Source organism: Lotus japonicus, chromosome 1 (assembly GCF_012489685.1).
Source record: "Lotus japonicus ecotype B-129 chromosome 1, LjGifu_v1.2".
Taxonomy (NCBI): Eukaryota; Viridiplantae; Streptophyta; class Magnoliopsida; order Fabales; family Fabaceae; genus Lotus; species Lotus japonicus.
In genome coordinates, this window is record NC_080041.1 from 19,726,849 (window position 1) to 19,787,796 (window position 60,948).

The following is a 60,948-nucleotide window of genomic DNA, read 5'->3' on the forward strand; positions in this document are numbered from 1 at the left end:
CATTGGATCATGAGGTATACTACTCTCTTGAAGCATATCCAAACATAGTTCAATGTGATCTTTCATATTATTATCATTTAAATATTGTTTGAGCACATTTGAATGTCGGCGTAAAACCCTTTCTTTTATGTATTTCAGCAAAGTTGTCTTGGTTTTAATCTCCAAGACAACCTGTAAAGATTGAAAAGTGATGCGCTTAGCTAATGAAACATTGTGTATTTTGTCAAAATCTATTTGGATCCTTTTTCAACCAGTGGCGAATTCAGGACCCGAGGTCATGGGGTTCAAATTTTTCAAACGAATGCATCGGTAAAAATATAATTACAAACAACTTTAATATGTTTATACATAAAAAATTATATAAGTAATAATTGTCCTCTAGGTGATTTCGGCAAATAAAAAATGTATTTAATTGAGATTATTTTTTAAAAATATTTCAAACATTAGAAGAAAAAATCACAAATTCAAAAATATGATACATAAAAAAATTGAAAAAATTAAACATAATCGAAAGTATGACATAAATTAATATTTGCAAATAAAAAATGATGTTGGCCTTTTATTGTGTGTGAGAGAAAGTGAGAGGAGTAAGTGAGTGTGAGTCTTGGGCAAATAGGTGCAAAACTTGGTCTACTAGTATTATTTAAAATTTTCAGGGGGTTCAAAAAAAATTATATAGGTGATAAGTGCAAATGTTTTTGTTCAGGGGGTTCATCTGAACCTCTTCAATAAGAGCTAGGTCTGTCAATGTTTTCAACCACAATTCTTTGTTTTCTTATGACACGCATCGCCCGTTTCTTTTGTTTGCCTCCAATTCCGATAAATAATACCTTTAGAGACTGAAAAATAAGACGCCAATGTTTTGACAATCTCAAGATAACTCGAATTTAACAATAATTGAGAAATAAGGTTTTGTTGATTGTTGTCCCAAAAAGAACGTTTCTTCTTAAACTGTTGGATCTCCACAACAATATTTACCTCTGCATGAGTAAAAAAAGTTCTTGTTGTTATTGAAGAATACATCAGAACTTTAGCAATGTAAACAATGTCAATGTTTGTCTCGGTGTGTTACATTAAATAAAAGCAAACAAAAACCAGAACAAGAAGTAGATAATGGCAATGTTAATATCTCAAGTTGAACTTTAGCAACGTAATATATCAAATGGAAAATATAATACAGTTTGAATCAATTGTCTCACCTTCACTTGATACATTACTCATATATTCATATTCTTCACTTATTAAGTCACACATATCTTCATCTTCTCCACCATTTGTATCATCTAGGGTCCCTAAAAAAAGTTAAAAAAACAAAAAGAAGACTCATTTGCTTCTAATACACATAATACACTGTATAGATTCACCAGCTTCATTGAAACTAATTGACTCACCTCTAAATATATCATCATATTCATTTTCAAATAAATCATGAATGTTGTTGTCTAGACCATGGCTACCAATGCCATCTTCAACCTCATTTACACAGTAATCTTCAAGTGACGGAACAACGGTCAAGTCGAAAATGTATTCTTCATCGGAAGGCCACATTTAAGTCGATTGGTAACAGAGCTCTGTTTTCATTTGCTGACAACATATCGGCAACTCCGTCGAAAACATTGTAAGGTTCATTCAAAGAAATATCAAAAGCCATATTGAAGAAGTACACTCATTTATGTGTTCATCAACTACTTATAGGAACATGATATGAAAAATTGAAAAACTTTCCTAGTGTATTATGAAATACTTGGCGCCCATTAAAATGAATGATTCGGCGCCTACACCAAATATTTGGTGTGTTAAGAAAATGAATTCAAATTGGTTAAAAAAAATAAAAGAATTCAAATGCTGTTGTGTCTTGAAATGAACGTGATGTTTATTGGAAAAAGTGAAGGGTGTAATCGGATCGGATTGGTTCGGATTTAGTGTGTTTAAATGTTCGATCCAATTAAGTATGTTAGGTTTGGATTGGTTCGGATTTCCTAATTTTTGCTTCTAAATCCGAACCAAACCAACCCGATCTCAATTGGATTGGTTCGGATCGGATGGTCGGATTTGGAATAACAAAATATTATTTAAAAATTTGCATGAAAATTATTCTAAAACGTGAAAAAAAATATATAAATATAGAAAAATTCAATATTTCCAAATAACAAAACATTCAATGATGACATAATCCATTTTATGTCAAAACAAATAATGACATAATCCATATATTCTAAATAAAACCAACATCTCCAATACAAATATAAATAGGCAATGTAATGGGATGGAATGTTTGGGATGAATGTAAATAAAAATTCTTAATTCATTGGGTTGGTTCGAATCGGTCGGTTTTTCAATCCCCAAATCCGATACCCGAACCAATGATGATTGAATGCAGTAAAAAAAATCCGAACTGAACCGATGATCCAATCCAACCCACCATAATGTGATCGGTTTGATCGGATTCGCGAATCGGACTGTACCCGCTTACACCCCTATGGTGATTTCCAACTCAATGACTTTAAATGAACGTGTGGCTTTAGTAGACTGCACATTTACACTGAATGAAACCAAGGGTTTGCAATAAATTTAACTTTGGATGATATCAAAAATAAATTTGGCATATTAATTTCAAGAAAAAGGCAATATACTCAATTAAAATATCACGTGCCACACTTCCACCCTTCTTCTCCCACCAAGTTTACTCTCTAGGATAACCTATGACCCATTCCTCAGTCCCCAAATCAATATCCCAACTGCAGCACAATGCAATATTTGAAAAGGCAATTCCCAATTGTAGCAGCAGCACAAATTTTTATTGTTTTCTTCCCTCCTGTATCGTTTTAATCATATCCATATACCCTTGAAGTTTTGATCTTTCTTCTTTGGCGGTGGTGCTTATGCAGTTAATAGAGTAATAGAGTAGATCTAATTGCAGAAACATAGAAAATGTAAGGATTGGGACATCTAATTTCGAACCCCACAAGTGGTTGGGTTTGCAGCGATGGATCTAATTGCAGAACTTGGTTTCACTGTGAGGCAGAACGCACAAGAAGTATCATGTGTTAGTTTTTTTTATCTCTTTAACTTCTTCTTTCACAGCAAAGCTCACTTCAAAGGAAAGAAGGGAATAAGATATAGGAAAGAAGGGGATGGGATATATATGGCTTGCAGCCCTTTTGTATGTCTGGTTATGCGTAATTTAGTGGTTTTCAGAACCGGGGTTTTTGATCAAATTAAGTTCAACTCTCTCTTTGCATAGAATTGAATTGAATTATGGATGCAATAGTCACTAAATCATTCACTTACTGGATGATTGCAGCAACAGTAATGAAGAGGGAATGTGATGAAGGAGACAAGGACTATGGAAAAACAGCGAACGTGATGAAGAATGAGGGTTAATTTCAGAACGCGAAGAGGGTTTCTAAACGTGAAAAGGAGCATTAGGTGAGGCACGTGAGTGGGTTAAGTGAGAATTTAATCTGGTCCATTTATTTAAATCTGATGGCTTAAAATTATTCTCACCTTTCTCACATAAGAGGGGCTTTCTCATATGAAACACCCCTATATATATATATATATATATATATATATATATAGAATCTGCTGCTTTTATCATAATCTACTACTTTTATCATGTAACCCTAGTTGCTTTTGTAAACCATAGTTACTTTCTTAAAAGTAATCATGGTCAGAATAACCTTAGTTACTTTCAAAAACCAGAGTTACTTTTACAAGTAATCATGGTTAGTTTAATGTGTATATATAGGCCTCATAAAGCTGAAGAAAGGGCATCAGGTTTTTACCTACCTTTCTCTCTCTCTCTTTCTCCACAAGTATGCTATATATATATATATATATATATATATATATATATATATATATATATATATATACACTATGTTTCACTAGGGTCAAATGAGTTCAAATGGTGGTTCAATAGATTTAAATATGGTTCCACCAAGAAATTTTGAGATTGATCTCAATGTGGTTTCAAATTCTCCAGAAATACCATCAAGTGAGATTTTTTATTGATTTGAACCACCAAGAGCCATATGATGAAGATGTTGATAAAGGTATTAGTGCAGCTTTTTCTTCTATTTGCATTTGAGTTATGTCTTTACTTTAACATTTTGGTAACTTTTCCAGCGTAACATTTATTAGTGCAATTTTTTCCCAACCTAACCTTTATTTATTTCTCACTTACTCTGTTCTATACTTTTTTGATGAAAGGAAATATGAATAATGTTCAAGAAAATCATGAACTAGAAAATGTTGAAGAGTCTGAAGTCTATAGTGAGAAACTAAATGCATTGACCAATGAAGAACGTAAAGCCATACATCAAATTCTCCTACAAAAGGAAAGTGTGAATGGTGCACTAAAAAGGGGAGTAAAACGCATGGTGGCTGAAACATTTTCGAAGTCTGAAAAAACCATTTAGCGTATTTGGCAACGTGCAAAAGAAGGTGGAGAAGTTTCTCATATGGAAAAAATATTTTGTCAACGTAAAAGACTTCATATTGATCCTAATCGTATTCGTGAGGTCCTTCTCTCTCAAAGAACAAGCCTTCAATCATTAGCTCATGCTTTAAATACAAATCCAGCTTTGTTGTGTAGGCAACAAAAGTTGGGTATCATTCAGCGTCACTCAAATGGTTAAAAACCAATGTTGAAAGAAGAAAATAAGAAATCACGGTTGCAATTTTGTTTGTCAATGCTTGAAGAAAGTAGTATGCCACACTATCTAGTATTCAAAAGCATGCATAACATTATTCATATTGATTAAAAGTTGTTCTACTTGACCAAGAAGTCTGAGAAATATTATTTTTTACTTGATGAAGAAGATCCTCTTCGCACTTGTCATAACAAAAAATTTATCACCAAAGTTATGTTTTTAGTTGCTCTAACTTGTCCTAGATTTGATTCAGAAGGAAATAAAGTGTTTTCTGGAAAAATTGGTGTTTTGCAATTTGTTACACAACAACCCGCCAAAAGGACAAGTGCTAAAAGAATTGTTGGGACATAGGAGACAAAAGCTATAACTTATGTGAATAAAGAAACCATGAGGTTATTTTTTTTTGAGAAAGTCATGCCCGCTATAAAGGAAAAGTGGCTAAGAGAGGACTTCGGGCATCCGATATTCACACAACAAGATAATGCAAGAAGTCATATTCACAAAGATGATGATGAGTTCCATCAAGCACTTATGCAATGTGAATTTAATATTAGTTTGATGTGTCAACCTGCTAATTCTCCAGATTTAAATGTCTTGGACTTGGGATTTTTCGTTGGTTTACAAACATTGCAACACAATGAATCTCCTAAAAATATTGATGAACTTGTTAGCGCCGTCATGATCATTTGATGATTTTCCTACAATGCAGTTTGATAGAATATTTTCAACATTACAATCGTGCATGATAGAGATTATGAAATTGAAAAGTTCCATTAGATATAAAACCCCACATATTGGAAAGGAAAAATTACAAAGGGTTGGCCAACTTCCTACTAAGTTGAAGTGTGATCCGATGTTACTTGAAGAAGTTTTGAACTATTTAGAAGGTTCTGATCGATGCAATAAGGATGGTTATGCCTGCTAAAAGTGGCTTTTGCATAGATTTTTTTCAATATTTCATTTGTGTAATGTTTTCTTAGTGAAATGAAAATTATGATGTCATTTTAATAGAAACCTCGTTTCATCATTGATGTGCAATATTCAAAGTGCATATTAATCTCATTCATGTGTGCAACTCCCGTGAGAATTTTTTAACTTGCGTTTGTATTAATAGCCAGCAATTTTATAGTGATGTGAGCTTTTCCAATGATTATCTTTATTATAGATTAGCATGATAAACATAAAGTGGCGCTGACTAGTAGCGAAAAACGATTAAAGTAAAGAGACTAGCATGATGAACATCTGAGATTTGCTAAAGTGACAAATGAAATACAACTAACAATTAGAAGAACATAAAATGCTCAAATATGCATATGAAATGATAAAATTGTCCTCATACTTCTAATAAAATTTAGGAAGATAAATTTTCAACATGCTCCTAATTGCTTGTTGACATTCTTCTCTCTCAATATAGTTGGACCATGAAGAATCAGCAGAATATTCAACACTTTCAGTTTTGTTAGAGTCATCCTCTATACCTTCAAGGGAGTCTTCCACTTGTTCTACTTCATCTACTTTGAAGCAATCATGACAATCTTTAATGGAATCTTCAACTTCAAGGAAGTCTTGCACAATGTTACCATCATCAATATCTTCTTCCTTACCTTCAATGGAGTCTTCCACCAATTCCACTTCCTCTAATTTGAAGAAATGATGACAATATTTCATGGATTCTTCAACTTCAAGGGAGTCTTGCACAATGTTATTGTTGTCAAAATATTCTTCCTTACCTTCAATGAAGTCCTCCACCCATTCCACTTTCTCTTGTAAGCAAGCAATTTCCTTTTCTACAGACTCTTCATTTTTTGCCATTTTCATGATTTCTCCCCCAAATTTGCATCCCACCATCTCCTTGTACGTAGTCTCCTCGACAACTTCTTGTTTTAAACAATTGGCTTTGGCTTTTGTTACGTTGGAGTCCTCTTCTTTTTTCCTGTTTGACTCCTTCCATTATTATTTACAGCAATTATTAGTTAGTGGATCTTTATGGGGAATATAGAATTTATTGTAATTGGAACTCTACATAAGGACATTATTGGAAAATAGTCATTTAATAGTCTCTTTAAATTATAAGTGGATACATATTCTGAAACAATTTTTTTTTTTACTTTAAGTGGACAGATATTCTGAAACGAAGGGAGTATGTTTTTTTGCTTATATTTGTGACCGAAGGGTGTATTGCATATTAGAGCCTCTCTCTCTCTCTCTCTCTCCCTCTCTCTCTCTCTCTCGCTAGTTTCAGGTATCGGTCAAACCCAAACCAGTCCTTAGAATTTGTAAATACACTTAATTGGGATGTGTCTTGAAGTGGCTCAATTTATTTACTACAAATGTAAATTTTCATCTAGGAAATAGTATGGTACAACAACCTTCTTGATGTATTGGAGTAGAGGAAAGATCTTGGTGTTTCTTCGTTGCTTGGGACTAGTGAGGGTTTCGGGGTCAGAAAATGATGTTGTCACATCATCATTGTATGTGTATATCCAAGTTAATGGAGTTGGAATCAATGAATAGTCTCATAGGGTGCGATGTAGTGCTGAGAGATTCTCAGTGTACTTGTGTTTCTACAGTTTCTATTGGTTTTGAGCAAGGCAACCTCTTTCATAGCCAAGATTCTGAATATTGAGTGTGGCTTGAATCATGCTTTGGAGCTCAGGATGAGAACTGTCAAATGTGCTTCTGATTGTGCAAATGCGATTGAAGTGCTTAAGGACACTCTAGATGTGCCAACCTTATAGGACATGAGATAATTATGTGGATTTGTCCTTTGCTTGCTCATTTTTGGAATGTTTCTTTGGTGCATATTATGCGTGAGAATAACAATGTTGTTGATTGCCTGACACGACATACTTCTCGTCTTGGCTCTCAGCGAGTGTCTAGAAGTCTCCCATTCCTTTACTTTTTTGTCGTTGTATCTTGATGTTGTAGTGTAGTGTCTGTTCTTTATCCTATTATAAAAAAAAGTAGCTTTTTCCAAAAAAAAATGAACAACCATCTTGAATTTTTAAAAAATGAGTTTTTAATTAAAAAACTGATTTTTCTTTTAAAAGGATAAAACAAGCGCATTATGTGTTACAATTTTTTAAAAATTATTCTATTAACTTTTTTATTGAGAACAAAAAATAATTATATTATTTTTCACTTTATCAATTGATTTTTTATTTATTATTTTACCAATTATGTTCCTACCTATACCTAATTTTTAATTATTTACAAACTTATAATTTAAATTAATATTTTATGAAATTGAAAAAGAAGCTACATCCTCCGGTCACTATTATAAGAAAAAAAACAACATTTTAGATTGATTGAATAAATAATATATTTAGTCATTATTATAAACTAAATACATAATCAATCAATATCAATATCAATATCATCAATATCAATATCAATCAATATCAATATATATTAGAAAAGAAGAACTTCTATCGGACTGATTTAGTGACGTGTCATTCTCACGTTAATTCTTAGTGACGTGTCATTCTCACGTTAATTCTCATAAAAAAAATCCATGTGTCATTCTCAGGTTAATTCTCATAAAAAATACATTTTTAAATTTTAGATTTGATTAGGATTTAGGTTGTTTATTCCTTGATTTTATCTTAATTTATTTTTGATTTATTTTTAGAGTATTAATTAAATTTTATGTTATTTTTATTGAATTTTCGGATTTTTATTTAATTAAGGATTTTTATTGTGATTTTAAAAACACTAGTTTATTGAATGAATTTAAAATCTTTGGTATTTGGCAATATACAGTCACATCCTTTTAAAAAAACACTATCCAGTCACATAACTCACAACTCACAAGCCAATAGAAATCGCGATCCATACCTGCTTCACACAAACAAATCCGACCGTCAAAAAATATCTATCAACGGTCCAGAACAACCGAAACAACAAGCCACGGATCGCAAACCAAAACCGTCGATAACTTACAATCCAACGGCCACAGATCAATAGAGAAACACACAGATTCATAACCCGCACTCTTCCCGCTCCAAATAAATACCCCAATTCCCATCCCCAATTTCCCATCAAAACCCTAGAATCCCAATCAATTTTCCCGAGAAAATTCAATTCGATCTCTGATTGTTCATCAAAATGTCGGGTCGTGGAAAGGGAGGCAAGGGATTGGGAAAGGGAGGAGCAAAGAGGCATCGCAAGGTGCTGCGCGACAACATCCAGGGAATCACGAAGCCGGCGATTCGGAGATTGGCGAGAAGAGGCGGAGTGAAGAGAATCAGTGGCTTGATCTATGAGGAAACCAGAGGGGTGCTCAAGATTTTTCTCGAGAATGTGATTCGTGATGCGGTTACATACACCGAGCATGCGAGGAGGAAGACTGTTACTGCTATGGATGTTGTTTATGCTCTTAAGAGGCAGGGAAGGACCCTCTATGGATTCGGGGGTTGAAAATTTGGGTTGCTGTGGGGTTGTGCTGTTCTGGGTTTTGGGATTTGGGTTGTGGGTATGTGTAAATTTGGTGAATTTGAGGTGTTGGTTGTGTTTTTTGGTTTGAGCTGAATTGTCATGTATGTTGATTATCTCAATCTAATGAAAGATGATTGAAGTTACTTCTATGGCTTTTACTGTGTTCTCCTATAAGATTTGATTTTCAATTGTTAGATCTGTTTCTGTTTCCAATCCAATTTGCTTAATGCTTGGTTTAAATCCCTTTGATTGATTTGTGAATGTCTAGGGTTTCAATTTTGAGAGTGTGGTTGGAGGGAACTGTGGTCAGATTCACTGATTAGAGTAGTTGTGTAATCAGTGCAAACTATAATAACTTAATTCTGATGGGTTAACTGTATCATCATTTTACTTAACATGATGTTTATGATAATTGGTCTTGTTTCCCCTATGCGTGAACATCTATTAGTAATAGTGCCATAGATATCTAAACATGGTTTGAGTATGTGTTTATGATAATTGGTTTAGTGCTCTGTTTAACTTTGAAGTAGTTTGAGCCTTCAGGGACGAAAGGTGTTGTAGGTGAACTTGATGTATTCAGGTGTTGACATGCCATTGTGAAATGTTGGTAGCTTAATGTGATTAATACCTCATTGTAACTTGGAAGTAAAATTGTGATTTGGGGATTTTTCAATTTTGTCAGTAGTACATTTATCAATGTCCTGGGTTTCAAATTTAGTTCTCTTGAGTTTTCTGAATTCTAATTTACAACAAAAACATATTTAAGCCAATAAAAATTATGCAGCAAGAAGCAAGGCTAGACCATTTTTTGCAAAAGCATCCGTACATGAGTTGGCCTCACGAAAGACATGCTACCAATTGTACTGCGAGTGCTGAGTCAAGAGGTCCTGGATTTCCCTTATAAGAGGAGTACTAGAGTGATTACTAGAGCATCCCTTCAGAAGCAAGTTAATTGCTGTCATAGAATCTGATTCAATATAGATTCTGGAAAACCCTCGAGCTAAGGCAATCTTTACGCCATGGAAGATCCGCCAAAGTTCTGCTTGAACAATCGAGCAGCAGCCCAGATTAGCAGAATAACCCACCAGAAATTGGCCTTCGTGATTCCTGATGATTCCACCTTAAGCTGCACGCTGCTGGTGGGAAATTAAAGAGCCATCTGAATTCAGCTTGATCCAAGAAACATGGGAGGAATCCATCTCATGGTTATCAACTCACTCACTCGGTTCAACGAGGAAGCAAGAGCTTCATCAACAGAGGCTGCACTTATGTCTTTAATCAGGCTCTTGATTCTGCTGCAGGTGGCTTTGGGTGAGCTTCCAATATTTTCGGAAATGAGCTCGTTTCTGCCTCTCCAAATAGCATCTAGAGCCACGCCAAACACTATACTCCAGGGAACCTCGAAACCAAACTGACACTGGTTATCCAAGTTGGTGTACAGCCAGTTCTCCCTTCCCAAGTTGAAGAAGCTTCGAATTAAGCCATGGGGCAACAGGTGTAACTAGACTTCCTCAGCAAACACACAATCTCTAAGGACATGGATTGTAGATTCACAAATGAAGGGACATCTTGGCAAGAGAAATCACTCGCTATGTGCTTGTGGACTCTCTGCTCATTAGTGAACACGATATTTAAGGTTATCTTCCACAGGAGAATACAGATTCTCTGTCCCCCTCCACTTCCAAGTAAGCTGGTACATTCTCTCTAAGTCCTGTTAACCCTACTATCATAAAACTTAGTCAAATCAACAATTAAGCATATTGATCACATTGTATGAAGAAACAAATGTTACAGGTACAACATACTGGACATAAATATAGTACCGAATATGCTATAGTTGATGAATCAAATTTCAAGTATCTAAATCATTTTGTATGTTGTCCGCATGTGGTACTTCCAGTACTGTGTCACTGTCACAGATGGGGTTACGGATGAGTCCAAAGTAGGAAGACCTGCACCAATAGGTTAACACCGTGAAGACCATTAAAAGAAGGCTTAATCAAGTTTTTGGTCCCTATCCTTTGTCATAAATATGGCTTTAGTCCCTCGCCGGAGCAAATGTGGGGATTGGTCCCCAGTTTTTGGCAAAATAGTTGGCTTTGGTCCTTCCGGCCGGTTGAGTCAACGTCGGAGCTCCGCCAGCTGACGTGGCCCTTGTCACGTCAATTAATGAGCCCAGCTGGATTTTTTTTTCTTTTTTCATTAAATTTAAATAAAATTAAGATACATGAAAATTAAAACATTAATTAACTCTCACTAATTAACCTCCCTTTTAATTAATTAAAACCCAAACCCAGATTTCTTCTTCATCATCATCAACACTATCATCCTTCCTCATCTTCTTCTCATTTACACTCCCAAATCCCAGAAGTTTACAGACACTCCATCCCCAACCCCATCTTCACCAATGATTATTCACACAACATCAGCCCCACCATCACCCCAACCCCATCTTCCATTTCTTTCTTTCTTTTCACGCTCTTTCTATGCTTCTGTTACTGTTTCTCTCCTCTCCTTCTTCTTTTTTTCTCTGAAACCCTAGCCACCTCTCCTGCGCCGCCGGCCTCTTCTCTGCGAGTGGCTACGATGGATGGCCCGGAATGGACCAGATCTGGGTTTTTCTTTACAAGGCTGGGTTGGGTTTTTCTCCACTGCAATCAACCAATCTGTGGATTCAGATCTGTCGGAGGGTTTAGATTCAGGTTTGATGCTGGAACCCGTGAAGAACAGAGACCCATAAGGAGTACTTGGACTGGAAAATTGGGTACGACACAAAAAAGGATTTTTGAATCACGATTGTGGGTTAGAGAAACGTTTATTGATGATGGTGATGATGAGATGATATTGTAGCAGCAGAGCGAAAGGCACCATCACCAGTTCACCACCACCACCTATTTCCTCGTTCTGTTTTTAGACTCTTTCTTTATATTCTTTGTTCTCCCTATATTTCAGCCTTCTATTCTCTTTCTTTTGTTAGACAGATCACCACCACCACCTATTTCCTCAAAATGGACCCTTTCATGGTTTCAGACTAGTGGGTTGTTTTCTGATTCGACAAGGTCCCTCATTTGCAATTCAAAAGACAAGTTGAAAAACCAACTAAATGGAAAATTGGGTATGACTCAAGTTGGGATTTAGAGATTGTAGATCTGGGTTGGGTATTTTTTTTTTATGATGATGATGATGGGTTGAAGATGATGTTAATACATGATAAAGAAGATGCAATGAATGAAGATGGTCCTGTTTACTAATTTAATAATTAGTGTTTTAATTTTTTTTAAATGAAAAAGGAAAAAAATCCAAGTGGACTCATTAAATGATGTGGCAATGCCACATGGGATTCCCGGAGCTCCGGCGTTGACCCAACCGGCCGGAAGGACCAAAGCCAATCATTTTACTAAAAAATGGGGACCAATCCCCATCTTTACTCCGGCGAGGGACTAAAGTCATATTTATGGCAAAGGTTAGGGATCAAAAACTGGATTAAGCCTTAAAAGAATTGGACACTTAATCTTTACATAAAATCTTAAGGCAATACGTTCATAGTAATATTTATTATATTGTGTTGATTTCACACATTCTTAACCTATATGAGATTTCAACTCACAATTGGATTCTCAAACATTCTCATCTTTAATGGTGAGTCACCACTCACCACCATATTACTATGCCCACTCAACGAAAACTATCCACACGTGCATCACCATCACCACGTTAATGGAAGACTTTTAATTCAAGGAGTTGTTACCATGGTCGCACTAAGCCACTAACCATTAACTCTGATACCACTTGCGAGGGAGAACGAGGGCTTTGCATCAATGAACCGACATAGAAGACTACCAAAAGAACTTAACATCACATCTTATATTGAGTTTAGAGTCACATCTCTTATATTTTATTCGCCTTACTCACTTCTTAACCAATGTGAGACTCACACTCACGTTTAAATTCTAAACATAAACCATGTAAATTACCTTAGCCTCAAGTATGTTTTTCCAATTTATTTGGATACAAGTTGAATGGATGTTTCATGTTAATTCCAGTGATGGATGCAATATTATTACATGTGATATTAACCCCACTTTTTTATTAAAATGAGGTCAAAAGTCCATAAACTTAAGTACTACTAAAGCAGAACTCATGAATGAAACTCATCTTTACAATCCCCAAGAGGATCATTATTAGGCTCTATTAGGCTCTGATGAAACATGATAGTATCAGATTACGATTCTCTTCTATGAAAATCATCTCATGTTGATATTTTGTCTATTTCTTTATTCATAAACATTTAAATTAAAAGGTCTTACATATATCTATCTATCTATGTATCTATCTATTTAATATATAAATGTAAAGATAGACATAAAATTTTAATATGAGGAAACATGATAAATTTTTTACATGAGAGAATTTCGACGCGCGAGTGATTGGAAGTCTTGAACTGCCCTAATACCAATAAAATTTAATTAATGTCATACAAATGTGTGGTGGCATATGATGTTTGGTGAAGGCAGTATAATCGTGTGGAGGCAACCATAATATTAGTGTATTAGTACCTAATATATCATTATAATTATATTTCTAGTACGATTTGTGAAAATGTACGATTTGTGAAAATGTTGTGGGGCAATTGCCCCCTCCTCTTAAAAGTAGTTGTCATTCACTTTTTATTAACATCCGTTCACTAGTTTTAAACCGATAAATGTATGTGGGATGATGAAAAGGGCCTCAAATGCCACAAAAGTATCAAATCAAATGGATTAGCTAGAAAGTATTACGTGACACAAAAGGTAATCTTCTAAGCTTAGACATGGTCACATGGAGACACGGTCTATGATTGAGAAGTAAAATTGCTAGGAAAAAAAGGGATTTTATTACTAAAATGGACAATTAACATAGTGGTGCAAGGTTACACCACTAAAAAGTGGTGCATATTAGGTGGACCCTTATTTTTTATTATGGTGCTTATTACTAATAACTTTAAAAATCTTATCAGAAAGTAGGTCTAAACGTGCAGACCCGCAGAATGATTGGCCATTTGACCTCAATAAACTACGTTAAAGTTAAGGCCGGCCAATTTATTATTATCCAACTAGATTGAGCTGGTATGTCATGGTGGAAAAAGCTCATTGATCTGGATTATTTTTTGGCTGCTGATCCTTTGACTTCAAAAGGATGTTAATTATATGGGTTACATTGCAATGTGACAGCATATTTTTTTATATAATACTTTATTTATATTTGATGCATTTTAAAAATAGAATAAATTAAGACAAAGTTCAAAAATGGTGTATTTTTATATAGAAAACAGAGTGAAAGAGAAGCCGTTCTTTCTTCACATCTAAATCGAAGGTGTTTGGAAGAATTTATTTTGGTTTATCTTATAACATAAATATTTTAGTAGTGTTGGGAATTTAAGTGTGAGTAAAGAAGTCCCACATTGGAAGATTAGAAGAGTGAGGAGCACTTTATAAGTGATAGGACCCATACACCCATTGCCTTAAGGTTTTGGGTGAAAGATGTGGTGTCCAATCCACTTTGGTGTGCTCATGTAAGCCTAATGTGATGATCCCCCGGTTTATCCTCTTGCGGCCCAATAGTGGTATCAGAGCCGATGGTTAGTGCGATCATGGTGATGGCTCCTTGTGTCGAAAGTCTTCCTAGCAATGGTGGCTAGGCGGCGTGTTCCGTTGATGGAGATCCAACGGCGGTGCAAGTAATTGGAGGTTCCGCTTGAGATGGACTCACACTTGAGGGGGAGATTGTTGGGAATTCAAGTGTGAGTAAAGAAGTCCCACATTGGAAGATTAGAAGAGTGAGGAGCACTTTATAAGTGATAGGACCCATACACCCATTGCCTTAAGGTTTTGGGTGAAAGATGTGGTGTCCAATCCACTTTGGTGTGCTCATGTAAGCCTAATGTGATGATCACCCGGTTTATCCTCTTGCGGCCCAATAGTGGTATCAGAGCCGATGGTTATGCGATCATGGTGACGGCTCCTTGTGTCGAAAGTCTTCCTAGCATTGGTGGCTAGGCGGCGTGTCCCGTTGATGGAGATCCAACGGCGGTGCAAGTAATTGGAGGTTTGCGCTTGAGATGGACTCACACTTGAGGGGGAGATTAGAGGAGTGATGAGCACTTTATAAGTGAGAGGACCCATACACCTAATGCCTTAAGGTTTTGGGTGAAAGATGTGGTGTCCAATCCACTTTGGTGTGCTCATATAAGCCCAATGTGATAATCCTCCGATTTATCCTCTTGCGGCCCAACAAGTAGATCCACCAATAAACACTTCTATCTACTTATAAGCTCTTCAAATTTATTTCAATAAGCTTATAATTCAGCACTTAGTGAAGGGTGCTTATTGACATAAAGATTTAGGTATGATCTTTATCCATATAATACTTAGTGTCAAACAACCACTTATCCCAAAAGCTTAAGCTGTTGGGTAAGGGCCACTTTAATGGTTTTAAGTTATATTCTAACACGCTCCCTCACGCAAGAGCCCTCTGGGCTTGAAGCGTGGATAAATGCACAGGCCCACCTACCATGTACTTAATTAAATTCCACTTTTTTTAATTAGAAAGTGAGGGGAGCAAGAATCGAACTCTAGACCTCTCGGTCATAGAGGCTCTGATACCATGTCAAACAACCACTTATCCCAAAAGCTTAAGCTGTTGGGTAAGGGCCACTTTAATGGTTTTAAGTTATATTCTAACACTTAGGATTGGAAGACTTTTACGAAAAATTACTGTTGCAAGCAATTTATTTTCATTGGACTGGAACAAAATATGAGGAAATGGTCTAAGAAAAATAAATTATAAGGGAAGGAATGAACACATGAAATGAAACACTTTTAAATTTTAGCTCCAGGAAATGATCCTGGAATAGCTTTGACATCTGCAAATGAAGAAATCACCAAGCCCCAATTTGCATCAGTCTAGTAGCAAAAGAAAGCAGAAATCTAATCTCCAAGATAGTATAGGCTATGGCACAAATAGGAGCAATTCAAAGCCTCATCCAACACTGAAATCTTTCAAGTCTGCTGTCAAAAAATTTGCAGCTGTTTTTTCATTGATTCTCTCTGGCAAAAGAAAGACAGCCTCAGAAGTTATTGGAAGTGATGACAGAAATAATACAGCTAAAGTCAGAGGAGTGTTATCATGTAAGTTTGATGCAAAACAAAAAGCAGAAAAAACTAGAGTGATTTGAAATGATTTTTGTTGTACTGGATGGTCAACCCTTTATGTTCACTGGAATCAGATCATTGGAAACTTGTGACAAAAAAAATTTGTATGCAAAATTACTTCAATATGAGATGATCCATGCTTTTGCAGTATTCTTCTGATTGAGATTTCCTAAATTAAGATTTGCATGATTTGCAGCTTCAACTAGTGTATCTTCTGGAAGTAACAACAAGAGTTCATCAAAGTGGAAGTTTTCTTATTCCTATCCATCAGCCAGCACTGCAACTACAAGTGAACAACAGCTTGGAATTGTGAACTTCTCCTTTGAAGAGATTTACAAGTCAACTGCAAAATTCTCCCCAGATAATCAGATTGGGGAAGGTGGGTTTGGAACAGTATATAAAGGAAAGCTTAGTGATGGATCTCTTGTTGCTGTGAAGCGCGCCAAGAAGGTGTAGCTTGATGTTCATCTTTTGACTATTTCCCATCTCTAGAACTTGTTTAATTGTGATTGGAAAGGACCAAAAAGAAGCATATTTGAGTTCAAGCATATGGCCATGTCTTATGTTCTTTGTTTTGTGGAACTTTTTCCGAGTCTAATTTTGTGAAGTTTCTTTACAGGATGTACTACACAGTCACCTATTTGAGTTCAAGAATGAAATAAACACTTTGTCGAAAATTGAGCATATGAATCTTGTGAGGTTATATGGATATTTGGAGCATGGAGACGAGAAGATGATTATTATTGAATATGTTGGTAATGGAACACTTCGAGAACATTTAAATGGTAAGTATTAGTCCTGGTATGTTAGTCATCTATCACATAAAAAAGGATATTGTCCAGATTTTATACACAGCTGAATGACATGTATGATCATAGTTTGTTGTGTCCTGAGTTTGGGAACAAGAGCCAATTTTATATTACTCAAGTAAGATGATAGTTATTGGATGAAAAGAAAGACAATAAGTGCAAGTTTGGAAATCCTTCTGCAACTGATTCTAAAGTCAAAATCAATGATGGGGAGAAGCTAAGTGCATATTTGGATACACGGTGAATAGAAGCAACTTCCCCTAGCTTTGGTGACTGTCCACCATGATTTTGGTCTCACTGTGGTTTTCCAACCATGTATCCAAACATACACTAAGTATATTCTGGATGCCAGAATTGATTATGAGGATAAACAAGCTGATTAAAACATGCTATAAGTCAATTCAATATGCCCCAACACATGAAGCTGTTGACTAAACTAGAAAGAAATTTTATTATGTACAAAAATAGCAATACCTCTTTGCGTTTATCAGTACAATCATTCATTCATATATTACCAAATTCACAATCACATCCTTTGAACATAAAAGTAATATAAGATCTAGCTTATCTTTGTTGGGGGAGACAGGGAAGCCCATGGGCCGAGGAGCAAAGACACCAAGAGATCTCGACGCCACATCTTAACCCAAAACCTTAAGGCATTAGGTTTATGGGTCCATCTTCTTATAAAGTCTTCTCCTCACCCAAACTTAACCAATGTGGGACTCCAACTCCGCACTTGAATTCTCAACAATCTCCCCCTCAAGTGCGAGTAACCACCACATTATCATGGCCCCCCTCCGCGGAAGCATATCCACCCTTGCATCGCCGTTCGCTTCACTGCGTCAACGGAACCCGCCGCCTAGCCACACTGCTAGGAAGACTTTCGACACAAGGAGCCGTAACCATGGCTACACCAACCATCGGCTCTGATACCACTTGTTGGGAGAGACAGGGAAGCCCATGGGCCGAGGAGCAAGACACCAAGAGATCTCGACGCCACATCTTAACCCAAAACCTTAAGGCATTAGGTTTATGGGTCCATCTTCTTATAAAGTCTTCTCCTCACCCAAACTTAACCAATGTGGGACTCCAACTCCGCACTTGAATTCTCAACAATCTCCATTATTCTTTCACCCACAAGATGTCCAAGTCTTTGCATCTAAAGCCTTTCAGAATGTTTAGCTTCATATTATTTCAGCTCTTGGAATGTGCTTCAATTCCATTCTTCATACTCTTGAATAATACAGTGCTCAGATGTAATGGCTTTATAATATAATGCAGGCATTCGAGGAGATGGACTTGAAATTGGTGAGCGTCTAGACATAGCAATTGATGTTGCTCATGCAGTAACTTACCTTCATATGTACACAGGTATGTCCATGCTAAATTACAAAGGCACAAACCTGTTACAACATATCTGAATTCTGAAGAATAGTGATATATGTATATATATATATATATATATATATATATATATATGCATGTATATCAAAATCAATCCCGTTTGGATGAGGACCAAGAGCACTTCTTGAAGCTTATCTCATGCATTTTTTAGTAGAGAAGCTCCAATAAAATCTGATACAATCTTACAACATATCGGAACTCTGAAGAATAGTGATATCTATCGACTCGAGCGCATTTGGATGCAGTCCAAAGAGCACTTATTGAAGCTTATCTAGTGCGATTTTTAGTAGAGAAGCTCCAACAAGTACTCTTTGATCTGTATCCAAACGGACTCATCATCCTGTATTCACAAGGAACACCATTTGCAGCATCTATTCATGTAAATTTACATAACCTCAAGGGGAAAATATACTAGTCAAATCATTTGAATATCTGAATGTGAGTTGTTTAATTGACAGATAATCCAATTATCCATAGAGACATAAAAGCTTCAAACATCCTAATCACTGACAACTTTAGGGCCAAAGTGGCAGACTTTGGTTTTGCAAGGTTGTCTGATGATCCTGGTGCAACTCATATATCAACTCAAGTTAAAGGAACAGCTGGATACATGGATCCTGAGTATCTAAGAACCTATCAACTCACTGAAAAGAGTGATGTTTATTCCTTTGGTGTGTTACTTGTTGAAATGATTACAGGAAGAAATCCAATAGAGCAAAAGAGACCGCCCAATGAGAGAGTGACAATCAGATGGGTAAGCACGTTAAATCTCCCAGAAATCCTTGCCAAAGGAGCTAAAATACTATTTTTACTAAATGAGCACATCACTTTAGAGAAAGTTGTGACTGTTTCAATTATTTAAGAATATCAACTAAATTTCAGTCGAAATAGAAAGCATGAAGTGAGTTTCTATCAAGATCATGTTATACCACTTACTGGATTATTCAAGAAAGGCCATATCCCAGGTTGACTGGGACAAGTTTTGAAAGATGTAGGACTTGTTTGATTCCCTTCTCATTTTTTTTTTAATTTAAAACCTGTTTTTGAGAAGAAGAAAAGAAAAAAAAACAGTTCAAACAAGATGTTTTGCAAAGCTGAAAGATCCGCGACTTGAAAACTATAAACTGAAACAGAAACGAGATTTCAGCTTTATATATGAAAACAAGAACTGTTTTTTATGAACATTTTTTTAGCAAATAAGTTATTATCTTTTTCTTTCTTTTAAAACTAAACTATTTTACATAACAGTAATCAAACAGACCCGTAGTAGTACAACACTGTAACTGACTGAAAAGTGAAAACTGATTTTGATCTGTTAACAAGGGTATGAATAAATTCATAGATCCTAGAAGAATAAATCCAATGGCAAGAGAGATCAAATTAAGTTTCTCTGTTCAAATTTTTTTGTATGAAAAAAATAACAGCATCTGTTGCTGAGGCAAGAGTCATGATTAGATCCACACAGTCTTCCTTGATAATTGGAGTCAGCTTGGAATCTTTCCACAATGCCATGGCTTTTATTAAATTTTTGGGAGACTAAATTAAATATGAAGATAACAAGCAATTGAATGCATAGAATACCCCTTTTTCATGTATCGAATAATAATGTGAGAATGAAACTTGTAGAAGATACACTTCAAAGAATGGGTGAATTGATTAGACTAACAAACTTTGCATGTATGCAGGCAATGCAGATGGTGAGAAAAGGGGATGTTGTGTTTGCCATGGACCCGAGACTGCGAAGAAGTCCAGCCTCCATTGATGCGGTGAAGAAGGTTCTCAAGCTAGCTTCCCAATGCCTTGCATCTTTGAGAGAATCAAGACCATCTATGAAGAAATGTGCAGAAGTTCTGTGGGGCATCCGCAAAAGTTTTAGAGATGAAGCCATTCCTCACCCTCCGCTTCCTTCTCACCTTTCTGAAAATTTTCCTCAAAGAGAAAAGAATAAGCACATGTCATTTGGTATAGAAGATGATGACAGCTATAAGTTTGCCTCTGCACCTAATCCTATTCATTTATAAAGTTTGTTTAGATAGTCAAACATTATAAGTTTTGGTGCCATTACAATTACATCTAGTGATTAATATCTGTTCTTTGAATGAGGAAAGGAGTTTGAAATTGTACAGTGCACTCTATGTGCAAGAATCTGGTACAATAGGATTCGGAACTAAGCCGAATAAAAATCTTATAGGAGAGTGAATCCAATTTGCGACTCATGCTACTAGTGTTGTTGTATATTGACAACAACCATTTGAACAATTGAGAGCTTTCATTTCAATTTAAAGGCAAGATGCATTTGCAATCATGCATGTGAAGAAATAGCAGAGAAGATAATTGGGAAGTTATGAGTCTTTTCGTCTGAGTTTAGCTTATTTAGTATTTGCATTGAAAGATATACATTGTGATATTATCTGTTTACTAGCTACTGGTTGCTAAGGCTCAAAGAATTGGACAGATTGCATGTAATAAGAATAGCATGAAAATAAATAAAACAAAAAGATAAAATCCCCCTGCAAATATCAATCCTTGTATCCTGATTTCAAATAACCAGGTCTTCAATTAATTTCAACTATCTTTACAATCTTGCTACTAAAATTATGTTTGGATATCCGTTGGCACCAGTGCAAACAGACGTTAGCATGGACTTCAAGACAAAAAATGAACAAAACTCCTCTTATGAATTAGAATGAAAGCCTGTTCATGTTACACTCAACCGGTATCCAAACATGCCTGTGTCCCCGACTATCATACATATGGTCTCTTTTCTCTATCACTCACTCAGTTTTATAGGCATAGAGAACAAGGCAGAACTCAAAGGTAGCAACATTCAGAGTTGAATAGAAACTTCCATCATCACTTTCACAACCATCAACGGCACTACCTTCCTTTTCACTCTCTGCCTCAGGGGGCCCGGGCTTGAAAATGAAAAGCCCAGGCCCAGAAGCAGACCCACTAAACAACCAGTCATGCACATCCCAAAACACTTGAACAGGTTGCATATTAACCATCACCGTTTGATTCCCCCTGAACTTCCACTGCAAGTTCTTGACATGAATCAATACAATCCCATCAATGCTTATCCACATCTCAGGGTCACTAGCACCACCAGTTGAGCTCTCCACCACAATCTCACTCTCTTTCCTCTTCTCATCAAACCTGGCCTTTGTGAAGAAGCTTTTCTTGGCGAACACGTTTTCTTTCTTGACCAGTAACATGGCATCAACAAGGGCTGGTCTAGATTTGGTTCTCTTGTAAGCTTTCTTCTTGTAATCCCCCAACAACAACACAACCTCTTCATCAGAAACCAAGGCTACATAGTAGTCACTGTTTGGCTCAGGGCCACCGGAGAATTTTGCGGAACGAAGATCCCAATAGAGCTCCACCTGGTTCCCTTCAACCTCAAAGGTTTTGTACCCTTTTTTGCTCCAAAAGTGCCATGGCTTAACGTCAACCTTGCAGTTGAAATGCAAGTCTCCTGATACGCTATCAACCGTTATGTTCAAGGTGTGGTTCATGAGGTTTTTGTTCCATAAAACTGTGACATTTCTCCAAAAACCTGCAACATTGGCTTGGTAGAAACATGTAACAGTGCTTTGTGCAACTTTGCTAGGTAAAGGCTCCTCAGAAGTTTTCTCTGGTAGAGATGATGATGTTTGTGTTGGCACTGATTGTGATCTGAAGGATCTCTGGAAAGCCATTAATTTGTTCTCCAACAGGACCACACCATGTAAAGATTCAGAATTTCAAACCCCTTTTGAGCTATCCAAGAAAGGATTCAGATGATTCTAATTCTTCATGTTGGTTTCTGAGTTCCTTTTCATCCTTTGGATGATGAATGAAAAGATGACCCTTTGAACAAGCAATGTAAAATTGGTACAAGGATTCATTCAACCCTTTTAGACTCTTGGATTTTCATTAACCTTTGAACAAGCAATGTAAAATTGGTACAAGGATTCATTCAACCCTTTTAGACTCTTGGATTTTCATTAAAAAAGACAATGATATTAGGTGCTGTGAGCCTGTGACTGATGATGATGATGATGATGTTTGACAAACCTGCTATGGTGATGATGGTTGTTGGTGTTTTCAGGGGGGATTTGTTTTTGTCTGAATTTTTGGGGTGAGAAAGAGAAAGGGAAGAGAGGATTGGGGAAGAAAGTTTGTGTTTCTTTTTCTTTCCAGGAGAAAATGTCTCCATTTAGAGGCTAGAAACAAGATATGACCGAAAGACAAGGAGCATAAGGAATGTCCTTCAATCCATTTTCTAATGTTACATGTTGGAGAAAAAGAAGGGAAAAGCTTGGTCCTAATGTTAGGCAACACACTTATTACATTTCCTAATACTATGGTCAAAAGGTTTAATTATGATGCTCAATATCTTGTATTATTATATAATTATAACATTAATTATGATATCGAATCCTTTTAAAGTTGTCATGAGATGAAATTGTATGAATCAAGATCAAAATTTTCTAAGCTCAAAATTACTTGAAAGCATATAACATTGTGATTTATGTGTGCATAATATGCATAGTTTTTTTTTTATATTCCATTGAACTAGGTTCATGTATTTTTATATATATTATTTTAATTTGAATTTTATAAATTTTTATTTATTTCTAATTCTAGATAGTAGATAAGTATATGAACCTTCTACATTGATATTAATGTTGGGGGAGACAGGGGAGCTCATGGGCCGAGGAGCAAGACACCAAGAAATCTCGACGCCACATCTTAACCCAAAACCTTAAGGCATTAGGTTTATGAGTCACATCTCTTATAAAGTCTTCTCCTCACCCAAACTTAACTAATGTGGGACTTCAACTCTGCACTTGAATTCTCAACAATTAAGAAGGTTAAAAAGCACACTAGAAATAAGAATGGTGAACATAAGAAGCATCACACCTTCATCGAAAACAAAAGAAGGATCACATCCTAAAGATGCTTGAATTACCATTAAACTAGGTTAGCTTCGTCCGACCGGGTCGGCATATACTATGGCCTGTACTTTATGTGGCCAACTTACAATGAGCTGAACCATGGAGGCTCAAGTTAGAACAATTTTGATTTGGAACTCGTTGGATATACAGATAGTGTTTGGGCAGGAAATATAGACCCAAAAAAGAGCACATTGGGGTACACGTTCCATCTTGATAGTGGCGGCGTGGCGCGACTGAAGCAAGATACATAGCAGCTGCAAGTTGTGCTACACAAGCAATATGGCTAACACGAATTCTAGAAGTGATGCATAATAAATAGAATAGTCCTAAGAAATCTTTCGTGACAAATCTACTATAGATATTCAATTTTATAAAATACGAGAGTTGGTTTCATAGAAAGAAGAAGAGGTTAATTATTGTAACAAGTTGCAAACATTTTTACCAAGTCATTGAAGATTGAATAATTTTACAAATTCAAGAAAATGCTTGGAATGAGGGGTGTTCACGGTTCGGTTTGGACCGGTTTTATGTGAAACCAAAAACTGATCAAATCAAAATTCATTGGTTCGGTTTTGATCGATTGTTAGCAAAAAAAAAAATCAAAACCGAACCGAACTGATCCGATGATGAACGGTTTGGTTCATCGGTTTCACAACTTCTATTTATTTTTTGGTAAATATCAATTCCACAACTTTAAATATATATCAAACACATATGATTCACAACTTAACAATGCATAAAAATGGCAAATCAATAACTTAATCATAGCTTAGTCGCAAACCACAATCCATAATTCATAATCAACAATTTAAGTACATAACATTGTAGAAAGGCTTAAAGTAGTGTTTAATATTAGTACCATTAGAAATTAATAATAGAAAACAAAAACATAATATATCTCACAAACATAAAAAGCTAGCATTCACAATATTTATTCAAAACATTTCTTTAATAAATACATATATATATATATATAATTAAATATTTTATAAATAAATATATATCATCGGTTCATTGGTTTTTAATTTTTTAAACCGTGAACCGAACCAATCTTCATTGGTTTTTATTGGTAGGATCGGTTTTTAACCGAATAACAAAAAAAAACCAATTCAATTGCTTTGGTTCAGTTCGGTTCGTCGGTTTCATCGGATCAATCTGATCCAATGAATACCCCTACTTGGAATAATACATGTTTGATTTAAGGGAGAGAATGTTAAACAAATAAATCACGACATGTCTAATTGGAACACAACATAGAAAATGAGGATCGTAATTGGATGAGAGCTGCAACTATAATAGGTACATGAATATTGTTTTTGTTTTTCTTTATATTTATTCTATTATTAGCAATCAGCTTCGGCTATAGAAGCCCACCTCCCCTGCAACACAATAAAAGACATTTAGTGTGTATTTAAATCACACATGAATTTTGAGAGAGCGTTGGAAAGAAAGAAAGTGAGTATTGGGAACACTTCTTTTATTCAAAAAAATTGTTCCACTGATATCAAACTTTGAACCAAGCAAAATGATTTATAAATTTTACACATTATGGAAATGTAGCGTTGATAGTTAAATAAACAAACTAAACATAAAAAAATTCAAAGTTCATTTTGGGCATGATGCTATTTTGATTAAAAAAATATCCAAAACACTTATCTCAAAATAAGTTAAGGGAATCATATAGATTATAAATATTATAAATGTTCCAAATAAGAAACTCTAAGGGGAATCAGAAGCATAAAAGACTTAGAATATATGGAGTATTATTTCATTGAGTAGAAGACTAGATACAAGGAAGGGCAGAGGTTCCCTTTTTATAGTGGATCGACCCCCCAAACCCTAGGTGAGACATTTATGACATTGTTGGTTGACCTATAGACAAATCATGCCAATCAAGGGAGCATTTTTATTACGCGATCGGCTGACTCAATGACAAGTTGTGTCGGTCAAGGTACAATCTTGACTTTTAGCCATGCGCGCAATCTACGGTCATCCTGCTTCCTCGTTGACGGACGGGTGCCTCATACTTGGATGGGCCTTGCGCTTTGGTCTTCTGGCCCTAAGGTCTAAGCTTTATCAGTCTGGCCTAATCCACAGAGAGTCAACTAGTCTTCCGGCTTAGGACTCGACCACCTAGTCCAAAGTCCATGACGGTCCAATAAACATTATAAAAATCACGAAAAAAGATAAAAAAAAACACAAATTCATACTTTAACATCTTCTAAGTACACATTCCTCATATATAATCCCACGACAGTCCCGATATATACACACCTTGTACAGTAAACCTCTCCATTTCCACCTTGTACACGTAAGCTTCTGTTGATCATTTTCCATGTCAGCTTACAGGTTGGATGAGAGAGGTAAAACCAAGTTGGATGAGAGAGATTGGAAAATTGAAAGGGGGCAAACGAAATTTTGAGTCCAAAATTAGACAGAGACCTCTCTCATCTTCACCTCTAGGGTTTTCTTGCTCAGCCACCGTCGCCCCCACCAAAGCAAGTCTCCTTCGCTGGTCGCTCTTCCATGTTGCCGCTGGGATCGCTCCTCCGCCGTCCCTACCGCGTCTCTCCCTCACTCTCTCTCTCTTCCCCTTGAGAAACAAGGTATGCTGGTGCTTGTTATTGTATCTATTTCCAATCAAAATCAAAGTCTGGGTCCTGATTATTTTCCCCCAAATGCAGATGTATTTGTTGAAAAAATTGATTTTGGTGGATTGATATGGGTTTAGAGAACCTCCCCTGAATAATTTTTCTGTTGTATTGAATTCGTTTCATTTGGGTGCTGTAAATTTTTCTTTTTTTTCTTCTGGGTGTTTTTCTCTGTTGTTTTTTTTTTTGGTACCTATGGATTGGATCATTCCTCATTACTTTATGGATCAATAAGTTTGTGTGCATGATATCCATGCACATCTATCACATGTTCTGTGTCCATTAAGAGGCACTGATTTTGAGACCCCTTGTACAATGCTTCTAGTATTTTCTTCAGAAACCATGTTTGGCACAACAAGTGCTTTATGAGGTTCCTTATGGTGAAGTGAATTGTAAAGTTGATTCTTTGGTTTTTAATTTTGTCATTTGTAGGAAGAGTATGAATGTATTCTACTTTTGTAGGCTATATATCCTTCTTGGGTTTGCAGCGTTTTATTTCCCGTAGAGTTCAACTAGTTGTTTGTTGCGAATGTTAGATAATCTAAATTCATTGCAAGAATATAGTTGGGGTGCCGCGTTTTATGATACCTTGGTTCTAAGCTTGAGTTGTTGTGCTAAATGCTTGAATAAGCCAAAGAATAAATCAGTTGTAAGGATAACCGGTTGTGCAGCCATAATACAGGTAGTTTGTAGTATATCTATTATTATTGCTAAAAATTCGTTATGGTTGTTTATAATTTTGTATTTGTATTTCTTCATTTAACTAAATGATTTTATGGTGCTGATATAGATTTGGGCTTTGGAGCACATGTTCTTTAAGATGATTTGATGATGATTAAGCAAGTTCTTCAACCAACGGTTCAGTCAAGCCCACAAACTATTAATTACACGTGTGAGGATGAAGCAAACACATGGTGTGACGATAATCGTATCATGATGAATGCCACATTGAGGAACAAAATCTGCAAGTAAGATCCAACATATACACACGTCTTAAGGATTTTCCAAGAAAGCGCATAGAAAGTACAGTACATAGATCACCTTGGACTACATATCAGAGGAGACACAACAAGGGCAAGGAGGTTAAAGCTAGAAACTTGTGACAGTTTTTGTTATGTTCGTTTTTTGAAGAGAATAGGTCATGTGTTAAATAGAAAATTTTGTTAACTTATGGGGTAGGTTTGATGTACTATGTAGATGCACCATCTATGGTGGTTTTGTTATGTCCATTGAGAGTAGGAGTCCTAATCCTATTCATGTGTTTATGCTATAATGCATCTTTAAAATGGACTTGAACTTATATAATATTGTGTCTTAGACATATATTTATAGCCTTTATTAAGAGCAATTACCCGCAAAGTCAAACATTACTACCTAAGTATATGTAATAACAATAATGTGATACTTTGTTATGTGCCACTGAGATTACAGGGTCTTAATCTACTTCAAAATAAAAAACATCATTATCTTTCATAATTGATTTATATCTGATATGGTAACCAATTGTACAGAGATATACCCATGTTTTAAACCTGAACTACCCATCCATATACAGTCAATTTCATATTAACCTTATCCCCTTAATTGACCCAAATACCAATTTGTGGGACAACTATATTTCATTAGACAAAATTTAACAATGGTTTCAAAATATTCATCCAAGTTTTGGACCAAAAACTATTGAAAATAACTGTATTTGATAGCAACTACCCACGAAGTTAGACGATACTACCCAAATATATGTAATAACTATAATGTGATACTTTGTTATGTGCCACTGAGATTAAAGGTTCTTAATCTACATCAAAACTAAAAACATCATTATCTTTCAAATTGATTTATATCTAATATGGTGACCAATTGTACACAGATATACCCATGTTTTATACAGGAACTACTCATCCAGTTACGGTCAACTCAGATTAACCTTGTCCACTTAATTGACACAAATACCAATTTGTGGGACAACTAAAGGTTAATGAGACAAAGATTAAGAATTGTCTCAAATAATTTATCTAAGTTTAGGGCCAAAGTCAAATAAAATAGCCTTATTTAAAAGCAACAACCCGCAAAGTCAGACATTACTACCCAAGTATATGTAATAATTATAATGTGATATTTGTTATGTGCCACTGAGATTAAAGGCTTTTAATCTACTTCAAAAATTAAAAACATCATTATCTTTCATAATTAATTTATAACTGATATGCTGACCATTTGTACACACATATACCCATGTTTTAAATAAGAACTACTCATCCAATTACAGTCAATTCAAATTAACTTTATCCACTTAATTGACTCAAATACCAATATGTGGAACAACTATATTTAATTAGACAAAGTTTAACAATGGTTTCAAAATATCCATCCAAGTTTTGGACCAAAGACTACTGAAAATACCAATGGCACCTAACTTCCAATTTTTCAGTGCAAATGCAAGTATTAAGACAAATGAAATAATTCTAAAATGCTGCACTATGTGGGTGGAATCCCAGTACTTAATAAATTACAATTGAAAATTAATCTTCTTGTGTACACGAACCACGAGATCAGTTGCTATGTGTGCTCTACAATTTGTTATGTCAACTGAGGATCTGACAGTCGAGCTTTCGCCCCATTCGTGAATTGAGACCTCTGGAATCGAGTCCTGTCAATGTTACATTTCAAGGTAATAAAATTCAGTGGTGGAAAATAGTTGAGCAGGAGCTAAACAATTGAATCATGACATAATAGCAAATTTAGAATAACATAGTTTAATTCAATTTACTTGATTGTTGACTTCCTTTTGGCGACGGTTCCTTGCCACCTTCTTACTCTTAACTACTTTCTCAGTAGTAGACATTTTTCTCTTAAATGAGGGAGTCCAACTCATCTAATAGTCTAAACATACTCATGTTCACAAAGTTTGATGTATTTGGAAAGTAGAACTCTGCAAACGCAAGAATGATGTATACCTTACAAAAATCATCCACACACCCTTCCCTCATACAGAGTAGTAGGTTTTCATATATCACCTCCAAAGTGATGCGATCATCCTCAAATAAATCTCTAGTGTGAGACTCTGCTTCTTCATTACACTCAAATGGTTCAACTGAGATGCGCAACTCAAGCACAAAGCATACATCTAGAGGAGTGGAATGTATAACCCTTGTTCCTACTCTAAATCCACAACCGTCCTGTGACCACCTACTAATCAATTCTTTCAACAATATACCAAATATACTTATTTCTTCCTCTAGGTGCATGCACCATTTGAACGGGGTTGCCTCAATTCGTTGACATATCAAATGGGTCAAACGCTTATCGGTTGTCGTGTCTCTCAAATGGGTCAAACGCTCTCAATATGTAGCGGGCTCCACATACATTCCTTAAGAGTACCTAAAATGGCCAACATCAACAATTTTAAAAACACAACATTAGTGACATTAGAAATCAAAATGTCAACCATAATTTCATACACAAAAAACAAGTTTTTAAATGGCTTAAATACTCTTTTGGCCCCTGAAATTGTAAAGGGAATCAAACCTGATCCCTGTAAAATTTTTGCATCGAATTGAGTCCCTAAAGTTTTTTTTTTTAATTTAATTGAGTCCAAAGGGTGTCTGGATCTGATGTGGCTTGTTTTTAATCCCAATCAGCTTTTCCACGTGACTTTTTCTTTTATTTTTTAAATACTGATTAATGCCACTTGTTCTAATTAATTGTAAATCAATATTAATCCCTAATTAAACATCTTAGCCCCCCAATTTAAACCTTAGATTACCCAAACTTTATCTCCTTTCCACAAACTCAAGCTCAGATTCACGATTCTTCTCAACAACAAACCAATATCAATTTCAGTATCACAATCACTTTCAATATCACACCACGTTCATCCATCTCTTTCAATATCACACCACTTTCAACCTGGTCCCTGTTCAATTTGGGGGTTATTGAGAGATAATTTGGGGTTTTTGAGTTGTTCATCCATCTCTTTCTCACTCTCACAATCACTTTCAACATCATCACCATGTTCCCCTACTTCATTAGACCAACCGAGAAATCGCAAGCACCAAACCCAAAAATTTCAAGCACCAAGACGAGAGATGAACCCAGAAAGAGATGAAGCCCAAATCTGCTCGATGGAAAAAGAAGAAGAAAGGCAGATCTGGTGCTTGTGGCGGTGGTTAGCCTTCCCTCTGCGGATCTGGGTTTGATGGGGAGGAAGAGACGGCACGGAAAGGTGTTGGATATGTCATTGAACAAAATCAGGTTACAGTGATCAATATAAGAGAAGAAATTGGATGAGTGAGCCTAGAGAAACCTTAAATTAGGAATGTTGGGGACTGGGGAGGAAGAGACGAAAGGCGTTTGGATCTGCCACAAACGACTATGAAGCTTGACAAAATCCCAAAAGACTATGAAGTTGTCATTGCCATTGCAGACGGTGGGGATGGCACATTTAAATTAGACTAGATAATTTAGATTAGGTTGGATTTTTTGTTTTTTGTTTGTATGAGTGGAATAAAAAACAGGAATACTAATTAATTATATGACATGGAAAAATAAAAAAAAGCCACGTGGAAAAGCTGACTAGGTAAAAAATAAGACACATCAGACTCAGACACACTTTGGACCTAATTAGATTAAAAAACAAAATTTAGGGACCCAATTTGATGCGAAAATTTTACAAGGATCAGGTTTGATTCCCTTTACAATTTTAGGGGTCAGAAGAGTATTTAAGCCTTTTTAAATTCATTCAATAAATGATGTATCTAGTCTATAATAATGACTAGATACATCATTTATTCAATGAATCTAAAATCTTTTTTACTTATAATAGTGACCGGACTATTATGCCTGCCTTGGGACTTGGAACGCTTCATGATAACAACAAACTAAGGTCAAAACTCTCACTTGAGACATTGGAAGGGAATACAAATTCAATGTGTAAAAAAGAGTAATTTTGATGCAATTATACCAGTTTTTAGATTTCTGGTTTACAAAGTACATCATATTTACAAGTTTTTTCGAAACCAGATGGTGCATCTTTAGTCCAAATCTTGGATGACTGTAAATGGATGGGCAGATCAGATTAAAACATGGGTATGTCAGTGTACAATTGGTCACCATATTAGATATAAATCAATTATGAAAGAAAACGATGTATTTTATTTTGAAGTAGATTAAGAGGCTTTAATCTCAGTGGCACATAACAAATATCACATTATAGTTATTACATATACTTGGGTAGTAATGTCTGACTTTGCGGGTAGTTGCTTTTAAATAAGGCTATTAACTTAGATGAATTATTTGAGACCATTCATAAACTTAGTCTCATTAACATTTAGTTGTCTAACAAATTGGTATTTGAGACAATTAAGTGGATAAGGTTAATCTGAATTGACTGTAAATGAATGGGTAGTTCATGCTTAAAACATGGGTATGTCTGTGAACATTTGGTCACCATTTCAGATATAAATCAATTATGAAAGATAACGATGTTTTTAATTTTGAAGTAGATTAAGAGCATGTAATCTCAGTGGCACATAACAAAGTATCACATTATTGTTATTACATCTACTTGGGTAGCAACATTTGACTTTGTGGGTAGTTACTCTTAATAAAGGCTATAGATATATGTCTAAGGCACAAGATTATATAAGTTCAAGTCCATTTTAAAAATGAATTATAGCATAAACACACGAAATCCTAAGTATCATTCACAGGACAAATGCAAAAACAGAGCAAAAAGACTTCCTATGTGTTGCAAGTTTCATTCATGACAAGCGCAGAAAATGATTTGTTGATCACAAGTACAGGTGTGTACGTAATACATATACATTCTTGTATGAAATCTTGAGTATCAATTCTTCACAGGACAAATGCAAAACCAGAGCAAAAAACAAACTAATTATAGAAGTTGTAACCTTACCTCTGCACAAAGGGTGTTGGAACCTCGATAGGAGCGTGGCGGCGGCGCTGTTGCAGACGTGCGTGTTGCTCGGAGTGGAGAAGGGCCGCTGGAAGAAAGGGAGGGGAAATGGAGGTGGTGGATTTGGAAGGAGAAAGGGAAAATGGAGGTGGTGGTGCGGCAGCTTACAGGAGAAAGGGGAAATGGAGGTGGTGAGTTGAGGAAATAAGTGGTGATTTAATTTTGGGGGAGAGAACCCTAATTTTTTCCAATTTTGTTTTCCCACCCAATTTTCCCTCACTTTCTCATTTTTTAGCTTTCTTCTCTCTCTGCCACGGTGGCAAGCTGAATGGCAACGTGTGATGTGGCAAAGGTGGAAATGGAGAGAAATCACTATTCAAGGTGTGGAGATAACATTACCGATCCCACGAGGTTATATAACATTATTTTCTATGAAATTGCTTAAGATGGAAGTAAATAGGCCAAGTAAAATACAAACAAAACTTTTATCGATACATGATACATGTCCAATATAGACCATTTCCTGTGATCAGGATAAACAACATCCTATTCTATACATAGCCCTTAAATCACAAAATGTCATACAATTACACCCCTATCTGCATATGTGCATATTCTGTGCTATACATGGCAAAGCAAGAGGGGGAAAATGTTACAGCCTACAACATTCTAGCTTATCCAGAAAAATCAAAATGAGCCACTTATCATGCCATCAAGGGAACTTCTACATGTGACTTAGATTAGAAGAGATATGAGAGCAAATGACAAAACCATGACAAGATCATGGCCAAAGGACTACAAAAGAATTGTGCACTCGATTAGAATCAAGCAGAACTTGCCTAGTTAAAGGCAAAAAAAAATTCAAGACACATTGCCTGAGGGGGCACTTTGTCTGATATTTTCAATGTCAGCTGATATCATAACCAGGGTATCCTTTCCGGCAAAGGACACAATCCGCTCTGAGCCTGTACTGTGTCTTTCCCTTGACGCTCCTGTGGTAAAATCAGACAGCTTGTCACACTGAGAAAGAATGAACCAGATTTCATCCATTTTCAGATAAGGAAAACTGTTTTACTTTTGCAACCATATGAGTCCCTTTTCCTTTTACAGAACATGGTTAAAAGGAGTGCCCTCAGTAGCTTCTGGTTTCGCTCAAAGGGTCATAATCATAGACATCTCCGGCTTTGACAAACCGACCCTTCACACGTTTTCTAACATCAGCCCTTGCCTTGCGAGTGGCATATCTTACTCTCTTATCAAACCTGAAATAATAACCAGAACAGATGTTAATTCACCTATAAAGCAAGTAAGTTTAGAACTTTAGAAATAAATTATATCCAACAGTTAACCATTAGTTATATTGCTTAGCAGCAAAGAAAGCAACCAAAGCTAAAGACATGTCATATGTGCAATAGGATATCCCTAATTGGCTGATCACATTATGTATAGCACAAACTATAGCAGATCATGAATGCATTATATTTATTAATATAATACCACAGAATAACTCCGTCTATGCATGCATAGCCGGTCCTAAGCCCGGGTAAAGGAGGATAGTTGTCTTAGGCCTTCGGCTGCCAACATAAAACTGGCCGATATCTTTAATATGTATCAAACACGAAAACCACAGAATGATAGACACAAATATAACCATTAGCATACTGCATAACTAGTTTTATTATTTTTTGATATTTTTTTAAACTATTATTCATCACTACCACCTTATTAATTCAGTGTACTGAAAACCCCAAGTGTCTAGAGGAGAAAGGTCTAATATGGCTTACAAAGATAATAACATCAACAACGTTCTATCTATGGTGATGATTGATGAATGAATGTTAGGCATGAAGAGGCAATAAAAGAAACAAAATGAAATTTAAAAATAATGTGAAAGAATAAGTGCATCAGAGCGAGAATGTTGAAGTGGTTGGGTGGAAATACAATAAAATATTTAGGACAAATGCATCTCAGAGAAAGTTGTAGCATCTACTGCAGACAAGATTACAAAATCTCAGCTAAGATGGTTTGGCCATATGAGAACAAAATCTATTAGACACTTAAAGAGAAGATCATAGGAACAAGGGTAGAAGAAAATCAAAAAAATCAGGAGAAACTATTCAAGATGTCCTAGCTCTAAAGTTTTCCCTACACAGTTTTTATCAAGCATAATGGTATTAATTAACCCATATGGCTAACTCCACCTATTAGGATAAGGCTTTCCTACTATTCTTGTTGTAGAACAATAAGGTAAAATGAATAAAGAAACAATTAGTGAAATTAATAATCACATGCTCAGAACAGCACAAAGTCAACACTGGATGATTGTCAGGTCACCGTGATTTTGGATGAACGGCATTGGCTATGTAAATAGTATAATCACAATCAACTTACTTCCTGTTCTTTTTCTTTTCCTTATAACGCATGACAGCATTGCTGCGATTAGCAGAATGCAGAGAACTCTCAGGGAAAGGAGGACACCAGGGAGGTTCTCCCATGGGAAGCATTGAAGAAGCACCACAATCTTGATAGTCAGCAGTACTGCTATCCTTGGCAGCGCCAGAAAAAGAAATGTTTGATTGGGATTGCCTTGCCGCAAAACTAATAATTGGTTCTGTTTTAGTACTTAACATTGAATCTGCAGATGCCGCAGTGCTGCATGCTGGTTTCATGGCATTTCCCAACGCAACTGATGACCCCTAGAAAAATAAGTTTAGATCTGATCATAACTCAAAGTATGAAACGACAGAAATGCAGAACCATTTAACTCAGATCCTACAAAAGAAATTGTGTTCATTATCTAATACGACTTTCACATTACAAACGTGTAAATACTGGATGGTAAGAATCCTATTACTCAAGTACAAGCACCTGCAACATGAGTGGATGAATAAATACAACCAAATCAAATAAATATCAGGTTCAAGGAATTGAAATAGTGATTTATTCTACCCAACAATAAAATACTTGATATTTTTTTATTTTGGCTGCAACATTCATGTACGTTCAATCAACACAAAGCATCAGCAGTTTGGCCATACTACTTGATGAAATATATAATTTATAATATGATTATACCAATTTTTGCTGATAATGAAAAGTTGGCACTAAGCTGACCATACCTTCGGGTCATCTTTCTTCCACTTCAAACCATTCAGATAATACATTCATTAATAATAAATGAGACAAATGGTAGTGCTTCCTCAGATATGAAAGCATTTGATAGTTGATACAGCAATTTAAACAAATTTCAGTGGTGGAAAAACCCTGTTGAGACTGATTTATCTAATTACTTATTTTATCATACAAGTTAAGATATGCACTATCACCAGATGAGGGATAACAAGAAATCGTGTACACAGATCAACAGGTAGATGATTGGTGTATGGTGTAGAACTTAATCACATTAAATTTCCCATTGATAAACTATGAATAACAAGATGCATGGCTTAGTTAAAAGGAATATAACACACACAGTGCTTCGGAAAGAGAAAAACCAAACTTATCACAAACAAAGGATGAAGAAATTTGAGTACCTCAGCAGTGAGAGCACCCTGACAATTGGAATCACCAGCACTAGCAGATATGTCCTTTGCCTCAAATAAGCTACCAATTCCACCATTTTCAAAAAGCTCTTCAGAATGACAGAGAGCCATACCAAAAAGTTCCTCATAGTTCTCAAGTTCAAGATCCATTTCATCTTTTGAAAAAAGATCCATTTCATCTTTTAAAAAAAGATCCATTTCATCTATGTTGAAATCATCACACACAGTATCATCTTCACATAGTTCAGAAGTTTTTTTGGCGGGACAGTGTAACTGCAGATTCATCATGAGAGGTTAAGAAAGCTAAAAATTGTTAAACTCATTTCAGAAAACAATACACGTAAGGTACAAGGCTATTGTCTTTTTTCAAGCATATCATTATGCCATCTATTGTAATTCCTTGCAAGCTCACAATTTCGTTCATTGTTCTGTTGTTAGAATGCCCATCACACTTAGCATGATTATGACTATGTTGAGTTATCCATTGACACCAGCGCACACATACGTTAGCAGGCACTTCAAGACAAAAAAATTAATGGAATTCTTGTTATGTATTGAGATGAAAGTTTGTTCACGTTACACTCAACTGGTACCCAAACACACTATAATTTCTAAATAGTTTTGCTATTACCCCGTGATTTCTACAGAGAAAAAAGAAAAAGAGACCATCCTATAGATTTATGAAAATGAATTCACTCTTGGCAACCTTGCAATTTAATTCACTGTACAGTAGTTAGAGAATGTCCACCAAACTTGGTCAGTTATAACTTATAAGACTTGGGATAAAAATGAAAAAATGAAGCTATACCTTGGGCATACATTCATTGGCAGGTCCAGGTGCTTGTTCCAGAACACGAGGTTCTGAGCTTGACTCGGGTGCTGAAGATGTACCAACCCAAGATTTGTCCTTGTTGGGTAAATCAGTCACTTGAGCTGAACCAGACACATTCTCGCTTTCTGGAGGAACCCAAGCACTCTTGTCAGTGTTCTCATTTATGCTCATTAAACCAAGTTCCTTCTCACACGCTTCACCAATAGAAGGAATATCCGAGAAAAATGACCACATTGAAGAAAGTTCTGCAGCTGAAGGGCAGCCAGAGTAGCAATTGATTGATTGCCTCTTGTGTGTTGAAGAAGACGGAGCGGCACCATGAGACAACCAATCACAGTTCTGACAAAGCGAAACTTTCTCATCAGCACACCTCACATATGCAGGTTGTGAATTACACCTCTCGCATACAAGGGTTCTCGCGTGACGCTTAGAAAGGGCGTTAGCAGAATGAACATTCCGATCGCATGACAGGCATAAACACGCAACATCCGAGCGGCAGTACACCGAGGACCTCTGCTCTCCACAAAAATCACATAAATAACCCATCTTCTAACCGACTCCGGCCTGCTCCTTAATCTAAATAAACAAATTTCCAATTAGTATCAGCTTCCCAAACTACAAGACCAGTTCCTTCTTATCTTAAAATTTTGAAGCTGAATCTGAGGTAGAACTTACAAGTTGATAGACAATGTACTAAGCAAGCACAATTCAGGTCTGCAAATTCAGCTGCTGCCAAGAGAAATAATGAGTAAGCATTTAGTAAGAATATACACTCAGTTATATGAGAAGAAAGGAAAATGCAATGGAAATTCTGCCACAAACTGTGAACAATGTATAGATGCCATGTTACCATAACTAGTAATTTAAGGAATTGGATCAAACAGTATGGAAACATGCAACCAAGACAAAACAGTAAAGATTAAAGAGACAGCTCAGTAAAAAGGGTTCAAAACGAAGACGCATGATGTTTATGTCTTCAAGTGCTATTAAGGGTAAATAAAGGAAAAATAACTACAAAATGAAAATCACTTGACAGCAAGCTCGATTGACAGAAGCAATAGTACATACAAGTACAACAGCATATGATTCATTTTAAAGAGTAAATAAGAATGATAATTGATAGATTATAAACTATAATTGAGACAATATCAAGTGATAATATCAATGTGAAGAACTTCCAATGGAAAATGAGCTTAGATTTGAAAGATAAGAATAATTATACACAACTCAATTATCATTTTTTCAGGTAAAGCAAGTAGACTTTCCTTATGATCTTATCTGAAAAACTGCATTTCCATCATAAAAGTATTGCAGTAGAAAAAAGTCAATTAACCTTCATCAATATATAAAACTTAACAGGAATTCTATTGCAACCTTCACACAAATCAGAACCCACAAAAGAAAACACAGAAGGTAACTTGAATAACAACTCCCAGCATACTAAGCTCCCAGCAAACACTCCATGCTAAGAAAAACATGAAATTTGAAGTTTTTAAAAAGAAAAAAAAAGTTTTTTTATTTATGAAAGATGGAACACACAGGAGGGAGAGATCAGAAGGAAAGAAAATTACCACATGACAAGAAAGTGAATGAGGACAAGATCTGTTCCTTTTTCAGAAAATTTATGTTTAAATATTGCTTTAGTTCAAGCAAAGGAACCCTAGAGGTGGAAGCTGGACTTTTCCAGAAAACAGACACTGACCTTTTTTTCCTCTTTATGTTTCTCTGTCCTCTGCTCTGTTCAGATAGATAGGAATAGCTAGATTGTAGATTAGATTTGGGGAGGGTTGGTGGAGGTGTGAGAGGAGAATAATGCAATGTGGTTTGTTGGATTTTCATTCATTCACACTTTACATTTTAATGTATATAACATTTAATTGATGTATGTCACGTAGGAGATAAAGTTATTTTCATTTTTTATTTTAATTAAAATAAAAACATGTTTTTTTATTTGAAGGAATTTAATTGGATGTCTTTCTTTACAAAATTTACATTGTCGGTGTCTATTTTTTTTATTCTTTTTTTTTATCACATCACTTATCATATATTATTTTTTTATATTCTCTTTATGTTTTTTATAGTAAGTGAATTTGAAGTGTGTATTAAGCTTTATTTGAGTTTTATTTAATGTGAGTGTGTATATGTAGGCAGTGACATGAAGAAAGTTGATAAAAAGTGCAAGACAAAAAAAGTAAAGAACTTTTAATGCAAGTGGGGCCATGAGGCTCTGTCTTTTTCCTAGTGAAAGCAAAAGTTCATGACTTTCCTGGTCCATCCAGATGACATTACTGGTTTTACTTATTCACATAAATTATTATGCTAAAATTTTACATGATATTAATATGATAATATTTTATAATATGTCCTCTTCATATTTAATACTATCATTTATATTTCTTTAATTTTTTCAAATTTCATTATTTTGGAAATTTAATTTTTTTTATTTTATTTTAACATATATCTTTAGTTAATAACTATTTCAAAATTATTGAATTATTTGATATAATTATTTTTCATTTATGTCTCTAATTTTTAGCTATTGTTTTTGTTAGAACTTGAGAAACAACTAGGCTTGTTGGTTCTAGTTTTGATTTATGGGTTTCAAAAACAATTTTGTAATTCAATTTTGAGAAGAAAACAAAGAAAAAAGAATTTTTTTCCTGAATAATTTTTTAAAAAAAATTAATTAGCAAAAAGGGGTGAAAAACATTTAATTTGCAAATTAGAGTAGTTTTGTACACGGAGCTTATGTGGATGGGGTACTCACAATTCGCAAAAATAGTTGCGAATTGATGTGAGATTCAAGCACTTTTTTATTGGAAATCGTGATGATATGATGGGCACAGGTGAAATTCGCATTTTATTTTGCGAATTGTATGTTTTTCACTTTTAGTACCGTACACATGTTTTTCAGGTGATAGATCTGTGCAATACGCGAAAAATGTCGCGAATTGTAAAAATATAGATCTAATGCTTCATTGATTAAATCAAAATGGATGTTGTTCTAGTTGTAGTTACGCTTGCAAATTTTTCAAGGTCTTGGGTTCAACTCCATTAAGAGGTTTTTCATAACATGTGCGAGATTTATTGTTCCATGATTTCTCTTTAAGAATATTTAACAATTCTCAAATAAATATAAATATTCAAAGGGTAATTGGAAAAACAAATTATAGAGTTCTTAAATTGTTTGGTAAAAAAAACATGAGTGAGCTTATATCCTTTATAGCCCCTTAATTGAATTGAACTCAAGATCTGTAAAAAATTTGCATGTACAACTACCATTAGTACAACATCCATTTTGTTATAATCCATGAAGCATTAAATATATATGTTTTTTAACAATCCGCGAGATTTTTCACGAACTCCACATATCTGTCACCTAAAAAACATGTGTACGATACTGAAAGTGAAAAACATGCAAGAAATGCGAATTCCATCTGTGTCCATCATATCATCATGATTTCCAATTAAAAAGTGTCTGAATCTCACATCATTTCGCAACTATTTTTGCAAATTATGAGTACCCCATCCACACCAGTTCCAACATGTACAAAACTACCCCAGTTTGCAAATTAATTTTTTTTCCACCCTTTTTACTAATTTTTTTTCACATTATTCAGAAAAAAAAAATCAAGAAAAAAGCTTGTTTGGTAATTTTGTTTTTAAAACTGTTTTTGAAATGTAAAGTAGAAAAAAAATGTTAAGCAAAATGTTTTTAAAACAAGTTTTGAGAACTAAAAAATAAAAAATGTTTGATTGAACCATTTTATTTTATGAATTTTGTGAGTTTAATGGCAGCATGGATATTTTATGTTGGGCCGTTTAATATGGTTTGCTTGGAAATGATTGCTGCAATTTTGATGTTCTGGGCGGTTTGTGAAGCTGGTATATGTGCCATCATGGAGTTGAAAAATCAGATTATGGCTTGAATTTGTGCTGATGTATTTGGCATTCCATTTATTATTCCGTGTAGTCTTTCATGGCTGAAGCACTATTTGGAGTTTGTAATATTGGCTTCTCATAGGTATTGTACTTTTTTCCTTGTTTGGTTTTTTCGCACTAGGTTTTTCCTTGCAAGGTTTTAATGAGGCATACCTATGAGTCGTTTTTTAAGCCAACTGGAGGTGCTTGGGGTTTAGTTTGCGTGGCACGTTGGGTGCCATGGTTGTTGTACTGTGATGTTCTTAGAGGGGGACTTTTGCCATCTTCATTGGTTAAAAATGTCAATAATATCCAAAGTCTACTTTTTCTGAAAGTTTAAAAAATGTCAATAATATCACAACATATTCTTTTAAATTTTAATTAGAATAAAAAAACAGTAGAGAACTTCTAAGGCAAGTGAATGGGTACGAGATGCGTCGGAGATCTCAGATCATGGACAATTTTGTTGAAATTACATCAGTCTAGACGACATCTAGACGGAGATACCCTTATATGTAGAGAAAATGACCTCTTAACACTTTTTGAACAGTAAAAGCGAGGAACTGGAATAACTAGCGGTGGTCCCAAAGAGCCTCAAATAATCTTCGTTTTACGTTTTCATATACTTCTTGTATCGGCAAAGCTTTTTTGAATTCAGTTGTTAAGTCTTCAATTGATGTTTTCTCCCCTGCCACCGTAATTTTCATTATTTCTCCCTTGTCCTTCCGCTCCATCTTAGCTTCCTTAAAACGAGATCCAACATTCATGAATTGAAAAGAATAGTCAGTCTTGCTCCAATTTTCATGTTGTTCCAGTATGATTCTGTAACTTAAAGTGCTTGATTATATTAGTTATTTTTCAGTGATTATTGTTAAAGCAAATGAGTCCATGTATATTTCACTGTGAAAGCAAAAGTTCAGGACTTTCACTTGCCCGGTCCATTCCCATGACATTACTGTTTTTACTTGATTCACACAAATTATTATGCTAAAAGTTTACATGATATTTTCATGATAAAAATTTATATTATGTCCTCTTCATATTTGATACTTTATATGATATTTTTCTTGTTCTATTTTTATTTTATTTTATTCAAAATTTCAGTCTTTGGAAATTTAATATTTTTAATTTATATCTTTAATTATTTAATTAACTATTTTTTAAAGAAATTCTGATAAATATTTGTTATTACAAAAGCCATTGTAGATAATTTCTCATTTTTGTTGACAAATTATCTCTCTATTCCAGAAAATATAATTACTGGATATACTAGATAATTACACATAAATAATAATCGAGCATACTTACCATTGTAGATAATTACATACATTATCTATATAATTTAGTTCTTTCCATTTTTTTGTCAAAACATTGTAGCAATTGAACCGACAATCAGCGAGAGGTCTGTCATCACGACCTAAAGGGTTTGAACAATGAGAGTCAGAGAGCCAAATACACAGGGACAACATCTAGCATTATATCTAAACAACTAACCCCTCTAAGGAAGTTGTCATCGGCATCGCCTATCTTGATGAAATAGAAACAAAGAGGATTTTGACATATGCTTTGAGTAAAGTTCAGCTTTTAAAAGAATACTAGCCACATATTATAAATTCAAGAAACACAATGTTCAGGGTCGTTATAAGAAACTGACACAAGGAAATATCAAGGAAGACGTGAAATTTCTTGTGAAGAAAGTTGTACCAAGATACATGCTTTATATACACATTGCCGCACAAGCCAGCAAATGGAGAAAAAGATAATGAACAATCATATGTCGAAAGCTCCGATCATAAACCAATATGATTTAATTTTGTGATCACTTGAAGTTGTAAAGTATGCATCACTTTAAAAGGATCTAAATGCAATTTTTTATTAACTTCTGAGATAAGCATGCACCACTTTAGATGCAATTTTCTATGATTTAAACCCTTGAAAAATTTGCTATGCTAAACGAATTTTCCAAATATTCCATTTGTGTTAGTGAACTGTAGTTTTTCAAAACATGAATTATGTAGTTTTTCAAAGCATGCACGCCTTTCATGCTCTCATACCATTCTCAATTTATCTACATGCTAAAATGAAATAATGTATTGGAATTTTGTTGTTGCCTGTAAGACCCAGAATTTTAGAATTAAATAAATAATTAATTTCCAACTCACGCATAGGATTCTGTGTAAGCGTGAGGGGAACTTGACTTGTGTTTGATGTTTGGATTAGTATTATGAAGAAGAAAATTCAGGAAATGACTAAGAATGGTACTATAGTCGCTATAATTTATAGCACGAGTTTTATTCACTTCCGCCTTAGGGCGAAAACATTAGTTAAAGGCTAATATGCTCTTAAAGCACTATAGAAGCAGAATTCAAAAATATTCAGAGGAATATAAGAACTTCTCTTATTCCTTTCCATGACGAGTGTTTCGACAAGAAACCCTGAACTGTACGAACGATCGATTTCGATTCTCGGAAGTTTGCCGAAACCGAGTTCCTGGTAACTCAAGAACCTTAAAACGAACTGTAGATGAAGACTTTTTCTATTCGGAGCTTCAAACGAAGTTTCCATTCGCGTTGTCTTATTGCGTTCAATGATAGGAACCTTTCTTCAGAAGAAAGTTTCTGCATTTGACATACGCTGCAAAAAGTAGTTTTTCGGGTTGAATTATTTCATACCGCTTTTTGGATCGTTTCATTTATTCCAAAACCTTGATTCAAGTTCTGGAAACTTGACATTGGAAACCCACTCAACATTCACGGAGTATTGCACAGGAAAAATCGGAATCGGGAAATATTCGTTTTGCCGCGATTTCACCAATCTATAAATAGTTAAATTGCAAAATTTCTTCATCCTCTGCACCCATTTGGCCGTGGCTTTGAGGGAGAAGGAGAGGAGGAGAGGAAAATTTCATTTCTTGCCTGATCGTCGTGCCGTTCGTTGCTACGCGTAGACCTCGAGGTACTGATGCTATTCCTTACCTCTGATCGTAAATTCTGTCGCTTTTCTCTATGTCTTTATGTGCTCAAAGTTTTGAGTTTTTTGTAAAACTGTCCAAATAACTTGATTTCTCTGTCTAAACTTATTCCCTGCGTGCCCCTGAGCATGTTTAGTGGATTACATTTCGCCGAATCTCGCCGAAATGCCGCCGAACTTCAATTCTGCTCATAATACCCATTTTTGGCTAAAGTTCCGTCCTTTGGGCTTAAAACTCTCGACTAAGCTTAGCGTTAGTAGGATTAGTCGTCATAATCGTCGTTGGTGTCAACCCCATCTAATTTGTTTTTCAAAATTCTGATTTTGAGTTTCCAAGCTAAAAATATTGACCAAAATACCCCTACGACAGTTTTCGACCCGATAATTTTTCTGAGAGTTTCCCTGGCCTAGATAGCGCCTAAGAATACCTAGGAATACATTTAGATCGAAGAAAAAGTTCGGAAACCCTATTTTTGAGAGTGGCCGAAACCTATTTGTTAGGGTACCGTGTCCAAAAATATTTTTTGGGTCTCTATGACCTGAGTCATTGCGTAGCTCTTTCAATTGTCGAAATTTTGGCTCCGGTTTCGTGTCATTCCGAGTTCTGTAGCTCGAGTTATGCTCGTTTTAGCGAACGAAGTCTCCGTTGTCAATTTGTGCTTAAATAGGAACTCTGAAGCTTTAAAAACTTTCTTTACGATTTCGATTAGTGTTATTAGATAGTGTTGTTTCTAGTGAGGCTTGTGTTGATGATTGTGTTTCCTTGTTCTAGGTTCACAACTTCCATGCACAACTTCTACTCACGAAGGTAAGGGTAACTCAGTTTTAGCGTGTCTTTGAGTCTTGCCTGCTTTTATCGCACTGCCTGCGTTTGAGATGAAGATGTTTATATTGATTGGCATTGGATTATGATCTTGCAATGTTGCATGCTTGCTTATGTTGACTGTTTTTGAGGCTTGTGCCAAATGTTTTCTAAAGGCTTCGGCCGAGTGAACTTATTGAGACGTGTGTCTCCGTTTTCTGAGAGGCTTCGGCCGTTTACTGGTTTCTGTCATTACTGCTTTCGTGTGGATGTTTTGATTGTTGTCGTGGTTGATGTTGGGATGGATCACCTCCTAAGCATGTGCTAAGTAGCTATATGCTGTGTCGATATTTGTACATATGCGTTGTTGGGTTGTACTGTGTGGCCTTCGTGGCGTACTGTGTGGCCTTCGTGGCGTATTGAGTGGCCTTCGTGGCATATTAAGTGACAGGTCAATGGGTTTCGTACCAGGTGACTGTCCCGTCTTGCGAGACACTTTTGATTTGATATGTCTTGGTAGTAACACCTAGTCGTACTACAGGGCACTATATGGTTTTGGTTGATATCTGATTTGATGCTATATTGTTGAGGTTGTTGATAACTGATTTCAATCTATCATTATGTTGCTGATATCTGATTAAATCTATGTTGTTGATATCTGATTTGATTTTATGTTGTTGGATATATGTTGTCATCTATATGAAATTAAGTTGTTAGCTTATGTGTCATGTTATGCACTTAAACTTTAATAGCATGCTTTTCCCTTTTATACGTGGTAATTGCATGGAGTTAACCCTTTCTATTTGCTATTTGTTGTTTGGGCGCTTAACGCTATTAGGCGATGGAGGACTGTCGATGAAACTTGACCTTTGTACGAGTCGGAGCTGAAGACTTGAAGATTAGTGGAAGACATGAAGAGTAGAGTCGGGTTTAAGGTTAGAGCCTTGGGTTAGAAAGCTTACCGTTATTGGTTTAAGCTTGCCTAATAATTTTTAGGAATTTGCATTTGAGATCCGGGTAGGTTCCGATGCATTGCTTTCTTGCGGTTCCCCGGTGTGGAGATCGTAGGGAGTAGGTCGGATTAGGGTATCGTGGCATAACAGATTCCTTGTTGGATCTGATTTCATTCGTTAGATTTGTAGTTGTGTTCTTTCGTTCATACATTTGGGAACTTGCCTTGTTCAAGGCTTGATGTAGATTTTATTTACTGTTGGGTGTAGGCATTACATGTTTTGAAAACATTTCAAAAGAAAAAAATTACTCGCTTTATAAATCCTTTTGGAAAACATTGCATTTTATTTTATCAGGTTGTTACCGTAACCCCTGAAAATCGGGGCGTTACATTGCCATTGAGGCAAGTTCTAACTAGCTACTATAGTAGGCAGTTTATAAACTTCTTAGTCTATATAAATATAAAATATAAAATATAAAATGGGGGGTTTAGGAAAAAATATGTTAAGAAATAACATTATTTCACTCTAAGGCATGACATCTTTCATAGTTTTGGTTAAATGTAACACTAGCTAGATGAAATGGGTTGCATGGGTTGTTGATGACTAACAAACTCAATGTATCTGAACTATTTCAGACAAATTCTGGAAAGAGATTATAAATGACATCCAAGTTGGGGTAAAGCTTTATATTACTTTAAACATTTGCATGATAGTCTCACTGTGTAAAGTAGCTAAAGAAGACAAGGAGAGCAAAAGTGATGTAACAGTGTTTTCCATATCAGGGGAAGACGACACATGTTACAATGGACTATTCTTAAAAAATGTCCTATTATTCGAGAAACCCTCGTTCACAAAATTGAGGATGCAGAAGTCTCTGCAATTTGGCAACATGCACTTGAAAGTCATGATGATGATAGAGTTCAGAGTAATGCGTCTCTTGAAATTTGTTGCATAACATTGAGAATTTGTATGAGTTGATGTCAGAATGATAGTTGACGTTCTGATGAAGTGGCAATGTGACGGTTGGTTGTCACATGTGATTGTCTCACCTTGCGAGGTGATATTGATCGGTTGGTTTTGGTAGTTTCATATAGATTTGCATCTTGATCGATTAAGGGGATGAACCTTGATCCTGTTTGATTTTTCAATTGATGTTGATTAATGATTGTGGATAACGTGGTTATTATCTTGATATGACTATTTTGTTTATCTTGATTTATTTGAGTTAACCATTTCTGTTCACTACTTGGGCGCTTATCGCCAGTTTTTAGACAATGGAGGACTACTCGGTGATCGAGTGTATGATCTATGAGAAGCTTGAGGCGGCGAAGATGGAGAGATATGAATTCTTCTTTGATGCAAAGGCTACGGAGAAACCATAGTTCTATTATCTCGTTATCTACTCTTTTGGATTCAAGTTTTCTCTTGGTTTTGTTGAAGCACATGGTTGTTAAAATATTATTTTTGAATTTGACATTTTATTTAATATATATATTGGGTATTTTATTTATGGATTTTTTTAATGAGTAATTTAACTTGTTTCATTAAGCAAGGCGACAGTTATACTTGTGAAAGCAAGTGAATTTTGAACTCAAGTTTTAACAATTTTGAAATTGGCACTAGTTTTTGAATGGTTACTAATGTGATACCTGATTGAGAAATTGGGGCGTTATACCTCCACTTCTGGGACTGCTACCCTCACGATGTGCTCCTCAATGTGCACCGGATGCTCGATGCGATATCAAAGGGGTGAAGTAGGAGTGCAGTACGGTGAAAGTGGTGGTGATAAGGGCTCTCTCTTATGCACAATGGGATCAGGAACTGGTACAGTAGTTGCTACCATCTGAGGTGCAGTGAAGCTAGGAAGACGCTTCAGAAGGACCGTCCTCGATGGTGAGTCTCCGCGGCAGGAGATGCAGCTTCTCCGGCTCCAAAGAAGGGTGGAAGGTTAGTGCTCACAGTCCTTCGGCGTAGCGTACTGTCCAGCAAGTACCCACGAACATCACGCACGTCCTCGACCACACATTCGATATACGGCGTTCGTTTGGTGGCGTGGTCTATCTATCAGACAACAGGATCATCACGATCTATGAACTTAAAGCAGATTCGCCCCGAATGGCAAATTCCCATCCAGAGATCGTCCATGGTCTGGCGGATTGCCCTTTGCCCAAACACAAACATACAAACAAGGCGTGCAAATGTCAACTTCTCAATAATAGTTTATAGTAGCGCAACATAGTATCTTCATAACAACAATAATAACATTGTGAAACACAGGCAACACAATGTATATAATCATATCATGTTATCATTCCCCACAATCAGACGATAGGCATATCAATACTTCAAGTTAGTTTCATGGCATGCCCATGCAATGAGTGCTCAAAAGATAATCCGGATAAATGTCTCCCCTCTGTTAGACAGGACAAGACAACAAAATTTCCACTTAATAGGCAAGGCACCTCGTAGTCGATCCAACACAGGCCTAGTGTTGACCATACTCACTCAGGTATCACTTACTACCTAGGCATCATCAAGTCGATCCAACCCGCTCTAGTTGACCGTACTGACTTGCGTATGTTGGAAGACAGTACTCTTTAGTATGCTTCCATGAAGGCCCGATCTGAGACTTTCCCAACCTTCGTGAAGCCCGATTTTTTGATCATCCCAACCTTGGAGACATGCATGCATGAGTGCAATATGGTTATCCAAACAACAAAAAATCCTCTCGAGGATACGCATTTCTAGCTAACAGTCATTGTCTCTGCTAACAGTCATTGTCTCTACAATACTCTTACACTAACGACGACTTCCTGAACAAATTTCTATCAAGCAAGGTGTGTCTCTCGCATCCTAGTGGCTTATCACACCACAACGATCCATCCTGTTGATAACCAAAACTGAAGTCCTTTTTCTCTTCTCAACATTTGGATCGTCAATCTTTACCGTTTTCAAAACCCTTTCCAAAGTCCTAAGTTTTCATTCTCAAAGTGATTCTCTTTAGATTATAAAAGTATTATTATTTGGATTAGTTTCGTTATAATTTATTCTCAAACTTTAAGTCTTTTCTTGGTTTTCCAAAACTTATCAATTTTTTGAAGATTCCCTCCCCCAAGGATAATCTTCTCAAGGAAAACATTGATCCAACAACAACAATAGTTCAGACCTCTCGTCGGAAACCTACTTGTTAACAGTTAACACTCATGAACACTTCGCGTTCATAGTCGGTAAATAGTCAATTCTCAAAGCGTAATAGACAATTATGGCAGCACTTTACACATGCATATTTTCCATTCAATCATGCCTCAACATTAATCAATATCTCAAACAACATGCTTCAATACCAATCAATATCTCTAACAACATGCTTCAAGTCATCACACAACATAAGTAATCAGTCACACAATCAAGTAATACTGCATATAGCATATAACCGAAAAATTGCTCTCACCTTTGGTGCTTCCTCAGTCTTTCTCCTCTTGTTGTAGCTGCTCCAAACTCAAGCATTTTGAACCTTAAGAAAAACATAGCTTACTAAGTCACTAAGCAAATCTCAACCCCAAAACTCAACAAACACAAGAAAAGGTTTCCAAGTTTATAAATTTTGGGGGTTTCTCCAATTTCATGCATCAACAAGCAAACCAACAAAACCCATGGTTCAAAAGCATAAATCGGCCATCAAAAACACTCTCAAGCCCATCAACTCAAAGCTTGGTGTGACTACATACCTCAACACAAGGAAAGGAGCCAAGAAAAGAAGATGAAAAAGAAGATGGAAGGATGGTGGTGGCGATTTGGAGCTTCAAGCAAGGATACAAGACAAGCTTCCTACACCAAGCACCAAGAATCAACAATCTTCACTCAAAACTCAAGTATACCAAGAACACCAAATGAGCCAGGAAAAGAAGATGAAAAAGGAGATGAAAAAGGAGATGGAAGGATGGTGGTGGAGATTTGGATCTTCAAGCAAGGATAAAAGACAAGCTTCCTACACCAAGCACCAAGAATCAACAATCTTCACTAAAAACTCAAGTATACCAATTCTTCTTCTTCTTCTTCTTCTTCTTCTTCTTGGGTGTTGGGTGCCTATGGATATCCATGGATATTTTAAAATTAAGTTAAAACCCACTTAATGGATATCCATGTGGGTATGGAGTGAGTATGGGTATGAATTTTTACCTGCGGAGCGGGTGGTGAGTATATACTACCCATGCCCACCCGTACCCATTGACATCCCTACATGCGACAAATGGAGGACTAACTCACAGAGGTGATGGTTGTAAATGATGCACCTCCTGTAGGGAGCCATTGCCGAGGATTGATATAAAGGGCCTCAGACTACGCCAGGCAAAGGATCACCGCCGCACCTACTGCCGCGCCCACCACCCTGCATTCTTGCTCGATTTCGCGTGAAAACGGTTAGCTTTCTCGCATTCTGGTTATTTTTTGCACTTTCGAAAGCGTTACCTACGCACTTTAAAGTAAAGTGTGTTACCTTCGCACTTTAAAGTGAGTGGCCTTCGCACTTTAAACTGCGTGTGAGATTTTATTTGGACTTTAAAGAGCGTGGCGCTTGCACTTTAAGGTGCGAAGGTAACACACTTTAAAGTGCGTGTTGACAGTGAAATAAACTGTATCCTATTGTTTGATATAGATGGCAAGGACAAAGAATCTGAATCGCAGTCGTCAAACCCGTGATGATCAACCAGACGTGGTTGCCCCCTCACATAGGCATCCCACGTTGTCAAAACACAAAAGGTGAGAACAAGAAAATCGTGCACGTGGGCCAGTGATGAATGAGTCTAAACTTGAAGAGGTTTCATATGTTGTGCAAGAGCCTGAAGAGGAAGATAATGATGATGATGATGATGGTGAGAACGAAGAGGAGGAGTCAGAGAAGGAGTCGGAGTCGGAGGATGAGGTTTACTACCAAGGGGGGCTTTTGACTCTTCTCTGCTGACAACTTATAAAACTCATGTTGCCTACCCGATATGGAAGCATTACATTGACACACAGCGTTAGCATTGCCGGGGCCTCATCAAATTTTACTACCATGGGCCATGGCATACATCTACAAAGGACCCCGTGTACCACAATGATTATATTAGGCAAATGGTTTGCAATGGCGGTCTTGGCCTCTTATGGTTTACAACTACGCACTTATGCAGTTAAAAGTGCGTAGTTGATGTAGTTTAAAGGTACGTAGGCTATGCAGTTAGAAAGTCCCTAATCTACACAGTAAAAAAAAAAATTAAAGGTGTTTTTGAGTTTCAGCCCTTTATGGGAATTGGGAGGTGAAACTAGGGGCTCGTTTGGCACGCTGTATTAGGCATGATAGTATAAGCTTATACAATACATTATGAGTTTATCCATTGTTTGGTGATGACATTGTATTGTATAAGCTTATCCATCAAAGTCCCCTTATACGTTAAAATGACGTATTATTTAATCCATCATGTGAGTGATGGATAAGACATGATAAGGTTGTGACGTATAAGTCACCATCACCACCACCCTCCATTGCTACCAACATACACCACCATTGGCACCACCACCGCCACCGGTGTTGCCGCCACTACCCGATCATCGCCGCCGCCGCCACCACCGCCCTACCGTCACCATTGGTGTTGCCGCCACCACCACCACCACCGCCCTACCGCCACCACCACCACCACCATAATCGCCGCCACCACAACCCTATCGCCACCACCACAACCCTATCACCACCACTACCATAATCGCCGACACCACTCTATTGCCACCACCGCCACCACCGACACCACAACCACCACCCAATCACCACCACCACCACCATTGCCTCCACCCTCCACCGTCGCCGCCACCGCCTTACCACCACCACCACCACCCTATCGTCGCCAACACCACAACCACCATCGCTGTCACCACCGCCACCACCGGTGTTGCCGCCACCGCCACCACCACCACCACCACCGCCACCACCAACACCACAACCACCACCATATCGCCACCACCACCATAATCGTCGTCACCACTCTATTGCCACCACCGACACCATAACCACTACCCTATCGCCGCCACCACCACCATTGCCTCCACCCTCCACCGTAGCCACCACCGCCTTACCACCACCACCACCACCCTATCATCGCCACCACCACAACCACCATCGCTGCCACCACCACCACCAACCTATCTCCACTGTCACCACCACCGCCACCAACACCAACCTACCACCATTGCCACCACCACCACCAACCTACCACCACTTCCATCACCACCGCCACCACCGTTATAATCACCTCCATATTTGATTTTTATTATATATCATTATTCAATACTTCATTAAACATAAAATTGCATTAATTTAAACGATATGGTAAATTATACAGAGTATGGTCAAACGCTGGATAGTATAAGAAAGTTATCAGGGCTTATACTATCAGGCCTAATAGGCTAATACTATCAGGTCGCTAATACTATCAGGTCTTATACTATCAGGCCTTATACTATACGTCGCATCAAACGGGCCCTAGATGTCGAGGGTGAGAATAACAAGTAACTTGATATGCAACGAGAATGAAGCCAAGCCCTATCTCCTCCTATTTCTTCCATCGTGTAATGGGTTCCATCACCCCAACATGTTCGATCGCCAAGCTCTCATCTTCTTCTTCTTCTTCGGGTTGTTCAACATCAACATTTACCAGACCATTCCCTGATTACTCCCCTCGAAAGCGTTCCATCGCCGACGCTGACCGAGTCGAAGCTCAACCCTCAGGGACAAGCCTTCCTTGGAAGCGCTTTGCATCGTTCTTCACATTGCTGTGGCATCCAACGACCTCAAAATATTCCAACTCTCATCAGCTGGGAATGTTTCAGCTGCGCACAAACTGTTTGATGAAATGACGCAAAAGAAAATAGTTCCTGATTTTGTGTCATATACTTCCATGCTTCATGGCTTTGTCAAATTGGAAAGATGGTGGAAGCACACAAACTGTTCAGTGAAATGTTGGTGATGGGGTTGGAACCAGATGAAGTTACTTATACTGCGCTTATTGATGGGCATTGTAAGCAGGGTTGTTAATGACGGATAGCGAAGTGTAGCGGCAAGCCCCAAAAACGCTATTTCGAGTGCTATAGCGGCAAATAGCGGTGAATAGTGGAGTAGCGGTGAACCCCCAGGGCGCTACGCTATAGCGCTATTGCACCGCTATAGCGAGCTATTAACAAGCCTGATTGTAAGGCTGGGGAAATGAGAGAAGCTTTTTCTATTCACAACCAGATGGTTCAGAAAGGTCTGACTCCAAATGTTGTCACTTATACTGTATTAGTTGATGGCCTGAGTAAGCGTGGAGAGGTAGATGTAGCCAATGAGCTTCTTCATGAAATGGCTGGCAAGGGCCTTCAACCAAACGTTTGCCCATATAACACAATTATCAATGGTCTTTGTAAGGTAGGAAATATAGTGCAAGCAGTAAAACTCATGGAAGAAATGGATCTGGCAGGGTTATATCCTGACACTATTACATACACTACACTCATGGATGCGTATTGTAAAATGAGGGAAATGGCTAAGGCTCATGAGCTGCTGCTGATTATGCTTGATAAAGGACTTCAACCTACAATTGTTACATTCAATGTACTAATGAATGGGTTTTGCTTGTCAGGGATGTTGGAGATGGTGAAAGACTAATCAAATGGATGTTAGATAAAGGTATAATGCCAAATGCCACAACATTCGATTCTCTTATGAAGCAGTACTGCATTAGAAATAACATGCGAGCCACTACTGAGATTTATAAGGGTATGCATGCTCGAGGAGTGATGCCTGACTGTAACACCTATAATATTTTGATTAAAGGGCATTGTAAATCAAGAAATATGAAAGTAGCATGGTTTCTGCAGAAAGAAATGGTTGAAAAAGGCTTTAGTCTCACTGCTTCTTCCTACAATGCTCTTATAAAAGGTTTCTATAAGAGGAAGAAATTTGTTGAGGCTAGGAAGCTATTCGAGGAGATGAGAACACAAGGGTTGGTTGCAGAAAAGGAGATATATGATATTTTCGTTGATGTAAACTATGAAGAAGGGAACTGGGAAATCACTCTTCAGCTTTGTGATGAAGCAATAGAGAAGTGTCTTGTTGGAAAGACTTAGTGCACTTTTGTCCTGACGCAGTTTATGATGGAATTATCAGGGGCATTAATTGTTGCCTTGCTTCTGATTCATATGTCTTGGTGGTTCAGTTGAAAATAACATGCACATCATGACACCATTTTTTCATATCATTGAAAAAGTGACACTAGACTTCCAGGTATGCCAGAAAAAGCTGATCATCACACAAACACACACACACACACACACAAACATGCTGAGGAGAGTAGTAACATCCTCAAAGTCAGAAAGACACTTAAAATATTTTCTCAGGATATTGTGCTAAGGTTGTGCAAAATAGATGTGACGCAGCCGGTATTCCTTTGCGTGCAACAGTACAAGAAACAATGTAATAGAGTTTTTTTTTTCTCCCCTTTAATTGAAAGATGTGGGGAGAGATTTTAAATGAAAGTTACTAATAACCTTCTATTTTTTGGGTTTAGTTGTGCCATATTTTTGATCCTTTTATAGAGAATTGCAATTAATGATGGACTTACTAGTTGATATAAGTGCTAAAATTATAAATTCGTTTTAAGGATTCTTACTGAAATTCGTATATTTTATTTACTTGAGTGGAGCATTACTGCTAATGTGAAAACATGGTTAATCTTTACTAAAAGGACTATACAGTGTGACAAAATTTGACTTGCTTTGCTTGAATCTGTGAAAACAAGTTCTAGTTAATTTAGAGCACGGAAAAAATTAGTTGCAAGGAAATTTGTTGTAACTAAGTGATTAAATAATATGCCTGAGATAGTAACCTGAATTATACAGAAGTTTAGTTTTTCTTAAGAATAATGGTACTCTAATTGGCAACTGCAAAATGACAAAACTAGGCACTTTGATGTCACGGAGCTAAAAACATGGTCCTCCTGAAAACAACCTGAAACAGGTACACAACTACACTAGCCCACTTGATGACATTAGCTTTATTACTTTCGTCTTTATATTTAAGGTTTATACTTAGTCGTGTTTGATTTTCTAAATTTTTTTTTTCTCCTGTCTAGGTACTAATAATTTCTATCATGGCAGCAAAGATATATCCATCTTGATGGTGTTTCTGTTAACCTTTTCTTTCATAGTTCTCTACTATGAACATTTTTCTTACAATTTTCTTAATGATACTTGCAGAAGAAAAAACTTAAGGAGAAAGTGATTACAGAAACATTATCTCTCAACTCTCATTTTCTCTGGAGATACGGCTATGACACGGTAAAGGAAAACTCGCGTATGCTTGTCTCTCAGAACTTTAGTATATATTACATGTTCATTATTTTCAATTCCTTACCGACAACTTCAATATTAATCATTCTTTTTTGCCATGTTAATATTCTTTGAGGGACTAATTTCAGCTTATCATATTGCGTCAGACCTATCTACTTTTGACAGCGGTTGTGTCATTGGAAGTTGGAACCTCGAAGGCCCAAGGATAGAGTGTTGACTCATCAGTCCGTTCAGGCGTTTACCCGCCTAAGGTGGTGTGCCTGGATAAAATAGCCGGTTGAAACATGTTGATGGCTTTAGTTACTACTGATCCTCACAGAAGTGATGCTTATACGCTTGTGAAGAGTAAAATTCCTCTGATAGTAAAACTGAAATCAATATAATGGTAGGAGGTGGCCTTTGGTACTCCAGTGTCACCTCTAGGCATTCTAGTTTTTCTGATATTTGGATATCCATGTGTGATGCATATTAATGGTATGAATTTACAGCACTGATATCTCAAACTCTTCGCTGAGATCCAGTTTTGGAAATTACAGCTGCTTTATCTGATTTAGTGGTCAATTGGAAAGGTTCTGGTAGGGTTTGCTCAATTTTTGTCTGCTTTGATGATTTCCGTTGTATATTTGCTATGGCTGAGTTGTAAACCATAACCACGGTATGTGTTTTTGTAAGATAAGCTTGAATTTTAAACAGTTACTTTTTATTTGGGGTGAAGACTAAGTATCGTTCATTCTACTCATTTTTAAGCTTATGTCCTTTTTCTTTTTAGTTTTATTGTTTTGTGCTTTCAATGAGTTGTGGTTCTCAGGAGGTAAACTTTGGAATTGCAGTAGACCTGTTAAACGTCTAGCATTTCATATTATATTGAGTCAATTGGTAGTGAACATCGAAAAATGCTTATAGTAGATTCATGTTTCTAAATGTTGACAAACTTTGCAGAGTAACGGACAGAGATAGGAAGATGCTTTATCGAGTCCCCAGGAATCCTGACTGCTCTGAACAGTGTGAAATTACTTCTGAGATGAATCAGGCAGTAAAGAGATTTTCTCTAGGACTTTTATATGATAGCTCTTGTAATAATTATGTAAAGGGAAACAGAAGTACGCTGCGGATGTGAACTGGATTATTCATTATGTAAGATATATGAATTTGTTGGATTTTGACATTTTGTAACCTATAGTTGTCATTTCTGGTATAGTAGATTATAAACTAGATCTTCCCAACTGTTGGAGATAAATCTGTTGTCATTTCAGGTATTGTTCTGGATTGAGCCTGCACATTTTTGCTCCATCTCTGGCTGAACCGTACCTCATGTTGAGGGCACAATATGAAGAACTCTACAGCTATCACTTTCCAGGTATCTCATAATCTCTTGTTAACTGTTAAGCTCAAGTGGTAAGAGCTGGGGGAACATATGGGGTGGGGAGGGTTCAAACCCTGAGGAGGGATGTTTGTAACTTACTAATAGCTAACCACTAACATTTGCCTATAAAAAAAATCTGGTAATGGAACTTGCTTGTATTCTTATCTGTTTTTTTAAGCCAAAATCTCCTTTTTTTTGTCAATAAGCCAAATATATCTTAGCTGGAACAATAGGCTGATTCCGCCTTCACATGCCTGTAATAAGGGCGTTGATAGCATTCGGGTACGCACTATTTCATGTTAACGGTTGAAGCTCCACTTCATAAGAGATATGGCTAACATAGTTCTTATATAGGGTAGGGCAATCATCATTCTTGAGTTAGCTTTTGTGGTCGAATTGGGTCTAAAACTAATTTGAATATGGTATTAGAGCCTTTTCTAAATCTGTTTATTGAGCCACTTATAAAAGGATCACCCTGTTTATTGAGCCACTTATAAATGGATCACCCTCAGATGTCTAGTCCTTTTAATTTTACGTTTTAGATGTCCAACTATGGGTGTACGGTGTATGGAAGGTCTTTACATTAACTAGAACTAGAGATATTATCAAAATAGTTATTAATAGAGTAAAATAAAAATATGTCTGGCTAGTATATTTATTATTCCCATAAAATGATTTTCTAAAGTGTGTGGTGGTCACGTGCAGGAAAGTAAGTTGTGTGGTTTGGTGCACAACTTCATCTGGTATTCTTGTTCACGTAATGAACTAACCTCTTCAACCCCCTGCATCACCTAACCTTCTTTCGACCATTGGTTGACTCTTATTTATAGTCATTTCGTCCACATGACAAGACCCCAAGTTAAGGTTGTATTACTTCCAAAGAGATAAGATCATGGGAAAGAGTGATGACGTGAAGCTGTTGGGGGCATGGCAAAGTCCAGTTACATTGAGAGCTCGGATAGCTCTTAACATCAAATCTGTGGATTACGAGTTCATTGCGGAATCATTTGAGCCCAAAAGCCAGCTTCTTCTTCAATCTAACCCTGTTCATCAGAAAGTTCCTGTTTTCTTTCATAAGGACAAACCCATTTGCGAGTCTTTGGTCATTGTGCAGTATGTTGATGAGGTCTGGTCCTCTGCCTCTCCCATTCTTCCTTCTGATCCTTATGAACGCGCCATCGCTCGCTTCTGGGCTGCCTTTATTGATGACAAGGTATAAATCTTTTCTAAATTAAATCCCATGTCGCTCATTTTTTTTTCTTCTTTGAATTGTAAACATCATTATCATTCTTCATTCATCAACTCAAACATAGACTAGAATTATGAAGCTAAAATTATGAGCTTTGAAACATCAACCAACAATAGTAACAATACCCCTGCATACACCCATTTTTTCTCTATTTATTTTTTCTTATTACATCACATTTATCACTTATTTCTCAAAATTGCAAGTTTATTTATTCTTCCAAGTCCAAAAATTGAAATATATATGAAATTGTATGACTTTGAAGTGGTACCCGGCAATGAGATCCATTAGAGGCGCAAAAGGAGAAGATGAGAGGAATAAGCGCATACAGGAAGTGAGAGAAGGATTGTTGTTGCTGGAAGATGCATTTCAAAAGAGCAGCAAAGGCAATGATTTTTTCGGTGGTGACCAAATTGGGTACCTGGATATTGCTTTTGGTAGCTTCTTGGGGTGGCTGAGGGTGGTAGAGGTATCCAATCGGGTGAAGTTGCTCGACCAAGAGAACACACCTGGACTCGTGAAATGGGCTGAAAAGTTTTGTGCACACATTGCTGTCAAAGATATTATGCCAGAGACAGAGAAGCTTCATGAGTTTGCTAAGATGCTTTGGGCCAAGATGGCTGCTGCTTCTACTCCAAAGTAAATTAATGTTCCTTCAACTAATCAGTGAAATATGTTGTGTCGCTGAGATTCTGATTTTGGTTATTAGAATTTGGAATAAGAGTACGGCTAGCATGGTCCTCGTTATGTTTAGTTCATGTAGCATTTATTTACATATATTTAATTACTGATGTATGTGTTTGGACTTGCGTTAAAAAGGCTTTTATTTGGTTCAAAAAGTAGGGAAATCTTTTGTAACACATAGCTAGCGTTTGGAGACAAGACATACAGAATGATAATAGAACTATAATTTTAATTACATATATAACCTGACATATTTAATATTTGATTGACGATAAAAAAATGAACTCAACTAAATATTATACATAAAATATGTTTGTTATTGCTTATTTCATGATATAATCACTTATTTTTTTTAAAATAATGATTTTTTATAAAGATGAAACGCGCATAAAAAGAATTTTTTAATTAAAAAGTGTTTTGTTTTTTTTCTAAAAATAGGTTTAAACAAGCACACTCTAATTGGCTCGCTTGTCATTGCTTAAAAACATGATTTTACTTTTAAAAAATTAATTGATTTTAATTTAAGTGATGTTTTTCAAAAGAAAAAAAATCATTTTTGTTTGTCTACAAATATAATAAGTATTTTTCACTTTAAGAAGTGATTTTAAACTATTCGGATACAAAAGATTTCAAATATAAATTAGGGGCATTTTTTACCGCGTAAAAATTTTAGGTGAGTGTTCTGTTCCATTTCTTTTCGCTCCACCCTTTCCGAACCAAAGTGTCCCATTTCATGAGCCTTATGGCCTATTCCGAACCAAAGTATCTCATTTCATGAGCCTTATGGCCTATTCGGCTTAATTGCACCTTCGGTCCCACACGAATTGCGTTTTTACATTTTTTGTCCTACACGAATAAAAATAGCAGACCGAGTCTTAAACGAATGACTCTGTTTGCATTAATGGTCCTTCCGTCAAGGGGTTCCCAAGGGGCTCCAAAAAAAATTATATAGGGGGTAAGTGCAATTTTTTTTCAAGAGTTGAATCCCCCTGCTCGCAGGTCATTATCAATGCATTCAAGGGTGGAAGGTGCCCCATTGAGATTGAGTCAATAACCATGGATTGTAGGCGTCTGCGTAGTTCTTTCTCTAAGCTCATTTTTTGTCATGCTCGAAGATCTGCCAATGGTGGACTGACCCACCTGCTTGTATTAAGCACACTCTCTTTGTAGACTCAGCTTTTATCTAATATATGATGAGCTTTACTTAAAACAAACATTAGACTTAGTAGAGGTATATATGTAATCAATTGTGTGGTCATGTTCTGTCCAAATATGCACTACATCTCTCATTTCTCTCATTTCTTATTTATATCTTTAGCTGAAATGTGATTAGTGTGTCTAAAACCTTAGGATTTGACGCTATCCGCGTAGATTCACTACAAATATGGAAACATGTCAAGAAAGTACCAAATGTTTAACCATGGTTAAAGAGCACAATTCCAATAAAGCGGTAGCAACTAACCATGGTTAGTGGAGTGGAGAGTTGTTGCCAATAATGAATCCCGTTCCTCTATTATAAAGCAGAGAGAGAGAAGAGAATACACATTTTCCATCATTCCAGAACCGTAATCTTCAAACCCCACTTCGTAAGTTTCATCAAAATGCAATCTTTTTCTTCTGGGGTTTCATTTTTCATCTCTGAGTAATCTAACAAATGTTTTTTCTGAAGAAAAATGTTAGATCCTGAATTAGTATAGTGCTCAGTTTACATGTAAAGTTTAGATTTTCTTTTTCCTTTCTCTTATGTTGTTCTGATCAAAATTATGTACCATGTTGTTTTGTTTTGTATTAGATCTTGTTTCAGCTGTTTTTGTTAGCTTCCTCAATTTGCAATCTGGAATTTTGGCATGAAATTACCTGCTACTTTGATGTTAACTTTGTTGTTGTTCTTGTTGTTGTCTGTATATTGGTTTGATTTGTCTTCTAATTGTGGCTTCTGGGTTTACCCTAATTTTCTGAGTAGCTGTTCTTTAACTAGAATAAAGAGACAATTATATATCAATCCAAAATTTCTCTATCTTGAAAATTGTTATGTCATTCACTTTCTTAAGGAACTTTTTTTTTGGGTATGCATAACTTGTGAAATCAAATGTTATAGTAGCTATATAGTCATGAGTTAAGCTAAGTCTGTTTGTTTTTGCAATTCATGATTGATAATTCAATATGTTATTTAGTCTATTTAGTTTATTTGGGTATTCAGAGTACTAATCTTTCCTTTAATGTGTATACAGGTAAGATACTAAGAAGAGACTAACAGAGTTTCCAATACTTTGTTCTTCCTCTCTGATTGATCAAGCATAGCATCTCTGCTTTTTGTGTCTCTATTTCCATGATTTTCAGTGCTGCTTGAATCAAAGGCAATTTGTTGTTCATTTTTTAGCTTCAACAGGTGCCAAACAATTTATATCAGTAATTTGGCATCCTTAAAGGATCCTCACCATTGACCAAAATGGGTCTCTCAAGTCTCCCAGCACCATCTGAAGGAGTGTTATGTGTGCTTCTTGTGAACACTGTGATGTCCATTTCCATATTCAAAGGCATTGTCAGAACAATTCTACACATTGTTGGTATCCATCTTTCTTCACCAGATGCCTCCCAAAACCCACCTGAATCATTTGAAGTCCATCTCAGCCCCTCTGAGAGTTACATTGAAGAGTTCAGAAGCAGGACTCCAACACTTAGATTTGACAGTGTTTGTTGCAGTAAGCAACATGAACATGATGACTGTTCTGTTTGTCTTGCTCAGTTTGAACCAGATTCAGAGATTAACCGTTTGTCCTGTGGCCATCTCTTCCATAAAGTTTGCTTGGAGAAGTGGTTGGACTACTGGAACATTACATGCCCTCTTTGCAGGACTCCATTAATGCCTGAAGATGACAACACTCCTTGCTTCTAGTAAAGCAATGAGTGGCAATAAGAGAAAAAGTTTCATGTACAGTACTATAGTGTACATACTTTTGAATAGTTTTTGATGTTCGTGCATCTGAGTTTTTAAAAACCTTTTTAAACCCTTTTGCTTTTTATGATCTAGAGCTTGTGGAGGGTTTTTTTTTTTTTGCTTTTGTTACTGTATGTGCTCTTTAGCACAAATGAGGCCATGAGGGATACACTTTTTGGTTGTAAATTGTGTTCTGTTCATAGTGCCTTCCTTGTTCGTTCTGAGCTTTAAGTTCTAAATTGGGCATTGGATTTGGATCCTGACATGGTAGCATGAGTTATGGAATCCTTTTTCTGTTGTCCTTTAAACACTTTCATCACCTTGTGTATATCCAATG

General features: G+C 36.4%; 6 protein-coding genes and 1 pseudogene across 11 annotated transcripts; 5 read left to right on the forward strand and 2 right to left on the reverse strand.

Moving 5' to 3' along the window:
- Positions 1–8,687: 8,687 nt before the first annotated feature.
- On the forward strand, positions 8,688–9,244 carry LOC130734033 (histone H4). Its single transcript, XM_057586322.1, has one exon. The coding sequence runs from the start codon at positions 8,766–8,768 to the stop codon at positions 9,075–9,077; it is 312 nt and encodes a 103-aa protein (XP_057442305.1). The 5' UTR covers positions 8,688–8,765; the 3' UTR covers positions 9,078–9,244.
- Positions 9,245–15,916: 6,672 nt separating this feature from the next.
- LOC130734034 (calmodulin-binding receptor-like cytoplasmic kinase 2) lies at positions 15,917–20,854 on the forward strand. The gene is made up of 6 exons (XM_057586323.1): positions 15,917–16,261; positions 16,482–16,735; positions 16,905–17,070; positions 18,376–18,465; positions 18,957–19,252; positions 20,184–20,854. The coding sequence occupies exons 1-6, from the start codon at positions 16,003–16,005 to the stop codon at positions 20,517–20,519; spliced, it is 1,401 nt and encodes a 466-aa protein (XP_057442306.1). The 5' UTR covers positions 15,917–16,002; the 3' UTR covers positions 20,520–20,854.
- LOC130734035 (uncharacterized) lies at positions 20,833–22,687 on the reverse strand. The gene is made up of 2 exons (XM_057586324.1): positions 22,419–22,687; positions 20,833–22,347 (listed from the first exon to the last, which is right to left on the reverse strand). Exon 2 carries the CDS (start codon positions 22,194–22,196, stop codon positions 21,273–21,275), a length of 924 nt encoding a protein of 307 aa, XP_057442307.1. The 5' UTR covers positions 22,197–22,347; positions 22,419–22,687; the 3' UTR covers positions 20,833–21,272.
- Positions 22,688–32,477: 9,790 nt separating this feature from the next.
- Positions 32,478–38,223, reverse strand: LOC130734037 (zinc finger protein CONSTANS-LIKE 10-like). 5 transcript variants are annotated; one of them, XM_057586328.1, is made up of 6 exons: positions 38,083–38,223; positions 37,056–37,106; positions 36,357–36,956; positions 35,540–35,821; positions 34,398–34,702; positions 32,478–33,268 (listed from the first exon to the last, which is right to left on the reverse strand). In XM_057586328.1, the coding sequence occupies exons 3-6, from the start codon at positions 36,924–36,926 to the stop codon at positions 33,139–33,141; spliced, it is 1,287 nt and encodes a 428-aa protein (XP_057442311.1). In that variant the 5' UTR covers positions 36,927–36,956; positions 37,056–37,106; positions 38,083–38,223; the 3' UTR covers positions 32,478–33,138. The 5 variants fall into 5 exon arrangements, with proteins under 5 accessions (XP_057442311.1, XP_057442310.1, XP_057442309.1 ...); XM_057586327.1 differs by having other exon boundaries at positions 37,056–37,109; positions 38,083–38,215; XM_057586326.1 differs by having other exon boundaries at positions 37,952–38,208.
- An 11,595-nt stretch (positions 38,224–49,818) lies between these two features.
- Positions 49,819–54,210, forward strand: LOC130729352 (pentatricopeptide repeat-containing protein At1g05670, mitochondrial-like; annotated as a pseudogene).
- Positions 53,180–57,828, forward strand: LOC130734038 (glutathione S-transferase U17-like). 2 transcript variants are annotated; one of them, XM_057586330.1, is made up of 8 exons: positions 53,180–53,316; positions 53,993–54,048; positions 54,164–54,210; positions 54,288–54,368; positions 54,527–55,514; positions 55,634–55,737; positions 56,449–56,956; positions 57,255–57,828. In XM_057586330.1, exons 7-8 carry the CDS (start codon positions 56,636–56,638, stop codon positions 57,630–57,632), a joined length of 699 nt encoding a protein of 232 aa, XP_057442313.1. In that variant the 5' UTR covers positions 53,180–53,316; positions 53,993–54,048; positions 54,164–54,210; positions 54,288–54,368; positions 54,527–55,514; positions 55,634–55,737; positions 56,449–56,635; the 3' UTR covers positions 57,633–57,828. The 2 variants fall into 2 exon arrangements, with proteins under 2 accessions (XP_057442313.1, XP_057442314.1); XM_057586331.1 differs by lacking the exon at positions 54,164–54,210.
- Positions 57,829–60,122: 2,294 nt separating this feature from the next.
- Positions 60,123–60,569, forward strand: LOC130729360 (probable E3 ubiquitin-protein ligase XERICO). Its single transcript, XM_057581097.1, has one exon. The coding sequence runs from the start codon at positions 60,123–60,125 to the stop codon at positions 60,567–60,569; it is 447 nt and encodes a 148-aa protein (XP_057437080.1).
- Positions 60,570–60,948: the final 379 nt, after the last annotated feature.

Bases quoted from the DNA above. Each gene is read 5' to 3' on its own strand.
- LOC130729360 (XM_057581097.1), top strand. From the start codon at position 60,123: ATGGGTCTCTCAAGTCTCCCAGCACCATCTGAAGGAGTGTTATGTGTG.
- LOC130734033 (XM_057586322.1), top strand. From the start codon at position 8,766: ATGTCGGGTCGTGGAAAGGGAGGCAAGGGATTGGGAAAGGGAGGAGCA.
- LOC130734035 (XM_057586324.1), bottom strand. From the start codon at position 22,196: ATGGCTTTCCAGAGATCCTTCAGATCACAATCAGTGCCAACACAAACA.
- LOC130734037 (XM_057586328.1), bottom strand. From the start codon at position 36,926: ATGGGTTATTTATGTGATTTTTGTGGAGAGCAGAGGTCCTCGGTGTAC. The intron at 35,822-36,356 runs GTATAGCTTCAT...ATGAATCTGCAG, and splicing joins CCAATGAATGTATGCCCAAG to TTACACTGTCCCGCCAAAAA. The intron at 33,269-34,397 runs GTAAGTTGATTG...TTATTATTTCAG, and splicing joins GAAAAGAAAAAGAACAGGAA to GTTTGATAAGAGAGTAAGAT.
- LOC130734034 (XM_057586323.1), top strand. From the start codon at position 16,003: ATGAAGAAATCACCAAGCCCCAATTTGCATCAGTCTAGTAGCAAAAGA. The intron at 16,262-16,481 runs GTAAGTTTGATG...CATGATTTGCAG, and splicing joins AGTCAGAGGAGTGTTATCAT to CTTCAACTAGTGTATCTTCT. The intron at 19,253-20,183 runs GTAAGCACGTTA...GCATGTATGCAG, and splicing joins AGAGAGTGACAATCAGATGG to GCAATGCAGATGGTGAGAAA.
- LOC130734038 (XM_057586330.1), top strand. From the start codon at position 56,636: ATGGGAAAGAGTGATGACGTGAAGCTGTTGGGGGCATGGCAAAGTCCA. The intron at 56,957-57,254 runs GTATAAATCTTT...ATGACTTTGAAG, and splicing joins CTGCCTTTATTGATGACAAG to TGGTACCCGGCAATGAGATC.